The 72089-nt window shown below is 41.4% G+C and overlaps 3 protein-coding genes across 5 annotated transcripts in view; 1 reads left to right on the top strand and 2 right to left on the bottom strand.

The window, feature by feature from the left end:
• The window catches only part of FSIP1 (fibrous sheath interacting protein 1), a 75260-nt gene extending 62246 nt beyond the window's left edge, over positions 1 to 13014 (bottom strand). For 2 of the 3 annotated variants that reach the window (XM_075193207.1, XM_075193208.1), the window contains exons 1-4: positions 12929 to 13014; positions 4898 to 5083; positions 2576 to 2714; positions 636 to 728 (exon numbers count right to left, since the gene is read on the bottom strand). In XM_075193207.1, the coding sequence (XP_075049308.1) occupies positions 636 to 728; positions 2576 to 2714; positions 4898 to 5062 (397 nt within the window). In that variant the 5' untranslated portion in view covers positions 5063 to 5083; positions 12929 to 13014. The remainder of the gene's footprint in view (positions 1 to 635; positions 729 to 2575; positions 2715 to 4897; positions 5084 to 12928) is intronic. The other variant, XM_075193209.1, reaches the window with a different exon arrangement.
• Positions 13015 to 31649: 18635 nt separating this feature from the next.
• On the bottom strand, positions 31650 to 41525 carry EIF2S1 (eukaryotic translation initiation factor 2 subunit alpha). The gene is made up of 8 exons (XM_075192145.1): positions 41389 to 41525; positions 39042 to 39283; positions 38320 to 38399; positions 35210 to 35361; positions 34933 to 35039; positions 34103 to 34200; positions 33013 to 33156; positions 31650 to 31964 (listed from the first exon to the last, which is right to left on the bottom strand). The coding sequence occupies exons 2-8, from the start codon at positions 39280 to 39282 to the stop codon at positions 31839 to 31841; spliced, it is 948 nt and encodes a 315-aa protein (XP_075048246.1). The 5' UTR covers position 39283; positions 41389 to 41525; the 3' UTR covers positions 31650 to 31838.
• Positions 41526 to 41806: 281 nt separating this feature from the next.
• ATP6V1D (ATPase H+ transporting V1 subunit D) lies at positions 41807 to 69212 on the top strand. Its single transcript, XM_075192146.1, has 9 exons — positions 41807 to 41953; positions 47212 to 47329; positions 52309 to 52388; positions 53625 to 53692; positions 55483 to 55527; positions 55780 to 55883; positions 57248 to 57314; positions 63887 to 63965; positions 68287 to 69212. The coding sequence occupies exons 1-9, from the start codon at positions 41913 to 41915 to the stop codon at positions 68423 to 68425; spliced, it is 741 nt and encodes a 246-aa protein (XP_075048247.1). The 5' UTR covers positions 41807 to 41912; the 3' UTR covers positions 68426 to 69212.
• The last annotated feature ends 2877 nt before the right edge of the window (positions 69213 to 72089 follow it).

Below are 72089 nucleotides of genomic sequence, written 5' to 3'. Positions count from 1 at the left end.
AATATGTGTAACAGAATTCTTTCAGTAACGTGCTAGCCACACCCCCACATTAGGTTGGCCACACTCGCTTGGCAAATGCCACTCCCACTTAGATGGGGGCACCGGTGCCCTGTCTCGCCCAGGGCACTAAAATGTCTAATTACGGCACTGTTTTTACGTGGTCTTCCTTTTCGTGGCTGAGTTGCTGCTGTTCCTAAACACTTCCACTTTCTAATAATATCTCTTATAGTTGACCGTGGAATATCCAGCAGGGATGAAATTTCATGAACCGTCTTATTACAAAGGTGGCTTCCTATCACAGTACCACTCTTGAAGTCACTGAGCTCTTCAAAACGACCCATGTTGTATCACAAAAGTTTGCAAATGGAGACTGCATGGCTAGGTGCTTGATTTTATACACCTCTGGCAACAGGTCTGATTGAAACACCTCAATGCAATAATTAAAAGGTGTGGTCAAATACTTATGTCCATATAGTCTGTGTTTGTGTATATTATATATATATATATATATATATATATATATATATATATACACATACACACACACACATACACACACAAAAATTCTTCTTGATACAGAAATTCACAGGCTGGATCTTCTAAAACCACAGAGCAAAGCTTTGCTTTCTACATACCTTCTCTACAGTCTTCTCTGACATTCTGAGCTCTCTCATTATTCTCAGTGGCTGGAATTTCATACAACTCGTGTTGAAACTCCTCATCTGTTTCTGCATTACCAAAAATAATATGAGGACTTTATGTTAAAGGAGACAACAACGAGGCAAGAGACATAGGATGATATTACAATGGTGTCTTCATAATATGAAACATTAATAATTTGCCTATTTGCTTTATGTTCATTCAGAAAGCGCTCTTTTATTTATCTACCTAAGGGCTTGCACACACAGACGTTGAAAAACGACTTATATTAAAATAGTGTTTTTAAAGTCTGCTTGCAGCACAGTGTACTTAATGAGCGCTCCTAGAGACAGGTAACCTTGGGTATAAGTTATCTGTTATTATTTAGTTCTGTCTACCTGTAACTCACCTCTGTATGCCCTTGCTCATTAGTAACCCTGACCTTTGGCTTGCATACAGAATTAGCCAGCGATACTTGTCCTGACCCCTAGCTTGACTCCAATTACAATTTTTGTTTGTTTTCTTGCTATTATGTTCTCCCTTGTCAGCTGCTGCCAAGTGGAGCTTGTCTGAAGGCCACAACTTGCGGGTGTCTTGTAGCAAAACTCATCACCTCCTTGCAGGGAGCACACCAACCACTAGCATCAATGTGAATCCACAACTAGTGACCATGACAGTAACAAAGTTATCAATGGTGAACAGTTTAAGACAGTTAACTTAATAACTACCTACAGCTGTGCCGTAAACACACTATATTTTCCCTCATATTGTAAAAAAAAAAAAGAAATGTTGTAGCTTAAATATTGGAGAATATACGTTCCTAGGAGAGTTTCAGGCATTCATCTCCTCTAGCTGATATTATCATTATTGAACTGCAGACATATATCTGGAAAAAACAGTATTTATCTGTGAATCAATTAGGTGGTCTTATTATATTTATTGGTATTGGGTGTATTTACACCCACTATATATGAATTTATACCATTTGTAATTTGAGATTACGTGTATTTTTATTATGTATTTTTTGGGTATATTAAATATTGCTTTATACATTTTTTGCAATCGTTGTGGATTCAACATCCAATTAAGTTCACCCATTCGATAGCCCTTGTTTTATATGACCTCATAGATGCCTCATCTTCGCGCTGTCACATTTGTATTGTTTAGTTATATTTTTCAAGGGGAGTGACACTATCCCAAGACTAGCAGCGTTTTTGAGTCATCATATAGAGGTTTATTTTATATATTTTTTAACGCCAGGTATATATCTATTTTTATTAGATACAATGGCTGACAAATGTCAACGTTGGTGCTTGCATGCCTTGTGTGACACAGAATAGATCTGTTACGCAGATACAGCACTAATGAAAGCGACAATCATGACGTTTCTTGGTTCCGTAAGAGGAAACGGGCAGCACGGTGGCTTAGTGGTTAGCACTTCTGCCTCACAGCACTGGGGTCATGAGTTCGATTCCAGACCATGGCCTTATCTGTGTGGAGTTTATATGTTCTCCCCGTGTTTGTGAGGGTTTCCTCCGGGTGCTCCAGTTTCCTCCCACAATTCAAAAAACATACTAGTAGGTTAATTGGCTGCTATCAAATCGTGAGTCCCTTCTCTGTACAGCGCTGCAGAATTAGTGGCGCTATGTAAATAAATTATGATGATGATAGCTACATTCTCCAGGTCCCTGGTATTGCCTACTCACATGTATTGGGAGCTGTGGCAGTGGGCGACTGTTGCCCATTGTCTAACAGCTCTTATAGGAATTAGTATTTCTAGCAGACAAAGATCAAAGTTAAGTCACCAGTGTCAAAAACAGGCATATGGCACAGGGCTTACACAGGATTATTGTAGATATATAATGTAGAAGCAAAAAAACAAATGTGTACACTAAATATTTACATTCAAATGTGCTTTAAATTAAATATTTCCTACCTGATTCCTCTAGTGGGTGGGTCAGCTTCAGATTTTCTTTAATTGTTTCTTTATCCCATTCTAAACTGAAGTCTGTAAAGTTCTCTCCATGACTGTCTTCTGAATCCAGTTCATCATCTAAATCCATAATTAGATCCCACTGTTTTACAGAAGACTTATTAGTATTAATAAACAAACAACATACCATTTACAGGCATAATGTTTCCTGACTGATCATTGCTTTTATATGGATCCTTTTCAAACCGGCCGGAAACTCGCAGCTTGATACATTTACCCACAGGTCTAAATCCCATATAACACTTGTGGAAAATCAGAACACAGCAGTTTAGAGAAGACACTCTTCAAATCTGGGAGAACTGGAGCACATTGCACAAGAAGAGTGGATCAAACGGCCACTAGAGAGCGACAGAAAGCTCATCTGCCGCTATAAGAAGGAGTTGATTGCAGTTTTGATTGCAAAAACAAAAGTTCTGTAATATTTACAGAGAAAGAATTGTGGTGACCAAATACTTTTGTTGTTTTAAACTAATGTTCAGAGGATATTGTGAGTTCTTTGAAAAAAAGTGCAAGGGTGCCAATATCTTTGGCCATGACTGTATGTCCCAAGACCTATAAATTGATTTGGCTTTCTCTGCAGTCTCCAACAGCATAAAGGAAAGGAAGGGAGATTCTGAGACGCATGTAAATCTCAGCCTGAGCTTCCACGCAGACGGGAACAGATACAGAAAGGGTCTCATAAAGTCCTCCCCTATTACCAACTAATCAGGTATCAGATCCCGAGGCTATACGTAATGAACATGCTGCCAGAATAATCCAATTTCGGCCATATCACCAGAAATTACAAAATATATGCACGCAATAATGACTCTGCAACCATGCATGAGTAACAGGCACACTTCCAATTCCATGGTGGCCCAATCTGCAGGCTGCAGAAAATCAGTGTCTCCTGATAGTGCTGACAGTGAGGGAACGCGAAAACCAAAGATGTTGTAAAGGGAGGTTAGTTATAGATGATGGAATTACTGTACCTTCTAAACCAAGAGGTCTAGATTCTAGATGCATTGTCTACATTAAGCGTACATAAGCCATCCACCTCTTTCTAGTTGCCTGTGGTAGGATGAACACAATGCTAAGCAATAAGAATAACCCAGTGGATCCCAAACCTTCTCATTTTGAGGCACCCTTAGGGTCTCCTTTAATTTTTCAAGGCACCTCCAAGATAAAAAAAATTACCAAGTAGTCCCCCACCTTGCTTATCCCCGGCCCTGGCTGCGGCACCCCTGTGAGATTGCAGAGGCACCCCAGGGAGCTACGGAGCACAGTTTGGGACCACTGGAATAACCACTTTGGTTTGTATACAAATCTGGGAAAGGGTGTGCACGCCAATCTTCAAGCTTTTAATATGGTAACTGTTGGACGGCTTATGCAAACCTTGAAAATTATGCAACCAAATCTTGGTTTTGTTTTCTTATATGCAGATTTTCAATTAGATCATTAAGCGCATGTGGTACTTATATTGTCTGATCCTATTTTAGTGGCAGTTCATTCTGGATTGAAAAATTTAAATAAGATTGAGCAACTCCCATTTTTTTTAAGCACTATTTTCAATAGCACCTCTGAGAGCTCTATATTTTGCATTTTGGTGGTGGAGGGGCTCCAAGGAGTAGATTACAATTGTGTAGGGTTAGATTTAAGCTGGGTACACACTACACAGTTTTCAGCCAATAATCGGCTAAATCAGCCGACATTCGACCGCTCGTTCAAAAGTCGGGTCAGTGTGTGCAGTGACACGATGGTCGAAAGTCTGCCCAAATGGACAATTGTCGCCTCATTTGGTTGGTCGTACCGTTTAATATTTTCGTTCCAATCTCGTTTCCGTTGTGTAGTGTCTATAAACTTCCGACCGATCCACAACAGTGAGTACGAAATTACAGTCATTGCTCACGACAACATGGCTGTAAAAAGTCGCTAAAGGGACGTCCGCTCTTCCCTTTATTGTCCTAAACAAGGCTAGTGTGTATGCAGTCCACGGACCGAGCGATCGGAACATCGATCGGCATAAAAAGTTGGTGGAAAATTCTGTAGTGTGTACCCAGCTTTACCTACTGGTTACATTCACCTCCCATTTCAACATATGTAAACAAACCAATGCATTTTAATTATTTAGAGGTAAAGTACATTTTCTCACAAGATAACTATACAAAACATATCATAACGCTTTTAAGCTTTTAACAGATATTTATCCAGCTGTACAATATTTAATACCACAATGATACAGCAGACAGTATTCCAAGATACTTCAAATAAAACATCCACTTTTACCTGTGAAATGCTTGACTCTGGAGTCAACACTTCCAAAGATCCTACGGTTGAATTTATTTTTGGTCTATCCGTATGGAACGAACTTGAGATGCGACTTCCAGGATGGGAACGAGACACTGTGGCAAGTCTGGAAATGTCATCCAGGTTTCCTTTCACGATATCCATTTTGAATAAACAGTTTTTGAACTAATAGGAATATCCAAATTTCAAAAAGTACCAATTATACTTTGATATATTTGTATTTGCTAAGAAGTACATTACTTATATGAAAAGCATCATAACACAGGTCTTTTGAAAAAACCATACTAAATATCATATTTATCAAACAACACTGGACAATTGCCAGTCTGTTTGCTCACATCAATCATCTTTCTTCCAAGTAAATTTTACAGCAATTGTCCAGTTTATTGTATTTCCTGTTTTTGTCAATGTCTAAGCAATTTTAATCTAGCACGGCGGTTCCCAAACTGTGCGCAGCAGCTCCCAGGGGTGCCGCGGCGCTGTCACTGGGGTGCCGCGGGCCAGACATAAAAAAAACCCAAAAAAACAGAAACTTACCAATCCGTCGGGCGCCGGGACCCAGCAGCCTCCTCTCTCCTGCAGCTGTCACTGAATATCGACGTCAGTAACAAGCTGCAGGAGAGAGGAGGCTGCTGGGTCCCGGCGCCCGACGGATTGGTAAGTTTTTGTGCTTTGTTTTGTTTTTATGGCTGGCGCCTGGCGCGGGGCAGAGTGAGAGGGATCGCGGCAGAGGAGGGGGACAGAGGATGGTGACAGCGGGACCGAGGAGAGGGACAGAGGATGGTGACAGCGGGACAGAGGAAGGTGACAGCGGGACAGAGGAGGAGAGCAGAGGATGGTGACAGTGGGACAGAGGTTGGGGACAGAGGTTGGTGACAGAGGATGGTGACAGCGGGACAGAGGAGGAGAGCAGAGGATGGTGACAGTGGGACAGAGGATGGTGACAGCGGGACAGAGGAGGAGAGCAGAGGATGGTGACAGTGGGACAGAGGTTGGTGACAGAGGATGGTGACAGCGGGGCAGAGGAGGAGAGCAGAGGATGGTGACAGCGGGACAGAGGTTGGTGACAGAGGATGGTGACAGCGGGACAGAGGAGGAGAGCAGAGGATGGTGACAGTGGGACAGAGGAGGGGGACAGAGGAGGGGGACAGCGGGACAGAGGAGGAGAGCAGAGGATGGTGACAGCGGGGCAGAGGAGGGGGACAGAGAGCAGAGGAGGGGGACAGAGAGCAGAGGATGGTGACATCAGGGCAGAGGAGGGGGACAGAGAGAAAAGGAGGGGGACAGAGGGGCAGAGGAGGGGGACAGAGGGGCAGAGGAGGGGGACAGAGAGCAGAGGATGGGGACAGTGGGGCAGAGGAGGGGCACAGTGGGGCAGAGGAGGGGCACAGTGGGGCAGAGGAGGGGCACAGCGGGGCAGAGTAGGGGCACAGCGGGGCAGAGGAGGGGGACACAGTGTGAGAGGGGCAGAAGAGGGGGACAGAGGATGGTGAGAGGGGGACAGAGGATGGTGACAGCAGGACAGAGGAGGAGAGCAGAGGATGGTGACAGCGTGTGAGAGGGCAGAGGAGGGGGACATTGTGAGAGAGGGCAGAGGAGGGGGGACAGCGTGACAGAGCAGAGATGGGGGGACAGCGTGACAGAGGGCAGAGGGGGCAGTGTGAGAGAGGGCAGTGTGTCTGGATGCAGAGGGGGCAGTGTGTCTGGATGCAGAGGGGGCAGTGTGCCTGAGGGCAGAGTGTCTGGATGCAGAGGGGGCATTTTTGCATACAACTAAATAAGTATTTCTGTTTTTGACCCAACTACTTCTAAAACAGGACTGCTCAATAATTATTTTGGAGGGGTGCCTTGAAAAAATTTGGAGACTCTAAGGGTGCCGCGAACTGCAAAAGTTTGGGAACCACTGATCTAGCAGATTAGAAACAACCTGAAGACAAACAGAAAATTACAATATTCACATGGATATTGCAATCTATAGCCATTGGGAGAATTAGAATGTTCATAACTTATGATATAGAAACAGCAACAAATATATATTACACACAACTGTACATGAAACAAAGCTTATAATCACATTTATATCTACTAAAGCTCAATTCAATACACATTTGAGAAATTATTTCACACCCCAAATTCAAGAATGTCTAATTTAGCGTCCGTCTTGTGCTATTCAGAATATGTGACTGCCCATTACAGAGGATCTGCCAGAAAAGGTCATAAACAAAGTTTAAGCTTTCCAGACAAAGAAAGATCTAGGGATAAATTTATCAAGCTGCGAGTTTCGGGCGGGATTGAAAAGTGGAGATGTTGCCTATAGCAACCAATCAGATTCAAGCTATCGTTTATTTAGTACATTTTACAAAATGATAGTTAGAATCTGATTGGTTGCCATAGGCAACATCTCCACTGTTCAAACCCGCCAGAAAGGCGCAGCTTGATAAATTTACACCCTGGCTATTATGCCTGAGCATCAAACACCAAGGGCTTGATTAATCAAGGAAATTAAAATGAACTTTATTGTGTTTTGTTTTTTTAACGCACATAAAATTGGACATATGCACGTTCATATTCAACTAGAAGAGAATCTGAAGAAACGTCTATTGCTAAATATGGGTCTAGGTACTCTCTGCTTATAGACCACTTGCCGTATTGAGACAGAAACAACACAGTGCTGAATATCTATAATATAAAAACCTAGCGGCGTGTGTTAGTCTGTGTGTGGAAAAAACTACCAGGTGACAGAGCTGCAGCGCCACCTGCTGGGCGGAGTTATATACTACACTGACCTACTAAATTCTTAGCATTATCTAATATATAAAAGTAAAAGCCTAGCGGCGTGTGTTAGTGTGTGTGGAAAAAACTATTTTCTCAGAAAGGGCTCATCCAATTGACCTGAAATTTGGTATACTGACATTATTTGACAAAAAAATTAGAATAGTGAAGCCAGTTAACTTCCATCATCCCCCCTTCCCCCCGCGGGAGTGGTAGTAAAGGCTAAATTTATGAGTTGAGGGCTCAAACTCATTTTCGTGAGGTAATTTTACCTCACGAACACACATTAAAAAGGGCGCTTGCGTCAGGAAGTAACGCTCTTCCCCTGAGGAGGCCTGGGCTAGGCCCAAATGCATGACAAGAATCTTTTTAAGACCTTAAGTAGCTTAATTTGACTAGAATGCATGAGTATCATGCACGGGTTAACTTGTATATATATAATACACATGATCAATATAAAGTCACATCAGAACGCACTAAAAAAAAAAGTACTCAATTATTGTCAACCAATAATAATATATGCATTAATAAAAAATTATTTAAAAAAAAAGAGAAAAAAAACTTTCCCCCCCCCCATAAAATATATTTATTATGATGTTATTAATGTCTACTGTGCATAAAGTGTGCCGATTTTATGGCCATGTCACCAGACTCTCCAGTGATTTGATTAGGGGACTTCAATAATATTATGGATGCGACTCTGAATAAGTGAAGAGAGAGTGATAGGGTGAGGGATCCCAGATGCACCTTGCTGGGTAAATTAACTGTAGAAATGGGACTTGTAGATGTCTGGAGAACCAGGAGCCCTCAGACCAAACAATTTTGCTACTCTGCCACACACCACACTTTTTCACGGATTGACCTAATACTTTTGACATATAGCCTGGCTACAAAGGTCTTAAACCTGGAATATCTTTGTAGGGGCGTTTTGGACGATTCGCCTGTGTCACTAATGCCTGACCCGTCTACTGATAAGGGAACGCACTTCTGGAAGCTAAATCCGCTGTGGTTGACCTTGATGTGCGCGGGAGCGATTTATTTGCCTCATGGGAAGGTTATTTTGGTGATAATGCTGGAAAGGTGGGGCTTGGTGTTCTCTGGGACGTTTTGAAGGCCTATCTCAGGAGTTCCTTTGTTAATACAGAAGGGAGGAGGCTACGTTGGGAAAAAATGTTGTGACCTAGAAGCTGTTTACTTGAGGTTACGCTCAGAGGAGGACAGAATTAAGTGGCGACTGGACTGATCATTTGTTTGGCAAGGCTAAATGTAGACTACTCTTTACCTGGCAGGTCCAATATACCTAATCTGATACTGGGGGTAATTACGTGGCTTGCCTTGCTAGATAGGAGTTGACAAACCGGACTATTCTAGCTATTATAGACACAAAAGGGGGGTATTCAATTGTTGCCGTTAACGCTCTCAAACGAGCGCTCTAAAAATATTAGCGTTAATAAGGTAATTACTCGCTAGATTTCATCTCGCAGCTCCCTGAGCTGCGAGATGAAATTCAGCGAGTAAACTACCGTATTAACGGTATTTACGCGTATATTACCGTATAAACTGTAATATTTTTCGAGCGCTCATTTTTTTTTGTTTTAGCGCGTTAAAAGCAACAATTGAATACCCCCCAAACAACCTTAAACATTTCACGGGTAATGGAATGTGTATTTTTTTATTGTTATAAAAACATCTATACAAATAGCAGGTTAACTATTAAGCATATCTGAGCTATCCTACCTCGTCCATGGGCTCTGTGGAATTTCTTGATGCTCCTATAACCGAGAAGGATATAGATCCGGCAAATCACATTGGGTGGTATCCCTCTGAAAGCTTAGAAAACATTTAGGCAATTTTTTTTATTCCAAAACTGTAGGAAAATTAAAATTATCTTTTGCCAACTGGGTTTTTGTCTCCATGGATGCCTGAGGCAATTACCATTAGGATTCTGAAGCAAGGTAAGGATCTACTTCATCAAGATGCATATCGTCCTGTAACTCTCCTTGTCACCAATGTTAACATACTGGCGACTAGGCTCAAAAGGGTTATTTGCCAGCATGTACACCAAGACTAGAAGGGATTCATGCCCTGGAAAAATACTACATCCAAAATTAGAAGTTTGTTAATTGATTTCAAGATGCCACACATTGCCAACGAGGAGGCAGTGTTGATGTTCTCGGACACTGTCAAGGCCTATGACTCGGTTGAGTGAGCATACTTATGGGAAGTTATGAGTCATTTCAAAATTGGCTCTGGCTTCATCTGTTCATCTACTTTATTCATAGTTATGTTTCATAGCCCTTCAACCTGCCAACATTGTGCACTTTCACCTGCATTGTTCGAGTTGGCCATTCAACCTCTGGCATGCATAATCAGAGCACAGCTCAATATTTTCGACTTACCAGCAGGCAATGTTGTCATACATAAGATCATCCTATATGCTGACGATATTCTTTTGGCTGACATGGTCAACTCACTCAATAATCTCCTCAGTCCCTTGGTTACTACTCGGGTTTCAGGATTAACTGGGGCAAATACAATATATTCCTGCTTCATCTGGTAATTCCAGAGCAGGTGACCTCCTGACATTCCTATTAATGGACTACAAAATTCAAATATTTTGAGATCTGGATCACCACCAGCAGAATATGTTGCCGGTAATAGATCATATTAAAAATAAGACCTGTACCTGGAAAAAAATTACCACTTACTGTTTTGGGGAGGATTAATCTCATTAAGATGCTTATCCAACCACTCCAGCATTCCCTTGTATATATCCCGGATCGGGTTTTCAATAGTATTGATAACTCTGAATTACTATGTGTCTCAGCTGGTTTACATAGAGGAGTTGGTGAGGAACTCCCCTGCTGATACATTGGTGGGATTTACGGTTCTGTGTTTTCACCCTTGCAGCTTTTGCTTGCAGGTTCAAATTGGATTGGGATCAAGCTCTTAGCAAGACTATTAAAGATACAACACTTTGTATCAGATTTCAACAAATTCCTATGTATGTCTTGCATAAGGCGTCTCTCAGTCCACTACGCCTGTTTCATATGGGTAGAAAATCCTCACTAGTATGCACTAGGTGTGGTAATCCTACGGACTGCTTTATCCACATGCTCTGGGAATGTCCTCCCAATACAATATCTAGTCTTTGGACTTCTGCTTGGGAGCTAATTCGTAGATCTGGGGTGGAGATCCCTTGCATTAATAATAAGATATGATTGTTTTGCCCTTAATCTAGAGAGGAGGCTAGCTAGTAACAGATTAAAATCTGTAATTAATTTAACTTCTTTGGTTGAAGTGGTTATAGCCAGATTATGGATGGCGGACTGCCCCCCGAGACTCCAAAACTGGGTGCCTCTAGTTAATACTACTGTCTGACATGAACGCTCTACAAACAAATATAGGGGTGCTGATCCAGGTTTGCTACTCAAATATCCGAGGATGACTGACAGCCTGTTCCTATAAAGCTGGGTACACACTACACTGTTTTCGTCCAATAATCTGCTCAAACAGCCAACATACGACCGCTAGTTCAAAAGTCGGGTCAGTGTGTGCAGTGACACTAATGTCGAAAGTCTGCACAAATGGACGATTATCGCCTCATTGGTTGGTCGTACTGTTTAATATTTTCGGTCCAATCTCCTTTACGCTGTGTAGTGTGTATGAACTTCCGACCAATCCACAACAGGGAGTACGAAATTACAGTCATTGCTCACGACAACATGGCTGTAAAAAGTCGCTAAAGGGACGTCCGCTCTTCCCTTTATCGTCCTAAACAAGGCTAGTGTGTATGCAGTCCATGGACCGAGCGATTGGACCAACGACCGCATGTAAAATCGCTCGGCATAAAAAGTTGGTCGGAATTGCTGTAGTGTGTATCCAGCTTAAGTGTCCGACACTCAATATTTTCTTTTGTTCAATAATGTCATTTTCTTGCGCTGAATGCATTATCCTCTTTTTCATTTTTATTGTCCTTACTTGTGCACAAGATCTTTTCTTTGTTCACCATTTGTGCTATGGTGTGCAACACTAATATTTGGTGCACTCTTGTTGGCTGTATTATGTCTAATAATTTTTCTTATGCTTATGTCTAATAATAATATATTTTTTTCTTATGCTTATCAAAGATGTAAAGCCCTATTTGCTTTAATGTGCTTATTTTTTTTCTTCTTGGGCTTATGTTGTTTGTTTGAAAATGTCAATAAAAATACTCAAATGAAAAAAAAAGAAGAGGACTAATATATTAGTTAAGAAGTTAACTGTAAAAGATAGACAAAGGGTTACATTAAGAAAAATGAATCCATGGATATAATAAACAATAAAACAAAACCAACAAACGGTGCACACATTGTTTGAGACAAATCCAAACAAAAATTGTATTTTATATAAGCTTTGATATATATACCTACTGATGATAACATATGATTTCAGTAGTAAACAAGGTAATTACATCTCAAAAAATAATTGCGGTAACATGTCATACTTGCCCACTCTCGCGGAATGTCCGGGAGACCCCCGGGAGAGCAGGCAAGTCTCTGGCATCCTGCAATTCAGCAGCCGAAATGACGCGATTCATGGTCCATACCGCCACTTTTCCTACTGCTTTCATTGTAACACAATCACATTCCGTTCACTTATATCCCTATTACATTTTCCATACCGCCTCTTCTAAATTTCCACTTCGACCACTGTATATATTATAAATCCATCATAAGGGCACTTCACAAACATCACTCAAAGCCCTGGTGCACAATATCAATGCTGACCATTACAGCATAGAATGACTGGCCAACTTGGCGCTCACGGGCCTTAGAAAAATGCTCAAACTCAGCAGCAACATAGTTATGTTGCAGGATGTGCAGCAATGTCTCAGAGGTTCAAACAAACTCCTGTCTCGAGCCACATCATTGTCCTATCATACCTCACATTTTATACCTAATGAAAGTGCACAAACATCATAGGTGATAGCACATAAAAGCGCAAAAGCAACACACCTGAGCCAATTACTGAAGCATCAACATAGTACTATTAACATCTGCATCAAAATACATAAAATAAAAAAAATAAAAAAAATACATAAATAAATGATCACAAATAGTAACATGTCACTAATACTGTAGTTAGTAGAAATACCAAATACTGGATCGTTGGTACTTAGATAAAATGCAGATCACAGGATAAAGAAGTTTAACCCAGCATACAATCTGTAACTAAACAATACAAATACAAAATTACCAGACAACACGGTCATGGAAACATCTCATCTGTGTCAAACTGCTCTTACACACTACTTCCGGGTACAGCACCTGCCTGTGACTCTGGTTGCCTAGCTACTAGATCTGTCATCCAATAGAGACAAGGAACACGTCAGAGGTATTGTTGCCTAGCAACAAAAGTCCTTTCAGCTTCAACAGCTACAGAAAAAAATGCAGGATCCCATCAAATCAACTCAATTACTAACTTCAACTACTAATTCCAGAATTGTTGTAGCCCAAACACTCTAATTGCATAGAAAATAAATTAGTGAAAAATAAAATCATTAACCAGCGATCATACCAACATTGCCCAACAGTGCAAATACTGCTAAATATATAACTAATATGAACCAAAAAAGGAGAGATTGAGTCTACAAGTAAAGATAAACAATAAATGAAAAGCATACAACCCATATTAAAGAATAATAAAAAATGCTAAAAAAAAAAAAGTATTATGTCATCAAAAAAAATTATACTCCCCAAATATCATGTGTGAAAAATACTACTGCTTTCTATGTGTCAATATGCATTAAAATGTCCAAATGAAAGGGAAGTAGGACAGACAGAGGAATATGGTGCACAGCGGATGTGAATACCTGTAAGGCAAAACGCACACAAAAAATTGCAGAATAAAAATGTATGTGTATTTTAAGCAGCTGTTAACCTTGCTACCATAGTAAAAAACAAAAAAAGATATACAATGGAACTTTATTCATGTTCCATTAGGTTTACACTAGAAAAAAAGGAAATAGAATCAGTTTTGAAAAAAACGGACAATAATGCCCATTAAACACTGTACAACCTGGATGACACTTCACATTCAGATAAAAGGTGTGTATTCGATTGAATCTCTTTTACAAAGTGATAAGATGCTGGTTGTTCGCTCAATCTTTGTGTATAGGTCTTCTTAATGGTTGATTTATGCAACACCATTCGTTCATGAAAAATTCTCTCTGTTTTACAGAATTAAAGGTTTTCACATGGTGAAATGATGATGCAAACTATAGAAGTTGTGGTGCACATTACAAAAAAAATGGGTTTAATATTTCTTCAATGTAGTTGAATGTACAAAACCGTCGCCCTTTAACAGATGTTTACAAGTTATACAATGGGGCCAATTCAATTTGGCCACGTTAGTCTAGGATTAACGCGGCGTTACTACTATTACCTTTAATACGGTAATTTTAACCTGGATTGTTATTTGCGGCCCGAGAGGTGCAAGCAAAAATCAGCGTTAAAATTACCATAATAATGGTAATAGTGCTCAACCCGCGTTATTCCTAGAATACAGCGGCCAAATTGAATTGGCCTGAGTGTTTGGGCTTTTAGATGGAAACGTGCCTTCAGGGGAATCATAGATTATAACGTACCAATTGTATCATTGGCCCTAAGACCCATGCACTAAATTTACTGGATTTGCACTGGGTGAATGAAGCACCAAACCCCAGGATTCAAAAAAATAAAAACATTTTTTGGCTAAAATAAATATTATCAGAGATACATTTAGAACAGAACCATCCCTTTTATTTCTAGGTCTTCATGTGGTCTGAATGGCTTCCTTGATGTCCAATGTTTTTCAGAGGTTATACAGAATGGTAATACAAAGGCATTATAAATAGAGATGAGCGCAATCGGATTTATGAAATCCGAGCCCACCCGAACGTTGCCGATCCAAGTCGGATCCGAGACAGATCCGGGTATTGGCGCCAAATTCAAATCTGAAACTGAGGCTCTGACTCATAATCCCGTTGTCGGATCTCGCGATACTCGGATCCTATAAATTCCCCGCTAGTCGCCGCCATCTTCACTCGGGCATTGATCAGGGTAGAGGGAGGGTGTGTTAGGTGGTCCTCTGTCCTTCTATATCTCGTGCTGTTCAGTTAAGTTCTGTGCTGTTCAGTTAAGTTCTGTACTGTGCTGTGCTGTGTCCTGTTCAGTCCAGTGGTGCTGTGTCCTGTGCTCTGTGCTTCTAAGGGCATAGTTATTTCCCCAATATTCCCAAGTGTTTAAAAAAATAAAAAAAAGTTTTTTCAAAAAAATACAAAAAAAGGAATTAATTTTTTTTTTAATTACAACAAAATTTGCACAACCAATCCTGCAGTATAAGCCCATTGGTACTGCAATATTACCAAGTTCACACATTCAGCAGTAAAAGTCCAGTGGTTCTGCAATATTACAAAGTTCACACATTCTGCAGTATAAGTCCAGTGGTGCTGTGTCCTGTGCTCTGCCTGTTGAGTTTAGTAGTGCTGCTGGGTCCTGTGCTGTGTCCTGTTCAGTCCAGTGGTGCTGTGTCCTGTGCTCTGTGCTTCTAAAGGCATAGGTATTTCCCCATTATTCCCAATTTTTTAAACAATAAAAAAAAAGTTATAAAAAAAATTAAAAAACAAAATTAAAAAAAAAAATAATTATAACCAAATTTGCAAAACCAATCCAGCAGTATATAAGCCCATTAGTACTGCAATATTACCAAGTTCACACATTCAGCAGTAAAAGTCCAGTGGTACTGCTATTACAAAGTTCACTGATTCAGCAGTGTATAAGTCCAGTGGTACTGCTATTACAAAGTTCACTGATTCAGCAGTGTATAAGTCCAGTGGTACTGCTATTACAAAGTTCACTGATTCAGCAGTATAAGTCCAGTGGTACTGCTATTACAAAGTTCACTGATTCAGCAGTATAAGTCCAGTGGTACTGCTATTACAAAGTTCAGTGATTCAGCAGTATAAGTCCAGTGCTACTCTCCTGTGCCGCATATAATTTTTAAAGGCTTTGCCGAGTGTGTGTGGCTTAGGGGTACGCTCTCTTGTGCTACATATAATGGAAAACCAAAATTTGGAGGATAAAGTAGGGAAAGATCAAGACCCACTTCCTCCTAATGCTGAAGCTGCTGCCACTAGTCATGACATAGACGATGAAATGCCATCAACGTCGTCTGGCAAGCCTGATGCCCAATCTCCTAGTACAGGGCATGTAAAATCCAAAAAGCCCAAGTTCTCAAAAAATAGCAAAAAGAGAAACTTAAAATCATCTGAGGAGGAACGTAAAGTTGGCAAAATGCCATTTACGACACGTAGTGGCAAGGAACGGCTTAGGCCCTGGCCCGTGTTCATGACTAGTGGTCCAGCTTCACCCAAGGATCTAAGTCCTCCTCCTCCCCCCCCTACCAAAAATTTAAGAGAGTTATGCTGTCAGCAACAACAACAAAACAGCAAAGAACTCTGCCTTCTAAACAGATGACATCACAAATCCCCAAGGCGAGTCCAAGGGTGTTGTTGGTTGTGAACCCTGACCTTCCCATCACTGTACGGGAAGAGGTGACTCCATCCAGCATTTGCAGCACGCCCTCTGCATATGCTGGAAGGATCACCCACAGTCCAGTTACAGATTTGGCTAATGAAGGTGTGAATGTTGTACACCGGGAGGAGGATATTGATGTAGCTGGCGCTGAGGAGGATGTTGATGATTATGATGCAGACAGATACCAAATTGCCTTTCTCAATTTCTATTTATATTCTAGATTATATTACGTCTGAAAAGTTTTCTGTTTTACTCCTAGTGGAGAGGGGATCTGATGCAGACAGATACCAAACTGCCTTTGTCCATTTCTTTGTATATTTGAATTTCTAGTTCTACAGTCTATGCAGGCTGCTTTATTTATATTCAACTACAAGTGTAGGGCGGGGGGGGGGGGGGGGGGGGGGCATAGATAGCCACCAAAGTAACGTGGTCCAAAAAATGTACCTGGACTGCGTAGATGAGTGGTCACCACAACATAATTTAAAAACCCTGAACTTGTATGATTCGCACCAATAAATGTATCTGGACTGCGTAGAGGAGTGGTCACCACAATATAATAGGAAAACCATCAACTGGTATGAATCGCACCAAAAAATGTACCTGGACTGCGTAGAGGAGTGGTCACCACAATATAATTAATAAAAAAAACCTCCACGGCTCTGAATTCCCCAAAAAAAAAATTCTGGACTGCGTAGTGGGGTGGCCCCGGTACCCAATTTGATATCGGGGCCACAATATAATTAATACACCCTCAACTGGTCAGAATTCCACCAAACAAGTATCTGGACTGCGTAGTGGGGTGGCCCCGGTACTAAATTTGGTACCGGGGCCACAATACCTTCTCCAAGTTCCAAGTATAGTGTTTATAACATATTAACACTACACTAATTCTAGCACGTCAATACCTCTTGTTTTAAATAATGACAGGGCATTTAACTTTTGATTTAATTTTTTGAATTTGTTGACATTTTCTTTTACTTTTTGAACATGGCAAACGACTGTTGAATGGTCACATAATGAAAAAAAAATAGTTGCAAGATGGAATTGTCCTTGGGCCCTCCCACCCACCCTTATGTTGTTGAAATAGGACATGCACACTTTAACAAACCAATCATTTCAGCGACAGGGCCTACCAAACAACTTTGGCTGAAATGATTGGTTTGTTTGGGCCCCCACACCAAAAAAACAATTCATCTCTCCCTGTACAAACTAAACAGGCTCTACTGAGGAAAGATGTCGTCCTCATCCTCAACCTCTGATTCCTCTCCCCCTACAGTGTGTACTTCCTCCTCCTCACACATTATCAATTCGTCCCCGCTGGACTCCACAACCACAGGTCCCTCTGTACTATCTGGAGGGCAGTGCTGTACTTCATTGAGGAATTGATTATTCATTTTTATAAACATCATTTTTTCAAGGTTGTGAGGAAGCAACCTCCTTCGCCGCTCACTGACCAGGTTCCCCGCTGCACTAAAAACTCTTTCCGAGTACACACTGGAGGGGGGACAACTCAGGTAAAATAGAGCCAGTTTGTACAGGGGCTTCCAAACTGCCTTTTTTTCCTGCCAGTAACAATATGGACTGTCTGACATGTCTATTTGGATGGTGTCAGCAAAATAATCCTCCACCATTTTTTTCAATTGTGACAGCATCCAATGCAGCGACAGTAGACATGTCTGCAATGGTTGGCAGGTCCTTCAGTCCGGACCAGATGTTATCAGCATCCCCGCCAGCGGCTCTTTTAGGAAAACTGAGCTTTTTCCTCGCAGCCATAGATGTGGAAGAAAATGAGGGTGGAGCTGTTGGCATGTCACGGTCCTCTTCAGAGGACAATCTCCTGACCAGAAGATCTTTGCACCGCTATAGACTTGTGTCCGCCGGAAACAGAGACACAACATACACTTTAAACCGAGGATCGAGCACGGTTGCCAGAATGTATTCCTCTGACTTTAAAAGACTGACCACCCTCGGATCCTGGCAAAGCGTACGAAGGGCTACATCCACAAGAGCTACATGCTTGGTGTAATCGCAATAGTTTACCAGCTCCTCCCTCACTTTCTCCAGCTGCTTCTGCAACAGCCTGATCAGGGGAATGACCTGACTCAAGCTGGCAGTGTCGGAACTGACTTCTCGTGTAGCAAGTTCAAACGGCTGGAGAACCTTGCACAACACGGAAATCAGTCTCCACTGCGCTTGACTCAGGCGCATCCCCACTCCTTTGCCTATGTCGTAGGTGGCTGTGCAGGTGTCACGGGCACTAGGAGTCTTTGCCCAGGATATCACCAGATGATGGACTTACCAGAGTAATATAGTTGGTAATATGGTTCTCTGGTAGCAGGGTGACAACGGAACAGGAGAAACAGCAGATGGTGAGAGAATGCTCGAGGAAAGTCTATGACTAGCAGCAACTGGTAATGAGTAGATGAATGTACACGAGGAACCAGATGGACAAGGGAACGTGAGGAAAGTCAGTGGTCTGCGTATAGCAAGTTGTACCACTGCTATAGTGAGGTGGAATGTCCAGGAGTAGCGAGGGGTAGTGAGAGTCAGCGGTCTGCGTATAGCAAGTTGTACCACTGCTTATGTGAGAGGATACTTGAAACTGGTGTCACAGGGAACAGGAGTCAGTGGTCTGCGTCAGCAAGTTGTACTACTGCTATATATATGTGAGGAGGGGCACGAGGAGATGAATGTAAAGCGGAGTATACACGGGGCACACAGAACTTGATCCCACGATGATATCCACAATACTACGATAACTGACAAGCACTGCTTAAGTATACAAAGTCACAATAACTATCCAGGCAATAGGAAACAAAGTCAATGGTAACAATAGCTTCAGTGGATAGGAGGCTCCGGAGGAGAACACAACTCAGTCCAGATGGATATGCAATACACAAGCAAAGTCAATGGAAAGTATGCATACCGCGGTTCAGGAGAGCAGGCTGTCAGAGAGACGTGCAGGGATACCTGAACGGCTGAAGGCCGGCAGGAGGAGAGACCACTGGAGGGTGGAAGCGGTAATCAGGTTGGTGTAGCGCACGGCAGGTAATCCAGAATGAACGAAGCAATACTCAGGAAGCAGTAGTAAGTGGAACTGGAAACATGAAGAACACGGGAGAGTTGAGGCTGTCTGGTATCCAGTAGTAGAGGTGGAGGCAGCGGAGCGCTGACACGATAAACCCAGGAGAGTTGAGACGATCAGGAACTCTGTAGTAGTAACGGAGGCAGCGGATAGGAATCAGCTGAGTGCAGGCACGATGAACACAGGAGAGTTGAAGTGAACAGGAACTCTGTAGAAGTAACGGAGGCAGCGGATAGGAATCAGCTGAGTGCAGACACGATGAACACAGGAGAGTTGAAGTGAGCAGGAACTCTGTAGAAGTAACGAAGGCAGCGAATAGGAATCAGCTGAGTGCAGACACGATGAACACAGGAGAGTTGAAGTGGTCTGGAAACCACAATAGTAGTAAACAGGAATCAGCAGGAGCTGAATACACGAGGAACACAGGAACACCTTCAGAGGCTCATGGGTAATGAGACTCCAAGATCAGGCACCCAGGTAATGATCACAGGTGGTTTAAATAGGGAGGGTTGCCTGATCATCCAATCAATTAAAAGCAATAGGTACTGAAGGTTTGATAAGGGCTGCACATGCGCAGACCCTCAGGATGGCGGACGGCCACGGTTCCTGAATACACGGGAAGTGGCACTCACAGTCCGGTGAGTGACAGTAGGCCTGAATGGCCTTTTGCTGCTCCTCCATCCTCTGCAGCATATAGATGGTGGAGTTTTAGCGCGTCACAACCTCTTGTTTGAGGTGATGGCAGGGCAGGTTCATGGTATTTTGATGTGCCTCTAGTCTGCGGTAGGCACTGGCTGAATGCCGAAAGTGTCCAGCAATTTTGCGCGCCACCGCAAGCATCACACTCCTGTCACTCTTGAGGTAATGCTGCACCACCAAATTAATGGTGTGGGCAAAACATGGGACGTGCTGGAAATTGCCCATATTTAATGCCCGCACAATGTTACTGGCATTGTCTGACACCACAAATCCCCATGAGAGTCTAAGTGGGGTAAGCCACTGGGAGATAATTTCCCTCAGTTTCTCTAATATGTTGTCAGCGTTGTGCCTTTTATTAAAGCCTGTAATACACAATGTTGCCTGCCTTTGCACGAGCAGCCATTTTGTAGATGCTGCTACTGATGCAGCTGTTGCTGTTGCTGCGGAAGGGGATGCATCTACCCAGTGGGCTGTCACAGTCATATAGTCCTTCGTTTGCCCAGAACCACTTGTCCACATGTCCGTGGTTAAGTGGACAGTGGGTACAACCGCATTTTTTAGAGCACTGAGGACACTTGATCGTACTTCTCTGTACATTTTTGGTATCACCTGCCTAGTGAAGTGGAATCTCGACAGGATTTGGTACCGGGGACACAATACCTCCATCAACCCTCTAAATCCCACTCCACTGATGGCGGACACCGGGTGCACGTCTAACACCAACATTGCAGTTACAGCCGCAGTTATACGCTTTGCAATAGGGTGACTACTATCGTATTTTGTGGTCATGGCAAACGACTGTTGGATGGTCAATTGTTTTGTGAAACACTTAGCGGTCTTACGACTTCCCCTCTGGGAAGATGACCGACTAACAGCAGCAACAGCAGCAGTGGCAGTAGTAGGCGTACCGCTGCAGGATTCCTCGGATGAATCCCGTATTGGAGAGGACTCAGTCTGGCTGCTGACTTGGGCTGCAGGACTGAATCTTATGGAGATCGTTGAGGAAGTTGACGAGGAGGGTGTTGCTGGTGTGTATCCAACTGGACCACGGGATTTAGGTGTCCCTGTACCGATGACAGTTCTAGCCCCAGTTCCTGAACTAACCACTGAACTATGAAGGTTATTCAGGTGACGTATAAGGGAGGATGTCCCTAGGTGGGCAAGATCCTTACCCCTGCTTATTTGAGCTTTACATAAGCTACATATGGCCATACATTGGTTGTCCGGATTTGGATAAAAATAACTCCAGACGACAGAGATGCATTTTTTGCTCTTCTGACCAGGCATGACGATGGGATTTTTCATCCCATGGACATCAGCTGTTTCCCCCCCTGGTGCCTCATTTTCAATAACCACATCACCATCCTCATCATCAAGTTCCTCCACAGCGCAGCTACATCATCAATAGCCTCCTCCCGAGCCACCTCTTCCCGTACAGCGATGGGAAGGTCAGGCTTGAAAACCACCAACACCCTTGGACTCGCCTTGGGGATTTGTGATAATTTCTCTTTAGAAGGCAGAGTTGTTTGCTGTTTTGTTGCTGACAGCATAACTCTCTTCAATTTTTTGTAGGGGGGGGGGGAGGAGGAGGAGGGCTAAGATCCTTGGGTGAAGCTGGACCACTAGTCATGAACACGGACCAGGGCCTAAGCCGTTCCTTGCCACTACGTGCCGTCAATGGCATATTGCCAACTTTACGTTTCTCCTCAGATGATTTTAAGTTTCTCTTTTTGCTATTTTTTGAGAACTTGGGCTTTTTGGATTTTACATGCTCTGTACTAGGAGATTGGGCATCGGGCTTGGAAGACGACGTTGATGGCATTTCATCGTCTATGTCATGACTAGTGGCAGCAGCTTCAGCATTAGGAGGAAGTGGGTCTTGATCTTTCCCTACTTTATCCTCCAAATTTTGGTTTTCCATCATATGTAGCACAAGAGAGCGTACCCCTAAGCCACACACACTCGGCAAAGCCTTTAAAAATTATATGCGGCACAGGAGAGTAGCACTGGACTTATACTGCTGAATCAGTGAACTTTGTAATAGCAGTACCACTGGACTTATACTGCTGAATCAGTGAACTTTGTAATAGCAGTACCACTGGACTTATACTGCTGAATCAGTGAACTTTGTAATAGCAGTACCACTGGACTTATACACTGCTGAATCAGTGAACTTTGTAATAGCAGTACCACTGGACTTTTACTGCTGAATGTGTGAACTTGGTAATATTGCAGTACCAATGGGCTTATATACTGCTGGATTGGTTTTGCAGTGTGAATATTTTATTTTCTCTGACATTTTGCTGTAGATGGAAATACTTTTAATGCGGCCGTGTGGGTTCAAATGATCATTCAATAGTTATGGTTTTTTTTTAGATATATGTTAGTTTTATTTCATGTGGAATGATTCATGAAAATTCTGCCATTACTATTTAATTGAGGGAAAAGGGTATCTGTTACCTATATGTGTGTATGTATTCTGTTGTTGCTATTTTGTGGGAGATTTGAAAAAAGCAAAACAATGGTTTCCTACAGTGTCGCCTGTATAATTGGTGGTATTGCTGTAGTATGGGGTGGCGTAGTGGCGGCAATGCTGTAGTTTGTTTGGGGCTTGGTATTGTTAATAAGTAGGAGATGGTATTGCTGTAATGTGGGGGTGATGCCGATTGCTGTAATGTGGGGGGTGATGCCGGTTGCTGTAATGTGGGGGTGATGCCGGTTGCTGTAATGTGGGGGGTGATGCCGGTTGCTGTAATGTGGGGGGTGATGCTGGTTGCTGTAATGTGGGGGGTGATGCTGGTTGTTGTAATGTGGGGGTGATACCGGTTGCTGTAATGTGGGGGGGTGATGCCGGTTGCTGTAATGTGGGGGTGATTGATGTAGTATGAGTGTGTGTGGTGGGTTATTTATTGCTGTAATTTGGGCACTAATAATGTATTGTCATGGTATTTATTGATGTAAATGGGATGCTAACAATGTAATGTTGAGGGTCATTAGGAGAAATAATTCTCCCCCCCCCCCTCCACACACACACTCATACTACATCATGTTGTACAACACCAGCAACGCGCACTGCGCCAGCATCAGTGTGCAACAATATAGTGCATGGAGCCCACAACATGTGGGCCTGTGTGCTTTAAATGCCAGGGCTGATTTTTAGTCCCAGTCCGGCCCTGATATAGTCCATACTCAACACATGATTTGTGTACTCGTGTACTAATTACAAACATGTCTTATGATATTTGCATTGCGTGAGCTACAAGGACAGAGAAAACATGCATACAGACCCAGACATTTGTGGGCTATTCACTAAGAACAAGTGCCTCACAATTATTTATTGGGGTGGGGAGCCACGACAAGATGCGCTACTCAATTAAACTACTGAAGTGACTGCTTTGCTGGTCGTTGAAACACCTTCTCTGCAGAGATCTGTCAGTTTCATTTCCATCGGTTTGGGGTAAGCGCACATCGTCACTGGTATTGGATACCATAGAGAAAAGATTCGAATGCTATGGTTTTAATCTTGAAAGTCTAATTTCCAGCAGAAGTCTGGTAATAAAGAACATATATTTTTTTTATTACAACTTGTATTGGATATTTCTTAACATTCTATGAACCAATAAATACAAATAAAGGAGTGAGATCTTTTAGCTTATGGTAATATAAGTAGATATTGAATATATCACAGTTTTTTATGAGACCTAAAAATATAAGAAAGTCCCAAACATTGTTTATATAGGGTAAGGAGTAACATTTGATGTAATGTAAGAAAAAGATTATAATTATCACTCTTTCCGAGAAATCAATAGATCCGCATTCATTGTGTTTGGATTTAATAGTAGGAATGAAGTCACTATTGGGGATCATGTTGTTCTGATACGGATCACACTGTGTTTCTTTATTTTCATTTTTTTACATGTTAAACTGGAGCAACAACAAAGAAACTAAACCTTCACGCTTGCAAGCAAGAGGATATTTTTTGCACTTTTGAGACTTTCTTCAATCACTAAATGTTGAACACTTTATTTAATATTTATTATTGTAAGATTAACACCAGGGCGGAACGGCACTATTGTTTTATTACGTATTGCATTGAATTGACTTTAGCCTCTCTCGGTCTGTGTGTGTGTATGTTAGGGAATTTAGACTGTAAGCTCCAATGGTACACGGACTGATGTGAGTGAGTTCTCTGTACAGCGCTGCGGAATTAGTGGCGCTATATAAATAAATGATGGCGATGAGAAGCATTTAAGAAAATATAGTCCATACTCATATATGATTTGTGTACTAATTACAAACATGTCATATAATGTTTGCATTGTGTGAGCTACAAGGACAACAACATGCATAGACCCAGACATTTCTGGGCTATTCACTAGGAACAAATGCCTCAGTGACAGCAGTGGTTCCTAGTGACTGATTGGTCCAACCACTGAATAGAAGGATTAACCATCAAATCAGCTGCCTCCGTTATATAAAGGGGGCAGGTGCACTTTCATTACATAATTATTTCAACAAAATAAAAACACATCAGTATTCCTGTCTGCTAAATTTGACAGTAAAATAAGGAAATTGGAGGGGAAATGGACTGTTTTCAAACTCAGTAATTAAATTTACACCGTAATCTTCAGCAGTAAACTAAGTTAGGAACAACTTTATTATAGGAAAATTTAAAAAAGATATTATAAACACCACATAATCATACTTTATTAGTTGTAACTGAAAGCACCGTATTTGAACTGTACATATAAAATGGACATATGAATGAAACATGTTCTCCCTCTTGTTCCTGGAAAGGAAATGCTGTGTTACCAAATCAAACCTGCTGACCAACAGTCACCCAGGTACTGAACCTTAATTAAATGCAAAGGCACAAAGTCACAATTGTATTGTCACAATGGTCAAAATAAATGAACGAAGAAATGATTTACTCTCTAAGCACTTTTGCAGAGTGAAGGTATATTCACTAAACTGCGGGTTTGAAAAAGTGGAGATGTTGCCTATGTTAAATATGATTTTTTGTTAAGGCCTCAGCCATTTTATTGTAACTTGCATAGAAATATTATTTGCTAAAAAAGATTATTCATTTTTCTGCTGATTTGCAGTCTTACCCTATGGCCTTGAAGTTAAGCTGACATATAGAACACCAAAATAAATGTATCAAGATATGAAACAATGAGCATTTTCATATCCAGCTCGTAGTATGGGAGCTGTGCCCTTGATGTTGCACATAGCATACCTCCAGCTCCCCTTGAGATAAAAATAATAGGCTCATCTGTCCTTGGAAGGGGGAGAAAAATAAACACCTCAAGAATATGTGAGAAAGTTAATCAGTAGTGCTTCTCATAAACTATTATATGCATATGACGTAGGATTCATTTATTCAGTAGGCTATAAAAACTTGTATCAATAAACTAGAGAATATTCCTTCATCATCATCATTTATTTATATAGTGCCACTAATTCCGCAGCACTGTACAGAGAACCCATTCACATCAGTCCCTGCCCCATTGGAGCTTACTGTCTAAATTCCCTAAGACAGACAGACAAGGGTCAATTTTTGATAGCAGCCAATTAACCTACCAGTATGTTTTTGGAGTGTGGGAGGAAATCGGAGGAAACCCACGCAAACACAGGGAGAACATATAAACTCCACACAGATAATGCCATGGTCGGGAATTGAACTCATGACCCCAGCGCTGTGAGCAGGGCCGGACTGGGACTAAAAATCAGCCCTGGCATTTAAAGCACACGGGCCCACCTCTGTTGATGAGCAGGAAAAAAACACGTGCCACAGCGCATTTGGTGCGCCGCCAATGGCGTGGCTACATTATGTTGAGGGCGTGGTCAAAATGGTGCATTGATACATACATTATAATAAAACATTACATTTATCAGGCCCTCCCCATCCACATTACGTCACACCCCCAGACACATTATGACTCCCCCAGCCCACTGTACTTATCTATGCTTCTAATGCTGCTGACATTCCTGTTGAGTGAGCAGGGAAGCTCTTAGTCTCACGAGATTAATAAAGCTCATGCAACTTAGAGCTCCTCGGCTTGCTCTGCAGGCTGTGTCCTGCCCTGGACTGGGAGCACAGTTTCCTCCTGCTGACCAGAACTGGATGAAGGCTCGGGGGGCCCGGGTACTTAAGTCAGGGGGGCTCCTATGATGTAATTTGGCTATTAGACACATTTTTGACAAATACACAGGCAATACTGTGTGCACTACTGTTAGGTGCACGCAGTTCTGCCTTAACAAGCAGTACAGTGTGAAGCAGGACATATCTCCCAACTGTCCTTGTAGTCAGACCAAATCCTGACTAAGCGGGACAGTCACCCACCAAATTCAGAACAGTTGGCAGACTGTCCTGGTCTCTCCTACCTGTCTTGTCATTGTCACCACTTGTGGCTGCTGGTGTCTTTAGATCAGTTGCTGCTTGTCTGGATCCTGGAATGTTGGATGCCCTATTTAAAAAAAAAATTGAGTACATGAAATTTAGCCCCGGTGTTAAATCAATATAGCATCCACGTTTTAAAATTAGGCCTCACTCCTGCCCCAACATTAAAATACTAGTATTCACATTTGATAAATACATCAATTTCTCTCCAACTAGCCCTGACATTAAATAGTATTCCAATTTAATAAATAAAACTATTTACCTCTCTCCAAACAACTCCAGCAAGAAATTAAATAGCATTTACGTTTAATAAATATATCCATTTCCCACAACCACCCCAGGCATTCACTCATAATCACATTTAATAAATAGACCTCATTTTCCCCAAACAGCCCCACATTCAATTAATAGCTCCCAAACCACCCCAGCATTAAATTAAAAATCCAATCACCCCATCTTAAATTGTTAGGCCCCATTATTAAATAGCCCCACCATCACCTCACAAAAAAAATAGCACCCAATAATTAGCCCCTACCTGCAATTCACCATTAGATTAATAGCCTACCTCCCACATTATATTAAGACCCCCCCCCCCCTCACACATTATAGTCATACACCGGCCCCCACACACATACAGTAGTCATGCCCTGTCACACACATACACACTCTATAGTCATACCCTGTCACACACAAAACATACTATAGTTACACTGTAACACACACATTCTAGTCATACACTGGCCCACACACACACTTTAGTCATACACTGGCCCAAACACACACACATACTATAGATCCCCTGTCGCACACATACTATAGATCCCCTGTCGCACACATACTATAGATCCCCTGTCGCACACAAAACCTACCATAGATCCCCTGTCACACACACAAAACCTGTCATAGATCCCCTGTCACACTCACAAAACCTGTCATAGATCCCCTGTCACACTCACAAAACCTGTCATAGATCCCCTGTCACACTCACAAAACCTGTCATAGATCCCCTGTCACACTCACAAAACCTGTCATAGATCCCGTCACACTCACAAAACCTGTCATAGATCCCCTGTCACACTCACAAAATCTGTCATAGATCCCCTGTCACACTCACAAAACCTGTCATAGATCCCCTGTCACACTCACAAAATCTGTCATAGATCCCCTGTCACACTCACAAAATCTGTCATAGATCCCCTGTACACAAACTACCCCCCCTTACCTTGTGCGCTCCGCGGCGCGCTCTGTAGTGTCTTCTATGACATGGGACGGCACTTCTCACATGGTGCACGTCCCATGTGACAGTCTTCGGCAGATCCATTCATTTCATCGGAGGGGAGGAGGGGACGCGCGGCAATCAGTAAGTGTAGTGCTGGCCCCATTGCTCAGCGCACAGACTGTCATGCCGAATTCCGGCATGACAGTCTGTGCGCTGAGCAATGGGGTCGGCCAGCTAGCAAACGGCCCATCTGGCCATCGGCCCTTCTGGCATTTGCCAGAAGTGCCAGATGGCCAGTCCGGCCCTGGCTGTGAGGCAGAAGTGCTAACAGGTTGTCTACTGGCAAAGAATGCTGGGGCTTGTAGCTTCACGACACCTGGAGGGCCGCTGGTTGGACAGGCTTGCTCTACAGAATGACAGCTTGAATCTGATTGGTTGCTATAGGCAACATCTCCACTTTTTCAAACCTGCATTTTAGTGAATATACCACTAAACCTTCACTCTGCAAAAGAGTGAAGAGTTGAGATCCAAGTGCATTGTGGAGTCTTGCATACATCAGCAATATAATAACTTTTGCAGACTAATCTTATTGGTGAACTTTGCAGGTGCCAGAAACATTACAGCTATATGCAGGTACTGGACTATCAAAAGAAAATAGTCACACAAAGCTATATACAGATGTCAGTTCTAGTTTATTCCATAAGTGAAAGGTATTAAAAAAAAACCTTGTGCTATCTTATGAAGGGGCAAATCTGTTGGTGCAATTGACGTCATTGGATATAGAGGACATAAGCAATTGCGGGTACACATTATTTGTAGCATTATAATGGTGGATGGTAGCCTCAAATTAACCTGTATATTATTTAATTAGTGCAGACATGGGCTTCAGAAGTGACATTTATATTCCTAAGAAAAAACTGCAGCTATGTGAAGAATAAAATGACCAAGATACAGGCATTTGGTTTCCACAACAAATGGCCTCGACATGGGATGACATGTGGCCACAATTTACAAACACCGCTATAAGCTCTTGCAACATCCCCAATATGCATAAAATGTTGTAAAAATGCGGATGCACCCGACAATTTCTTATATTAAACAACTTTATCACCAGAGAATAGTTAGGAAAAAGTGTGCCTTTCTATTCATTAGAATAATGTCAAATCCTCAATATTTTAGATTTACATTGTGAATATTAGCTCTAAAGGTCACGTGCTGCTGACAGTGTGCACACTATAAAAGGACAGAGGAGCACTTCCACTTGTCCAGAATTCAGCACAACTGTTCTAGAGAGTGATAATGATATTTAAGTAGTCAGTGATCTGATAAGATATAACATAAGGGCCGGAGAGACATTAATACACGCAGAGGTGGGGTGTAGTATATGCTCTGAGTTTATCAAGACAAATCCCATCTATTTATAATGTTTCAGTCACGTCGACATTTTAGCACTGTGCAACCGTGATACACAAAATCCAGCATCAGCAAATATTACAAAGAACAAAGAAAGATATATATGTCCTGTGAAACTGGACATAACTGTTACAAATCATAGTTGCAGTTCTTGCATGTCCTTGAAATTTGTTAATAAAACTAAAGCCTACTGTGACTTGCAAAGCTGTAAGCCTGAACAATATATTTCTGAACAAACCAAGTTAACTCTTTCAAGAGCTAAAGAAATTATGAAGGCAATGCACATTTTTGAGGTTTTTACTCCATTTAGAGAATCATATCGATAATAGCTCTGCCACCGTCAACTTTCTAATGCAACAGTAACACGCTAGAGGATTTTCAGCCACTTATCGGCCCAAACACCCAATCGGCCAGATATCACATTAGTGTACTTACACGATGAACAGCAGTTGTTCCAAAGAGCCGATCAGCGTTTCATTTGATTGCTTGTTGTTTAAATATCTGTCGATCCTACAGTGTATATGCACTCAACCAACTGTCTGCCCGGAGATTAGAAACCTGTCACTGTGTCTGTGTTGTTAAATGTAGAGTGGGTTGTAGATGGATTAATTCGTCCAGAGACTGAATATTTTGTTACAGACGTTTACAAACCTTATAATGACATTGTGGAAAAGTCAACATTTATTTTGTGTGTCATAATCAGGGTTACAGGAATGACCGACTACACTGGTCTTGGACCAGATGAAGAACACAGATCTGAAGGTAAATCATGCATAGTGTGTACACATGAAATCGGCAGACTGATTGGAACTTCAGTTGTTTGTAAAATCGTTTGTGATAACAAATTGGTCGAAAGTTTTGCAGTGTGTACCTAGCCTAAGTCAGAAATAGCCATAGAATAGCCAATAGAAATTGTTTAAGGATCATATTTTTTGGTAGCCTCTCTGTACTATCATTTGCTTTATATGCAAATGAGGTGACAAGTACCATAAGCTTTCTGGTAGTTTAAAAAGCATGAAGGCCATTTCAGTTCTGAGAGTAGTAAAAATGGATTTACAAGTTTCATATTTTAATGTAGTCAACTATAGATTCTATTGTATTATTTTAAAAAGACTAGTAAATTCAATTCTACTTTAAGTGAGTGTAGGGAAGAAGTACAATAGGAGTAATAGCTCCGACTCTGGATACTGCAGCCCATCTCTTACAAAACGGAAAGACTGCAAGATTGAATATGAGACAAGCGAGGATAAAAATTGTTCTGACATAGCCTACATTGAGTGGATCAGAGCAACACAATAAACCCACCATTCCTATATATAACATCATATAAGGTATGCTGACAAAATCCCCAAACTTCTATAATTGGGCGGCACAGTGCTTAGCCCATGGCCCTCACAGTGCTGGGGCCGTGGGCTCGATGTTGACCAGGGCACTATTTGTGTGAAGTTTGTATGTTTTCCATGTGTTTGTGTGGGGTTTCCTACTGGTGTCCCACTTTCCTCCCATGCTCCAAAAACATACTGGTAGGTTAACTGGCTTCTGACAAATAAATGTGTTTTTGGAGATTTAGACTGTAAGCTCCAAAGGGCCTGTAAATGATAAAATAGTTTCTGGAAACCGCTGCATAATATGATGCGCTCTACAACTATACGAAAATATAATTTAATAGCCTTGCACTAAAGAGGAGCAAGCTTGCATTTTACATTTTCTTAATGCTGTTGCTTTGATGACGCATTCAATTACACAATAAAGCCCCTGGCATTAGACAAGAGAAAACCATTCTTGGTACAAACAAGCAGTAGTGTTTTCTCCCCAGAGATTAAAATAAAAAAATGTAAATTCATGGATGAATTTTAGAAGTAAAGGAAAAGCTCTGCAAAATGACTTATTTCATTGTATCTTATTGTGAGTTTGACTACAAAGCTGTTATCTTCTCTAAGAGCATGTTATAGTGGCCCGGAAAGGAGAGAGAAACTTTGTATTGAATCCACTTATTAATCAAAACCTCACTGACACAATAAGCATTGGTAAACTGTGTGTAAAGATGAACCGTTGCACGCACAGGTCCATTTTCTACACTTTTGTAGGGCATTACTCAAAAAAAAAAACAAAAAAAAAACATACTGGTAGGTTAATTGACTGCTATCAAATTGACGTGTGTGTGTATTAGGGAATGTAGACGAAGGGCTAGATTTACTAAACTGTGGGTTTGAAAAAGTGGAGATGTTGCCTATAGCAACCAGAGTCTAGTCATCATTTATTTAGTACATTCTACAAAATGACAGCTAGAATCCGATTGGTTGCTATAGGCAGCAACTCCACTTTTTCAAACCCAGTTTAGTAAATATACCCCGAGGTCTCAGCACAATGCTGCGGAATTAGTGGTACTATATAAATAGCTGACGGTGCTACAATGGTCACTCCTTACACTCAAAACCAAAAAAACTCTAGAGAACCTTCTTAAAAGGAGTATTGATCACGTGTGTTCAGAGCTGACAAAACATTCATGTCCTGAGAGTTTTGAAAAGATCTGTAGGGCCATTAAAATCCTACTGGTTTATTAAAATGTAAAACGGTGGATATTGAATGTACACGAGTCATGTTTAATAGATATGTCTTTTGCATACAAATGAAACCAAGAGTTACAACTGAAACGTTTGAATAAAACTTAAATTTAGGGGCAAAAATAAAAAGTCATAATATATGTGGAAGTGGCCTGTTTTTGTATTTTCTGTAACGAATATTGATTTGGAGATATTTTTTTTTGAATGTTAATCTTCTGCTTTTGCTTCCATTTCATCTGCATCGTCATCTCCGTCCACTTCTGCATTTTCCTTCTCCAGTCGCTCTAGTTGCCTGGCGAGTTCTGTTTCATCTGTGTCTGTTACAACCTTGGGCTAAAGTGGAAAGTTCATTTTAGTGTTATACAAGGCTACACATTTTTAAGAGTTTTATTTACTGCTATTATAAATGTGTCCGAAATGGATACTGGAAATTTGGAGGATTTAGAAAGGCTTGCTGTACTGAAAATATATGTTGTAGGTCAATTAATTAAACAGCCATCCGTTTCACTATAGTCCATGGGTGAAACATCAATTTTACATTAATACAGCAATCAATAGGACATCTTAATTTAATAAAGTGCACCCATCAAATACACATAAATTACCCCTCCCTTTTTTTTATTCCCACTAAGAATAAGGGACATCATAGAGCAGGGGTAGGCAACCTGCGGCTCTCCAGGTGCTTGTGAAACTACAAATCCCAGCATGCCTTGCCACCTATCTGCTGGTTATCAACTGGCAAAGCATGCTGGGACTTGTAGTTTCACTGCACCTGGAGAGCCGCAGGTTGCCTACCCGTCATAGAGGCACAAAAACATCTGACTCTATTGGCTGAAAGAAATGAGCGTAGTTTAATGCCAATATGCAGAATAAAATACACAATATCCATGTTTTGTTGAAGTCTCAAATACAAAAAGGTTGAAACTGCATCATACTATTGCGCCCTGACCACTAAAATCTCAATTTTATTTTTAAAATAAGAAAAAAAAATAACAAATATTACAAGGCAACATTGATAGTAATCTCTGTGCAGACAACTACTCTGTGCAAGGCTACTTCTAGAAGCAACTCCTGGCTCCACAGATAAATAGAAGATCCTCACAACGGTCAATATTAAAAATTCTGCTGTACACTTGGGTAGGCTCTGTCATCTGCCTCTATAAACCCATTACGGGCCGAGTACTGTAAAATGCCTCATTTTCTGTCAAAAGCCAAGTGCAAGATTTTCTTCTAAATAAATACAACATACAGGCAGGACAACAGTGACCTCACACATAACACATTGTCTTACCGGTACATTAACTAATTCATCTTACCAACAAATCTAACTGTAGTTTAATGGTACAGTTACACACAATGTGAAATTACTATAAATCCGCACCTCCATTTGGACATTGAACACTCCTCTCTTCTCCTCAATCCTCTCTTTGATAATAGACATTGCTTGTTTGAGCACAGAAAGTCCTTCCGTCCTTTCCAAGGTTGTAGTTGTCATCACATACCGAGGGGGAGCAATCAGATTTATCTAAACAAATGTTAAAATAAATGTCATAGAGCCGAGAAGTGGTGGTATGTTACAGAATCACTGTTATCATGTGTAAAATAAGTTCCTGGACAAGTTGCAGGAAGGAAACGGTGAAAGTGAATTGTATAAAGAAATCGAACACTGGTAAAAATGTGAATCAGCTTGTATGCTTTAGTGCAATGTATTATGCAGATCCTCATGATGTCACATTATCAGACTTTTGTTTGTGTGCGTTTTGGACAGAATTGTTTAAAGTAATGCAAGGCGAGAGATTGCTGTAAAGACAACAAATTTTCATCAAAGGTTGTCTCTCTGGTAAAAGCATACAGAATGGACTCTCTATCGTCGCCCCCTCTCTCTCTCTACCGTCGCGCCCTCGCCCCCCTCTCTCTCTCTACCGTCGCTCCCCTCTCTCTCTCTACCGTCGCTCCCCTCTCTCTCTACCGTCGCCCCCCCCTCTCTCTCTACCGTCGCGCCCTCGCCCCCCCTCTCTCTCTACCGTCGCGCCCTCGCCCCCCCCTCTCTCTACCGTCGCGCCCTCGCCCCCCCCTCTCTCTCTACCGTCGCGCCCTCGCCCCCCCTCTCTCTACTGTCGCGCCCTCGCCCCTCCCTCTCTACCGCCGCGCCCTCGCCCCCCCCTCTCTCTCTACCGCCGCGCCCTCGCCCCCCCCTCTCTACCGTCGCGCCCTCGCCCCCCTCTCTCTACCATCGCGCCCTCGCCCCCCTCTCTCTACCATCGCGCCCTCGCCCCCCTCTCTCTACCGTCGCGCCCTCGCCCCCCTCTCTCTACCGTCGCGCCCTCGCCCCCCTCTCTCTACCGTCGCCCTCCTCTCTATAATGTATTAATGTGAAATCAAATCCCCTTACATCTGACTTGTAAATTAACATGAACGGAATATTCACAAGACAAGGCATTTACAGGAATAACAATGTAATGCGCTCTTACCTTTATTGGCATATTTTCTGTTGAACAACTAAGACCTGCTCTCAAGGCATCTTTCACTGCATCAATGCCTTCATACCCATAACAAGCAACTTCAATATCTTAGAAGAAGAAAAAAAAGAAAAAAAAGAAAAGAAAGAAAGAAATTAACTATTTGTTTACCATATCTATACCTGTAATGCCATAAAGACCAGTATCCCACAGCAAACAAACAGTAGCGATGACCAGTTTAGGGCACGTCTGTCTGATAAGAGCAAATGTCAAGCTGCAAAGTTTGGACTGCTTTCATCAGGTCATAAAATGATTAAGTCTTTAGGTGCCAAAACAATAATGTAGATACAGAAAGATACATCCATAACAAGAGGTTGTGAACAACATAAACTTGATCTGTTTTCAAGCAAACAAAAAAAATAAAATAAAAGTAAACCATGAAGTAAACAGCATAGTAAGACAGCCACATATAAACGGATCTTGTGATTTATGGCTTTGATACAGATTTGTAGGTGTATTTGACTAGGGTCAGTGCTCCTGTTGTATTGCTTGTCTGTCATTTTTAAGTAGGCGGAGCCAAAAAAAATCAGAATTCAAAGCAACACAGAGCATCTCAGAAGGGGAGCTTGCTGATCTTTAGGGAGGCAGTGACCTGCTCATGTGATTGTGTAAGCAGGGGCTACATGTGAAAGGGACAATGTCTTCATGCAGAGTAGTGATGCAAGGTGCCGGATATGGGAAGATTTTGGCGACAAATATCCCAACATGAACTTAAATGTATACATTCACCTTGATACCCAATGTAAAAGAATATGTTAGTTATAAGCAGATGCAGCAATTACCTGCTCTGATTTTTACAGCTTGTGGAGTTAGACGCCTGTTAATATTATCAATGAGAACTCTTCTTTCCTCTTCTATTAAATCCAGTCCATCCAGAACAGATGGGTCCCTGAAAATTAATAAAAAACCCAAAATAAAACAAAACAATAAAAAAACAGTTATTTTAAGGTGTTTGCTTGTTATTGGGTAAATAAATGCAAGTAATTACAAACATCCAAGAACCTAATGTGTACTATACACAAGTTTAGGTAAATATCATTTCCTGAAAAATATGCTTACGAGACAGCTTGCTTGAATGCATCATAGGCTCCGTATCCCGGTCTTTTGTACTTTTCATCAAACACCCACGCTGTCCTTTGAAATAAACTCTCTAGCTGCTCATCCTTTGTGTATTCTAACACCTCCGCCACGTGACGCAAAATGCTGTAAACCTAGGATCAGAGACCAAACAAAAGTGAGTAAACGTGCCATTTGCCTGATGTAATATAATGTCCTACACTGCAATAGCACATTATACTACACTGTAGTATCAGATTATAGGAGCCCCACGACCTATGGCTAGCCAATGACAACAACTATTGGGAAACCAGAATTTATAGTTTGATCAAAATTCTCATTTGATTGGAGAGGAAAGTCATTGATAATGTCTTGGGGGCAACAAACTATGATGTTAGGACAATGTGGTAAAAAACTGCCAAACTAGATTGTAGCCTGTGGACATGTAAAACAAAATAACACAACGGCAAGAATGCCTGAACTGAGTACTATAACCATATTAACATTCCTTAGTAGGGAGTTAGTTTAATGGGCGATATAACAGGCGACACAGGCCAATATAACCAGGATGTCATCAACATAAGGAATAGGTAATGGAAGGAGGCCCTATCCCAGATTGCTAATGATTGAGAGATCACAGAATGGTGAGAGAACAATTTTGAATGAAGCAGCCGTGGGAGGCAGAGGTGGCTGGAAACTGGGTCTATCCCAAGACTCTCGAACACACTTTTAGCACTTTTTGGCCCATTTCATAAAATGCATTGAGCAAGCTGCACCGGTAGGTAAAGTCTTTGGTATACACAGACCCCCAACTGCCAGAAGCTACTGGGGCAAATCTTTTGCCCAAATAACTTGGATGAGTAGTGCTGTAAAATTTGGAAAACAAAAAAGGGGGGACTTGAATCTGCAAAGTTTGGAAAAAATATAAAAATCTGGGGAGCAGGTTCATTGACGGTAATGTCTGGTTATTTGTATACCAAGAAACTAGCTTTTGCTTTGATGACATTTGAAAGGGAAATATTTTCCAGTTTAACTTTTGCAACATCCGAGATGTATCAGTTTTTTTGGATTGATTTCATATTATGATTGAAGGCCATAATCTTCAATCTCTTTAGAGAGGTTGGGAAGAGATGGATCTGGATCTGCACCTACGTTGTCCAAGTAGAAGGCAATTTGTGCACTGCTTTTCCCCACTCAAATACATTTAATTATTTGATTATAGCAGATTTTTATACTTTGGCGCTCAATCAATAGTGCAAATATCAGTGGGGTGATGGGGCAACCTTGCTTCATATCATTGGAAACGATGAATGGAGGTGATGTTACTCCATTGCTTTGAGGTTTGGTATCGGGCGGATATCCCGTCAAGGAATTTACTGCTGAAACCCATAGATCGGAGCACTCTAAACATGAACAGCCAAGATATTTAATTAAATACTTTTTAAGCATCTAGTACCAGCCCGGTTTAAATCAGACCTGGTCGGGATGAAACAGTGGTTCAATCTGCTAAGAATTTAGCATAAATTTTGAGATCAACAGTTAATGGGGATATTGTTTATAATGTGAGGGTCCCTTCATGGTTTTGGTAGCACAACGACATTTACCAAAATTGCGAAAATGGGACTAGTGCAGCCATGAACTTTTTGTAGTATCAGGGCTTTAAACCAGCCCGTGGACAAACAAGTCTTCAATAGCCGCCAGGGTATCACAGCCAAACATCAGTGTGCAAAAGCTTACGGTGCTCATTAAAGAGTTTCGAAAGACAAGTAGGAGTTAGGCAAGAGTCTGCCCCATTCTCTGACGTATTGAGCAGGGCTGAGACCTGGGAAAGTTGTATAGAGATTTGTAATAATGAAATAATTTTATATTTAACCACATTTTATGTGGAAGAAAATAGAGACTTTATATTTGTGTGAACTTCATGGAATTACTTTAAAATTAGTAAATTGAGCCAGTACAGCACTTAACATATTTAATTGGTGTTTTGTGTTATATGGTTCTCGGATTTTAATTATACCCCGTACACACTGACCTAAAAACCTGGGATATTGCTGGGGCGACTTCAGTGTGAACGGGGGTCCCTGCATCTACCCGAGTCCGATGACCCGGGAATTAGACTAAGGACTTTTGCGGGGTTATTCCCAGGTCCATCCCAGGTAGCCGTCTGTGTGAACGGTGCGACCTGGGATTTTCAACCCGAGTCTCACAGAAAGGAGCTGGTTGGGGGGGATTTTGTCATCTTTCTCAGCCAATCAAAGCTCCTCTTGTGATGACCGACACTTATTGTGAGGGCAGACCCGAGTTCGGTATGAACGGGGTCGACCTGGGAATTTCCCAGGTCCAAGGTGCTGTGTGAATGGGGTCTGATGAGCTGGAATGCTCTGTGACACGACAATATCCCAGGTTCAAAAACCCCGGACATTGCCGGGGCGACAGTGTGAACACATACAGGTGCAATGTTACAAAAGATATTTTTACAGGGGTGGAATACAGTATATAGATGTCAGGAATTAGACTGCAGCTAATGGTTAAATGCCACAGCTCCTACGATATATTCGAACTTGTTTCAGAGGAACATAAATTTAAATATACATTAAAAGGGCCATGAATATATTTTTTGGTATGTTTATTGTAATTTTATTTCTTTATGTACAATTAAAAAAAACAGAAAACATAATAATGGCCATGAAAATGTTTAACTGGTTAAATGATTAGGAGCTCACTAAGTGACAGTTCCACGTGTTTTTCTCCTGATATATTGCTCCATTCACCCTGAAGAGCATTCTACACAACATCAACATTAAATTATATTAATAGAGAATCTACATTATACTAAGGCAACACTGAAAGGATAAAGGCAAATGTCCTTTGAAGTGTTTAAAGATAAAATAAAAACAAAAACTAAACAGCCCAATTTTCCTACCTATTGCAGAAATCGCATATTAGCTCTACAAACTGAACTTAATTCAGCATTGAGTAGCGGGACCTGGAAAATCAAGAGGCCCACATGAAACTTGTACAGTATCATATAATGATCCAGTGCAATATAAACTACAGTATCAGCAGCTTAATAGTTATGGTCATACGATGTCAATGTTGCGGATTATGCTTACAGTTTTAGATTTGGTGAACTTATCCTCGCATTTTAGTGCCTCCTCCGGTGAAACTCTTCTTTTGGACAAATCTATGTATCCTGCAAATTGAAACATACAGATTTTACTGACTGAATATAAGGTAAGTGCCAACCATTGTTCTCTATTATCAGACATTTTAGACAGAATCCCACTGCTTATGTCCTTGAAAAGGAAAGAGAGGAAAGGCCAGAAAGTCTGATGTACATATATAGAATAAAAATATACATCTCCACAAAAATATGCAACAGTCCTTACCATTACTTATTTATTAAACAACAGTTTTTTTTTATATAGCATCTATATATTACGCAGCATTTTACAAAGAAAATGTTACCATTTACAGCAGTCCCTTCCCAAGTGGAGCTTACAAGTTATATTCCCAACCATACGAACAAACACACACTACAGTTCATTTAGTTAGAAGCCAAATAACCTACCAGGATGTCTTTGGAGTATGGGACTTAACAGAAGCTCCCAGAGAAAACCCACACAAACACAGGGAGTACATACAAAGACCACATATAGGGCCCTAATGAGAATCGAACCTGTGACTCCACTGTTTTTTCAGCAATGCGAACCATTGACCCATGTCCATATTGCTGTTGACATTAATATTACACAGCTTACCAACAATGACAGACTCGGCCCTTCACCAGTATTTGCTTTGACCTTGGCTAACTGGTTCATTTATTATTACGTACCTTTGTCTTTATCAACTCTTATTACTACAACACATTCATTCCTGCCAATGCGAATAAGTTTGTTGATAGACCGGATACGCCTTCTTGAGAGCTCACTGAGGAGGATCATGCCCTCAATGTTGTTATATTCTAAGAGGCTGACATAGGCTCCCATCTCTGCAATAGACCGAACGTTAACCATGACCACATCGTCCACCTCTGGAAACTTGTGCTGGTAAAATCGACAACTTAATGCCGGCATCCTGGAAAACAATACAGTTTATTTGTTCTGGGTTTTTTTTTGCATAAGTACCAAATATTGATTGTTAAATAGCATTACACATTTAATAAATTGCAGGTGAAAAAACTCACTGATTATAGAAGCACAGAATGGTCAGACGATGACCACACATTTAGTCAGATACCCCAACAATAACAGGCCTGGCCAACCTGTGACTCTCCTGGTGCTGTGCTGTAAAGCATGCTGGGGCTTGTAGTTTCATATGCTGGCAAGGTATACTGGGACCTGTAGTTTCACAACACCTGAAGAGCCATAGGCTGGCTAGGCCTGGTCTACAAATTGTGGCAAATTAACCACCTAGTTGGCCAGCAAAATATCAGCATGTTGGGTCCCACTGAGAGCAGCAAACAAGAAAAACACAAAAAAGAGCTTGTATTTGTCCCCATAACTTCTCTACTACTTCAATGTTTCTCAAGAATAACCAAAATATTTTGTCGTGGGCAAAATTTGGTGGCAGAATTTCAGTAGTGCCTTGCCATTTGTGGTTTATTTTTTCTAGTCAACTCTGACAGCCAATTGTAAGTCACATAGGTTTAATGTGAAGTTAAATGGAGAACCCAATTGCTACACATCATTGCACCCAAAAGGACAGGTTTTTGGCAGCAGTATGACCAAAGATGGGAAAAGTTCAACATTAATCAAGCAGGGTATTGAATACTGGTTAACATACTACTGACCTAATGGAGCCTGTAAAAACATTCATAAACTTGTACGTAAGTCCCCACAACAAAACCTGAGAATTTAAAACTGAATTTTTGTTTGCTTTGCAAAAGAAAGTTATTCTAATACTGGTTGTACTTCTATAGACTTGGAGAAGTCTAGTGTGTGCACGTGATAAAAACAACCAAAACTGCCCTTATAACCACAAGTTTATTGCATAACTAATTTATGTTAACCTTCTCAAACCATTCACTTAGATTCAGGAATATTATTAGTAGGTATTATTTTATAAGGCAACTTTATTTTAGGTTTTGTGATCTTTTAAAACTTGATGTTGCCTACATATGTGAAACAATCACCATCTCATCTATGGCCAATAAGGCCATTTTCCCAGGTTTAAAAGTCCTCGTTCTTTTGCATAGATTTTACACACTAGACGGGTTAAGCGTATTCCTATATTCTGGACACGGTTTGCTTTTTGACGGTTTTAAAAAAAAAGAAAAAGAAAAGGAAAAAAAAAAAAAAAAGGTACAGATAGCCCATGAAGTTGAATTGCAGCAGTTTCATTCATTCAATGCCAATTGTGTAAACCCATAAGTCTATAGACAGCATTTGCACCTACAAGAGCTAACTGCGTTCACCGAGATGGTTGATGCTTGAAAACGCAAATCTCTTGGGCTTCCAGGTTTCCCCGTAAATCATTAGGCAACGATGATCAACCTACTCTTTTAGCCATAATACATCTACACGTTAAGGATGCCCAGCCAGAACGAAGAGATGCAAAATTAATCCTATTTTTTTTTTTATTAAATTAAAATAAAAGCAGATGAAGCACTAACTCCTCCCCAACCAAAAACCAAGGATGTGTGGCACTACAGAGGGGGGCAACTTAAAATATATAAAACTTTAAGTGGTAAAGGAGTTTTACACTTTAAATAAGATTTGTATTTAACCTCTCTTTTTATTGACAATAGCACTTTTGCACCCCTGAAAACCCCACCAATTCCCGTATTTAACCTTGCATACTGCTCAGATATGGAGATCAGACACAGGAACTCTAAAGCTTTCAATTATGTCCATTAATAAGAAAACAAGTTAAGGATTTCCAGAGATCTGTCCCCCACCGCCTCCTATATCCACGTAACCCATTGTGTACTACAACCAATCTATGAAACTCAATAAAGCGAACATACAAATGGATTAGTCTATGATAATAATGATCACATTAGATCGGATCTAGAATAAAGCAATGAAACCGTAGCCATGCAATAGATGAGCTAAAGCGTTAGGCCTTATCACACTCATGGCATCTGCTTTAGGGTGGCACAGTTCAAGACCCTCAGCCTAATTCAACAGGCACAAAAAAAATATCATTCAGGTACCAACAACAGAAAAAGAGAAGCATACTTGTCTTAACTCCCGCGTCCGGTACTCCAACTGGGCCCCAGCTTTTCCTGTATCACACGCCACTGTATTTCGTCAGCATGTGTTCCGGCAAAAGGGTACGGCGCATGCGCCAGTAAGAAGCGGAACCATAGAGATGAGGGAGGGCAAGAACATCTGTGTTTCAGTGGTTACAACCCTCTGCAACACAGGCGGCCATGTTTATTGTGGTTATCGTTGCCCGAGCTTTTGCTATTTGGGAAAGACCAGTTACTTAAAAACATTTACTATTACTGAACTGCGAAACACATCACAGAGACAAAATGAACACTAACTATGGATCAACAGTTGAATTTTAATCGTTGTCATCAACGGATCACGTGACCTACAGAAGGCGCAGCGTTGTATTGCCATACACTAGATCAGGTGACTGATCACAGTGCCCGCCCCCTGCCACACCACGTCACATGACTTAGTGGTAGCGCCGGGGGTTGAAGCAGTAAAAGAAGAGCAGCCCTGGTACTAAGAGCAGCTGAGCTGAAGACAAGATGTCGGGCAAAGACAGGATCGAAGTGTTCCCTTCTCGGATGTATGTACAGTGAGAAATACTTCTATATTTATGTCTGTCTCTCTAATTGTGTCACAATGTTGTCATTCATTAGCGTTAAGCTATACACCAGGCAATTTGAGGGCAAACCTCTCTTTTATCAGATATAATTGTGCATATATCTAAATATATCTATCTGATTTTAGTCCATAACAGCAAGCTTCAGCTGGATGTTATTTGTTGTTATATTACTATATAACACACAAGTGCTGTAGAGATATATATATATTCTTCTAAATAATATGTATATAAACCATGAGCTTTGATGGTATCACTTAGAATTGGTGAGTTCTGATGTTCTCAGTATTCATTAGGGAAACTTGTGTTTTATATGAAATAATGCACTGCTGCTGTAAGTTTTTATGGATATTAGAAGTCACCTTGGATTCTCTGGTCTGTTCAAATGCACTTGTCCTATAAGTGATGCATCTATGTAATTTACGGTAGGGAGTGATTTCTGCTATATATGCAATACATTGTCTAGTGCCAACTAAATGATTTATGGATTACAGTTTGCCATCCATTGAGATGGCTTATGTACTTCTTAAATTGTATCATATCTTTCAATGAAAGTATTACCTGCAAAAAAAAATAAAAAAAATCATATGTTCTAAGATTTTTATGAAGTGGCTACATTTCTTCATTTTTGTGTACCGCAAAGGGAAGTGGCAGTAAATAGTGTATTTCTTTTTCAACATGTCTAATCCTTTAACTTCCTGGAATACATTATTCATTCCTTAACTGACAATTACAAAAAAAAATACTGTGAATAACATTTTCAATGTCATTTACCTACATTTGCTCTACAAGTATTTTTGGGTTAAAATGCTTCTTATATGAAGTTATTTGACATCTGTACAATGTAAATAATAACATTCCAGAATATTTAGATTTTTGCTTAATTTTGATTTGCAGTTTGTCACTTCCACCATGTCCAATGTTATTTGACTAAATATATTATTAAGATCACTTCAAGTTTACACACAGACTTTTCATGCATTGGTTAAATGATATAATTATAGTTCACCCCCTGGAAATTTATGGCTCTTATTCGTAAAGGCCTTAATATCCCAAGTTGTCTTACTATAATATTGGAACCCGTAATGCATGTTTTTTTTTAATGCTTGCTTTTCTATTGGACAGCAGGAGGTATGCAGTATCATTGTAAACAAATGATGTGTTTAGTCAAAATAAACTAGTAGAGTTTCCAGATTTATCAGGACACAGGGCAGTATTTGGGTGAGCAAAGTATGGCAGAAACCAGTAGAAGGTGGATTCTGACATTCTGCGTTTCTAAATAGTACAGATAAAGTGACCCTGTTTAACTCTTTCCACCTTCCCTACACAAGGCAATATTAGATGCAGATTTTTTTAAAACATGACAGCTTGCAAAGCTTCGTCATATGGGCTCAGAGTTTGTAGCATGTTTGACAAAACAATTACTAAGCTATGCAAAAGTGTCCATCACTGTGTGGGGGGGGGGGGGGGTTAAACATTGGTCCCCACCAAGAAATAGGATGGGTTTCTGTGACCTAGTACACAATTTATCTTTCAAAAACAATTGTTTTATAATATTTTGTACACATACCTAATTGCCTGTTACTTTACTCTTGGCTTCAAGATAATATAATTAAACAATAACAAGAAAATACATTTGTAATATCACCCAATATGTAAATTTTACTTTTGGATGAGATATGATAAAACGTAGAGTTCAATTTAATTCTGTCAGCTGTCATTCAATCAAAAACACTACTATAAAACAGGTGCTACAATACACTAGTAAATGCTAAATTGATTGACTACCCCCACTGTTCATTAGGGACAGCTGCTGTCAGAATAAAAGGTGACACCTAACCTCTAAATTTAAGCACAAATGAAAAATGTGGCAGCGCTTAACGGAGTTAAAGACCATAAAGGTAATCTAAAAATGTATAACCACATTAGTAACTGTATAATCAAACAGGAACTACTTAAAAAAATATGAAAAACGAATACATATGTGTCGAAATATAAATTAGACATGCGTCTGTTAACAGCAGAACAACATCAGTAGCAACCAGAAGTCTTATTAAAAATCTCACAGCACTGGGTTCATGAGTTTGATTCCCGAGCATGGCCTTATCTGTGTGGAGTTTGTATGTTCTCCCCATGTTGGCGTGGGTTTCCTCCGGGTGCTCTGGTTTCTTCTCACACTCCAAAAACATGCTAATGGGTTAATTGTCTGCTGTTAAATTGACCTTAGTCTCTTTCGGTCAGTGTGTGTATGTTTAGAGACTTTAGACTGTAAGCTCCAATGGGCCAGGGACTGATGTGAGTTCTCTGTACAGCGCTGCAGAATTAGTGTCTCTATATGAATAAATGATGATGATACAATGTCAGTGGTAATACACATTAGGAACTGAAAGTCCCCAAAATGTTTTCTGAATTACTTCAGTTTATACATACAGTGGGCTAATTACTGATGTTCCACAAAGAGGAGTGTTGCACTTAGCAGAAATAAAATGTGTAATTTTCTGATTGATAGTTTCCTCATTATTGTTAACAGGTTCCCATCAAATGTATCTGTGTGTTAGACCCACTGTGTACAATTAATTGTAAGTGACCAGCTTACTTATGGTGAGACAAAAAAAGGATGTCACTTGAATATCTATTTTGGAGTCTGGAGTAAGAGGTAGCAATATTTAGCTGCATTTCATATGAATAATACGATTTTTGTCATAGATAATTTCCCCCCAAAGGCTCCGGCAATACTGGAGCCTTCAGGGAGACCTGGGGCTAGATTTACTATAAACTGCGGGTTTGAAAAAGTGGAGATGTTGCTTATAGCAACCAATCAGATTCTAGCTGTCATTAATTTAGTACATTCTGCAAAATGACAACTAGAATCTGATTGGTTGCTATAGGCAACACCTTCACTTTTTCAAACCCGCAGTTTAGTAAATATACACCCTGGTAAGTAGAACTTTTTTACCATGTCCATGTGAACTCCTCAACACTAAATTGAAAGTTTTGAGTGGAATTTTTCTTTGGGTCCACAAAAGCCATATTCTCAGTTCTGGGCCAAAAATGGGGAATGCATTCTGGTGTACATACATTTCTAACTATGTTGGCCTATTAAAAAACAAGTACTATAATTATATATATATATATATATATATATATATATATATATATATTAGAAGTTGTGTTCTGTTTGCATTATTCCTAACTATCTATGTACAACTTGAGCTATATAGATTAATCCATAGGCATTAATGCTGTAGTTTCCATTAAGGCCTAATAACCATAGAATTGTAGAAGAGTCTAACAAGATTAACTTCCCACAAGAAACCTCCTGCTCCTTTCTTCTAAGTAGATATGGGGCAGCACAAAGGCTTAGTGGTTAGCACTTCTGCCTCACAGCGCTGGGGTCATTAATTTGATTCCCGAACAGGGTCTTATCTACGTGGAGTTTGTATGTTCTTCCCGTATTTGTGTGGGTGCTCCAATTTACTCCCACATTTTAAAAACATACTAGTAGGTTAATTGGCTGCAGATAAAATTAACCGTAGTCTGTGTGTGCGTTACGGAATTTCGACTGTAAGCTCCAATGGGGCAGGGACTGAATGACAAATATTCTCTGTACAGTGCTGCGGAATTGATGGCGCTATATAAATAAGTTGGGGATGATGAGGATATGCAGTTCTCTTAGCGCTGCCTGGTGAAGGTGTATGTTATATTGTGCAGATCAAACTGTGAGGTAACCCTTCCTGGCAGGTGTAAATGTAAGGTAGTAGGGGATGGTCCAAGTAACATTACAGTTGGGTGGATGGAAATTGTATCTGAATATACAACAAAAATGATGGTGCTTCAAGAAGTAGTTTAACTTCTTTTTGTAGTAGGCACTGTGACCTCTTGCAAAGAAAAAAGAAAGTTGGCACAAACAAAAACAACGTTTGCTTCTACTTGCATTATTGAGTAGTGTTTATGAATTACTTATATAAATATTAAAATAAAATGGAAAGACAGAAAATATAAACATGTTATTTAATTCTATAAAGTCACACAGCCATCCCATCTTGCAGACAAGCCCAGGTATTTTCACTAGTATAAATACCAGGCTAATTATCTCAACAAGCATATGACCGTCTGTAAGCAGGCAATGTTTCATACAAACAATAAAGCTTGTATGGCTATCTCCTTTAAACATGAAGCATGTTTCCTCCATTAAAGGGAAACTTTAGTCCACATTTTAGTCAATGTTAAAAGAAAAAAAACATCTTTGGTTGTTGCATTTCATCCAAGAACGATTTGTATTCACAAATATTTAATAACTACTGTCTTGAAAGTGACAACGTTAGATAGGTTATGTCTTTCCATTGTGCAAGAAACATTTTCCCCTAATGCAGTGGATTCCAAACTCCCTCAGCTCGAGGCACCCTTCAGGGTCTTTTTTTAAGAATTTTTTTAAGGCACCCTTACGCCAAAACAGTTATCAAGTAGTCCAGTTTAGGAACCACTTCCCTGATACACACCATTCTTTCTGTCTTTATAGTCTCATTAAGATCATCTTATTGACCATGTTCACCTACAGTGCATTCCTGATGGATCACACACTGATTGTAAACGTAAATTGAGATAAACTCATCCTCCTCACTGGAGGAAACCACCCCATGAACTAAAAAAGCCACAAATAAATACACTTTTTGTCTTTAAAATAACACAAAAAGTGAATTTTAATTTTGCGTAACACAACTTTTCAGGAAAATTCACATGTATATATGTAAAACATTATAGTGTATTATACTTTAAACTATTTAAATTAAGACTGTAGGAGGAACTTTCTTAAAAATACCAGGCTTCCACTGCGTAATGCTAAAAAACTGCAGAGTCCCTAATGGACTATAATGGAGAATTACAGGAGACTGTTGATTGGAAAGTTAACAAGATTACATTACCTTGCAAAATGTAGGGGTATATTTACTAAACTGCGAGTTTGAAAAAGTGGAGATGCTGCCTAATAGCAATCAATCAGATTCCAGGTATCCTTTATTTAGTACATTCTACAAGATGACAGCTAGAATTTGATTGGTTGCTATAGGCAACATCTCCACTTTTTTAAACTGGCAGTTTAGTAAATATATCCATGAGTTTCTTCTAATGATATTATGTTTTATGTTGATCAGTTATGTAGCCTACCTAATTAAGAAAAAAAAGTTTATCAGTAATAACCCTTTTTGCATTTTTTTTTCATTAAGGGCCCAGACCATCATGAAAGCTCGTTTAAAAGGTGCACAAACAGGACGAAACCTTCTGAAGAAAAAATCTGATGCCTTAACGATGCGCTTCCGACAGATCCTTAAAAAAATTATTGAGGTGGAGGAACCCTTGCAGTGATCGTGCATTCTTTAAAGGAGAACTACCCTCTCTCAGCATTTTCTTCTCCTAACACTTTGTTTTTGACCTTTCTGTGGTTTTATGTATTTGTTTCATATTTATTAACCTTATTCTCTTTTTGATACCGAATTCAGAGGAGGAAATAGAATATATTTAAAAATATATAAAACAACCAAAACCCCAACAAAATAAATTTATTAAAAAACGCACACATAGAAAAAGGGCAGAATAGATGTAGTTGCAGGTTCTCTAGTGCTGTCAAATTCTATGTTTCTGTTTCAGAGAAGTAAAAATACATTTCATGTGGGTTTTTTTTATATGGTAATTCATTTAACAATGTTTTATTTGGGTTGGATACCTTTCACAGACTACCACAGCCCCAGCAACAAATAGCACAACTTGATAACAGCGAAACTGTGCTTACCGACACACTTTTAATGGCGACTGCTTGAAAATCAGACTTCAAAGGATTGCGAAAAATTAACATCCCGTCCGGCCAAAATGACGTCCATTTGAAGGGCGACCCTATGATTGCTGCTATTAAGGTGCTAAGTTAAGGAGTCACAATCGTAGTGTGGCCCTGCAAACTGACATCATTGTGGCCGGGCAGGATGTTCATACATGTCTGTCCGTAAGGCCAGTTTCGCTGCTATCATTTCGTGCTATTTGTCGTTGTGGTAGTTGGTGTAGTGACTACCACCAGTTTTATATAAGTTCCAAAATTTGCAATACGTCTACTTATTACATTCACACAATTGTTATATTACTAATAGGTTGTGTGTAAAATAAAGTATTTGCTACTTGCACAAGATAAAATAGAGAGGAGGCTAGTAACAGTGTTCAGTATAATAAAGGAGATAATAGTGGGGATAGAATATTTTACAACACTTGGGTCACTTATTAAGCACATTGCTTGAATATCTGCACAGAAACTTGCTTATCACTTTTAATTATGCTCTGTTAAAGGGATATTATCAACGTTGTCAATACTGTATATGTTGAAATGATGATTTGATCGAGTACTGACAGCGCTCCAAAAGATCTGCTGCCCAATATGTACACACTAGGAAAGGTTCCCTTCTTCCTATACACAACAACAGTATTATAATATCAACAGTGTACATACATAAGGCATCAATCTACGGTCTCAACAGAGATGGAACATTCTTTCTTCAAACATATATGTAAACAATAGTGAACATCGACGATATACGTACATTTGGCATCAAATTTTGTCCCAAAAGAAAGTGGAACGCCCCTTCTTCGATATATCGATATTAAGTCAGCTCATTCTCATGGCTAAAACTTAAAGAGGTATAACATAGTGTAACATGTTTTAACGCCCACTTTCTAATCACAACTAGTCTACTTCAAACACCAAGTGAATACTCAATTTGAGACACCCAAATAAAATGCAGGTCTGTGGATTTTCTGTGACACCTTGACCCCAATGGACATATGCTTACAGTGTTTCCACTTTAAACGAGCCTTCAGACAAAATGCGCACTTTGTTTCTTTTCCCTCTCCTTCATTTAGATGTTATTACATTTTCCATGATGCATGTAAATAAAGTGAAGACAGGAAGAATCTAGTGCAACACTGTTTTACTTCTTATATGAACATTAAAAACAAGTATACTTTTAAAACAAAATAAAAACAATCCCAAAATGGATAAGTCAGGGACTCATACCAGATGAAGACAGAACACAGGCATAGATCACAGTAATGCTCCAGATCTGTTCCCCGTCCAGGTCAGGTCCCGCTGTCGCCAACGCGTTTCAACTCTATCTGAGTCTTTCTCGAGGCTGATGTTACTCCATATGATATTAGGCAGTATTTATATTCTGCCTCTAAACGAAAGAGAGGCTTGGAGATTCACTCCCTTCCGTGATGTAAGTCCATCCCCCGTCACATCGTTATACCGGATATAGGTAAATGCCCCACTTCCGGTTGGCGTATATAATTAAAATCTTCAGAAACTAATACATCGCACACAATACTTTGCACACAAATAGTGGGCATTTCATAACATAAATTCACTAAAGTAATACATCCTATTATTTCTCTTAGCATGTCTGCGTGACGGGAGCGATACATTGCCCCACTTCCGGTCGGGCATGCGCAGTTACTCAAGTCAGGAAGAACACTTTGCATCATGAAATAATTCTAACATTCTGAGTCTGATGACATTATAAACAAAAGAAATACTGCTATTCCAGTTAATTCTAATACATTTTGAGGTAATCAAAAAATATCTTTATGTGTAATAACAATTCTTTCATCCTATCAGGTGTTCTTTGATAGAATACGGCCATTCCGATAGAATTAACTGGAATAGCAGTATTTCTTTTGTTTATAATGTTGAAACGCGTTGGCGACAGCGGGACCTGACCTGGACGGGGAACAGATCTGGAGCATTACTGTGATCTATGCCTGTGTTCTGTCTTCATCTGGTATGAGTCCCTGACTTATCCATTTTGGGATTGTTTTTATTTTATTTGTTTTAAAAGTATACTTGTTTTTAATGTTCATATAAGAAGTAAAACAGTGTTGCACTAGATTCTTCCTGTCTCCACTTTATTTACATGCATCATGGAGAATGTAATAACATCTAAATGAAGGAGAGGGAAAAGAAACAAAGTGCGCATTTTGTCTGAAGGCTCGTTTAAAGTGGAAACACTGTAAGCATATGTCCATTGAGGTCAAGGTGTCACAAAATGCAGGTCTGTGGATTTTCTATTTGGGTGTCTCAAATTGAGTATTCACTTGGTGTTTGAAGTAGACTAGTTGTGATTAGAAAGTGGGCGTTAAAACATGTTACACTATGTTATACCTCTTTAAGTTTTAGCCATGAGAATGAGCTGACTTAATATCGATATATATCGAAGAAGGGGCGTTCCACTTTCTTTTGGGACAAAATTTGATGCCAAATGTACGTATATCGTTGATGTTCACTATTGTTTACATATATGTTTGAAGAAAGAATGTTCCATCTCTGTTGAGACCGTAGATTGATGCCTTATGTATGTACACTGTTGATATTATAATACTGTATATGTTCAAACTTAAATTTAAGCTTGGTGTAGTTATTAGTTTTGCACTAAATAATCTCCAGAGTTGTGGCGCTATTACTTTAGCTTTTCTCCCTTCTTTTAAAGAGCCTGGTACTTTTGAAATGTACTGCAGTGTTTAATATTTAGCTGTAGCCTAGGTAGTTTGAGTCTGGTTAAACGGCACATATGGCATGTGCATACCTTTAAGTCAGTCCTCCTTACCTGTTATTGCACCCCCTCCTATGAGGGGGTGCAATAACAGGCATTTAGTTATTAGTCTCATGCATTTCTAAACAGTCTTCTTGGAGTGCTGTGTAAGCTCCCTGAGGGGACGTTAGGCAGAATATCCCAGAATGCCGTGCTCAGGGAGGAAGTGTGTTCATATTTTCTTGCTTCCTATCTGAGCAGAGCATGCGGAGGAGTGGTATCAGAACAGCATGTCAAAGATAAGTAGGGTGGCAGATTTATATGTTAAGAGGGAGTTCCTTTTCTAAATGAGAAGTGAGATAGTGATTGACAGCTTTACGGGCTTGCACTCCTAACAGAGGAACAGAGCCAGTGATGTTGCAGCAGCTGAAAAGACTGCAGTCTTAAGTTTTTTTTTACCCATATATCCAATTAGGACACAGGTCCTAAAGACGAGGAAGGGCTTAAACTGTCTGTAATGTAGTGGGGAAGATGGTACTTTACATTTTAACAGAGCAGAGCTGCAGTGTATTATCAGGGTAAACAATTTAGTTTAGTGGTCCTTTAATGTGGTTGTCCAAATTTAAAAGACATTTTAATACTATGAGTACTGCACATCCCCTTTAAACATGACCCAGACTGACGTCAACGCTTTCGCATTTACAGTCTTTAGAAACGCTCTTCCACAAAAATGGCAGCACTAAGGGTACTCAAGTAGGTGTGATTGCATCATCCTTAGTGCAATCATGGTGGTTGTATTCACATTGGGATCCGTTTAAATTTGTCCGCATTTATGTAAAAAAATAGTGCAGCCTTAAAATGTATGCCATAAAAACCCCACAAAACGTATTTAGTTGTTTATTTGGAGTTGCAGGTCTTACGTGCAAGCAATCTAAAATGAACCAGTAACTGTGTCCGTATGAATATACATTTAAAGCACATAAAGATACGCTTATGCACTAGAGCTCTTCCCATCACCTGTGCCCAGCAACCCACTTGCAGCTCTAAATTGCTTGGATATGCTGGCACTTGTAGAACTATAAGTGCCAGCATATCCATGGCTACCAGAGCATGCTGGTACCTACAGTGCACCTGGAAAACAATACTGTTAAATAAAAACACTGACACTGTGAAAAAAATATTTTAAAATAAACACCCTCCCACTTCCCCACCCCTTCCCCCCTCCCCAGGGGTGTCCTGCTTTTAATCCTTTTGGTAGGTCAAAAAAACCTATAGGTGATGAACACTTGCTCCTTGAGCCACGACACGAATGACAAGCTGGGTGATCTGTTACTTACTGATCACAGAAACAGCTTTGCCCTGATTGGTCAGAGCATGGGAAAGCCTCTCCATACTGGCTAGTAATTCTTATACCCCACATGGTGCATAACCTCAATGAAGTACAATGTAATTCATTGATACATTTGCAGTTTAAAAAAAAAAAAGGTTTAAAATAAATAATAAAGATCATCATCATCAGCACAGACTTATGATCCTGGGATAGAGCACCCGAAACAGCTAAACCTGTCAGGAGGGGTATCTACGGCTGTCTCTACCTCTAAGCAGAGGTCAGGTATGTAAACAAACCTTTACTGTACATGGCCATGTATCTAATTTAGAGAGTGGTTTTTGTTTTTTTGTTTTTTTTTGGAAAGGTCTGGTATAGCGGATGTAATTGCACAATTTCTATTTTATCAAATTACTGTTGTTGTGTTGTAGACCAAGATGCTCATGGGAGAAGTTATGAGGGAAGCTGCTTTCTCACTAGCTGAAGCCAAATTCGCAGCTGGAGATTTCAGGTGAGCGGTCTAAGATATATGGAAAAAACACATTAATTGTAGCCAATATGGGCCTGATTCATTAAGGAAAGTAAAGCAAAAAAAAAAAAGAGTAACTTTTCACCTGGACAAAACCATGTTGCATTGGAGGGGAAGGTAAATTTAAAATGTGAGGACAGATTTATAATTGGGGTAGGACATTGTCTAGATCTACTTTTAATGTCGGTGTACAAAGAAGCTATCAAGTATTTGGTTCCTAGATGAAAAAACAGCCAGTATTTTCCTTACATGCAAAATAATAAACTAATTTGCACCCCTTGAATTGTAACATGGTTTTGTCCAGGAGAAAAGCTACAGATTTTTTTTTAATTTTTTTTTTGGGCCTTACTTTTCTTAATGAATCAGGCCCTATAACACTAACTTGTCAAAGCTATCACTGGTGCAGCTGTTAAAGTTGTTTATTTCTGACGTTGCCAATAATTCTTTAATGCAGAGATTAGATCAAGGCATTTCCACCAAAACTCCGCAATGATACATGATAGTTACGTATAAAGACTAAAGCTGCCTGTGCTCTGACTAGTTTTGTTGGAAATGTGGTAGTTTGTTCACAAATTACCTCAAACCATGGGGTATATTTACTAAACTGCGGGTTTGAAAAAGTGAGATGTTGCCTATAGCAACCAATCAGATTCTAGCTGTCATTTATTTAGGGCATTCTACAAAATGACAGCTAGAATCTGATTGGTTGCTATAGGCAACATGTCCGCTTTTTCAAACCCGCAGTTTAGTAAAAAATACCCCCATGTGTGGGCCAAAGATGACCAGCAATTCCAGTTAAACTTTTGAATGCAATTTTTATGTGCCATGGGCTGATCACATTTGGCTGCTGGTGGTCCTGCAAATTATTCTGACCACTGAGGAATGTACCAATATAACTGGATCTGTCTATATGTGGGCCACTTAATTGGTCACTCTTTTGTTCTTGTTTTGCTAAAAAAATAAAAACTAAACTCAATCGGAAATGAGTAAGGAATTATTACTCCAGTGTCTACACATATGATCTGGGTGATACTGGCCACACATCTTAAGTTTTCCACCACACCAGATCATATGTGTAGACACTGGAGTAATATTTCCTTACTTTTTCTCATTATTTCCCATACTCATTCTCGCTTTAAAAGAGTATTTCCACACGTGTGTGTGTGTGTATATAACCCTGTTAAGTATTTTACTTAATGAAACCTTTTTCTTCAACAGTACAACTGTAATCCAGAATGTCAACAAAGCTCAAGTTAAGGTTAGAGCAAAGAAAGATAACGTAGCAGGTATTCAACTCATTTGCAAAGTTTTAATGTTGTAAGCTAGGGTTAGTCAATAAAAATGTATTTTGTTTTAACTACTTTTTCATAGCGCTTAACTTTAAAACATTTTAACGGATCACAATCACTGACAAGTTAACCAAATAAGTCAACCATATTCGGACCAAAAGGCACCACACAAATTATTTGCATAATCAAATATGGATCACTGAAATTAAAGGGGAGCCAGTCAAAGGCCACTCCACCCAGAGAGACCAGGGGGTAAATGTATCAAGCTGAGAGTTTTCAGATTCTAGCTATCATTTATTTAGTATATTCTACAAAATGACAGCTACAATCTGATTGTTTGCTATAGGCAACATCTCCACTCTTCAAACCCGCCAGAATACTCTCAGCTTGATACATTTACCTCCTGATATTAAGGAAGTTCTCTGGGAATTCCTACTAATAAATTAAAGGAACATTTCACCTTTGTGGAGTTATTCTTTTTAGAGGCTATAAAGGCAACATACACAAAACCCCTATCATATCTGCAATCATTAGCTACTTGTATTCTCTAGTATATAGTATTTATCTGTCATGCATTACCCCCCCCCCCCCCCCACACACACACACAAATATTCGACACTGGCTGAGGTCACCAGGTTTGAATTGAGCGGCCCAGATCTTTTCCTAAAAAATAATAAAGTCCATAATCATACTTTCCTTTATGGAATGGTATAATATTAATGTGTGAGATCCATATTCCAAGCCAGCACAATTTATTTGTATAGCAGTAGACGAATCAAAGTAATTGTTTTAGCCCTTGAGTGAACAATATTGTCAACTGATTTGAAATGAAAGCTAAGTGGTCTGGTAATATGGGTACTTGGAGTAGCCTGTAAGCAAAATCAACACCAGGTTAACTGCAAATTTTAATGTTGCATTTGGGCAGTAGGATTCACTTTGTAGATTTCCTGACGGGAGCACACCTGCACCTAGAGGAAGATCCACAAAACATGAAATATATAAAGTATTCGGTTACCAATACTAAGCCAGCCCTGATTAGTTAGAAATCTGCTGTGACCAGAGCCGGATTTAGACCTCATAGGGCCCTAGGCAGGATACTGTTTTTGGGCCCCCTCCCTGAAACAATCCATAGCACTATATTTTTGCAGCCTACCATATACTCCTATAGTTCCGTAGAAGTGAAAGCATGTGCCGCCGCATGCCTACCATATACCCCTATAGTTAAGTAGATATGAAAGCATGTGCCGCTGTTTGCAAAAATAATACGCATAAATCCAAGTATGTGCTGTTGTCACTTTTGTCCCTCTATCATCACACTGTGCCCCTTCATTGTCACTTTTGCCCCTTCACAATATCACATGTGCCCTTTCACCATTACCTCTGTGCCAATCACCACCTCTGTGCCAATCACCATCACCACCTCTGTGCCCATCACCATCACCACCTCTGTGCCCATCACCACCTCTGTGCCCCTTCACCACCTCTGTGCCCCTTCACCACCTCTGTGCCCCTTCACCATCACCACCTCTGTGCCCCTTCACCATCACCACCTCTGTGCCCCTTCACCATCACCACCTCTGTCCCTCCGTTGTTTTACTTGCCTTTCTATTGCCTTTCTTTTCCGGCGCGCTGCTCCTCCTCGGTCAGTCCAGATTTAAAAAAAAAAAAAAAAAAAAAGTCACGTGACCGCTCGTCGGGTCCCGGCAGTCTCTCCTCCTGTGACATGTGTTTTATAAACATAACATTGATAATGGGGGATATAAACCAACTGTTGTCGCTTCTTTCAGGTGTAACCTTACCAGTGTTTGAACATTACCAAGAAGGAGGAGACAGTGAGTATGGAATTAACATTTTGATCATCAGATAAAGACATTTCTACCTGATAATGAGCAGACGTTTTTAATTGTCTCCTGTTTTTTTGTTTTTTTTGTTTTGTTTTTTTAAATGCTTGTAGGTATTTTTAATTTCATTATGCTTCTGCTGAGCTTTTTCCTGTGCTGATGTATTACTCCTAAAACCAGCATTCATAGACCTCTTCTAGCATGTGATGCAGACTTTTTCTCACTCCTTCATTTGTCTTCCAGGTTACGAATTAACAGGTCTTGCAAGAGGTGGTGAGCAGCTGGCTAAGCTAAAGAGAAACTATGCAAAGGCTGTGGAGCTACTGGTAGAATTGGCCTCTTTGCAGGTATAAGCTGAGATGTATGTGTGCTTATAGCACTATAAGGACAGCTGTTGGGCTCTGGCCATTATAATATTCCATTATCTTTGCAAGCTTTTATGGCAGCAGTGTTTGAGTGACAGGATATTTGCATTAAAGTAATTAGTCATGTAGGCTCATTCGCATACAAATATAACACTGCATCAGACTGGGCTAGAGTGGGAAACAGCGTGGCTAATGCAAGGTCATACAATAACTCTGCGTAGCTGCATTTCAAACGATAGCTCACCCATTTCCTCTAGAAGCTCTCTGTTTACACAGAACAGCCTTATCTCACGCTCTATCTGTTTCTTACACATTAAATGACCTACATAAACATAATGGGAGGAATGGGAGACTATTAGATACTGTTCAAAAGCTCACTAAGTGTTAGAATCAAGTTATGCCATTAAAAGCTATTTTATAGGTGGTACATTGTATCTATTTGTCTTTGTTTAATATACCCCGGTGCACTGGGAGAGTGTAACCAGAAGAGCACCCTATCCCATGTGTGATGGGACTGTCCCAAGATGAGAGGTTCTTTGCGAAAAGTCCGCAATCTCATTGTCTGTCGCAAGAATTCAGATGCCAACCTGCAGTTCTTTTTCATTGCTTCCTTGGTCTATCCCAAATGTCCCCTGCCCCCCCCACCCCCACCACCACATGGCCAAGCTCCTAGGACATATACCTAATGCAGCCAGGAGTCTTATTGCAGCAAATTGGAAATAAAGCTGACCCTCAGTTAAAGATATCCTTGTTAAGGGAGTCTGGCAGGTCTACCGACTAGAATATGTTACCAGTTTGTTACATGACTGTCCCAGCAATTTCTAGTCTAGTCATCCTGGATTGCTCACTATGAAACCTATTCCTAAAAGGCTTTGGTCGTAACAAAGGATCATCAACTATCTCCCCCTGGTCTTTCCTGTACCAACCATACCTTCCTACCTGACCACCTCATTTTTAAAACCACAAAGAAATACTCTTGGTTGATTATTGCTATGCAAAGTGTTATTGTTATGGTCATGTAAATGATGCTTCACGCATAATAATCTCCCCCTTTTTCTCTTCTGTGTACCTCTCCATATTCATCTGTGAGTGAATAAGATTTACATTAAAATAAAATGACCACTGTGGATGCCAACACAGTCTGGAGTGCCAAAGGGGTCTGAGGCTATGTGGTATTTGCCTAATTTCAAGCTTGTCCCTAAACCTGATGACTAACCTTGTTATTATGTGTTACAGTACTCATATTGTTGTTAACAAAATTACATGCAACAAAATCAACTTTGCCTTGATTGGCCGTAGTTTATAGGGAACAGCCAATTGACATTTTGTTTTGTATTCTAATGCAGACTTCATTCGTCACTCTGGACGAAGCCATTAAAATCACAAACAGACGTGTCAATGCCATAGAACATGGTAAGTAAATCTAAATTGATTGCCACTCTCTATTTCTGGTTTTCATTCATTAATGTCCAACCCACTAGGGAATGTAACCATTGAAAATAGAGTCTGACGAGAGGGAATCTCCTCCCTACATGTTGGTGTTTTGTCCTATTATCTGAGCACAACGCAGGAGGTGCTTAGCTCAGCCATAATATGACTTTATTACTGACTTATATGCGTGTGAAGGGAACACATACACTTTATCCATTAGTTGCAGGTAAGCGTTGAAAAAATGGGATTTTTATACTTGCGTAAAATCCGTTTCTCTTAATCCATTGGGGGACACCGGGACCTTGAGGTATAGAGTAGGGACAGGCGAACACTGGCACTTTAACTTTAGTTAAAACAAAGCTCTGGCTCCTCCCCCTCTATACCTCACCTCTTGCTAGAGCCCAGTCTATGTTTAACCAAGCCCACAGAAAGGGAGATAGAGAGAAACCAAAGAAAAGAGAATAAACTTAACAACACATCATTTTCTTAACAACCAGACAACATGTCAAACAGAAGGAGAAACCAGAGCGTTAAGGGTGGGCGCCCGGTGTCCTCCAATAGATTAAGAGAAACGGATTTTACGTAAGTATAAAAATCCCATTTTCTCTGACAGTTTTGGGATGTCCCCAAGGTCTCGGTTTCCCCCAAGGATGTCTCACGGGAGGGAACGCTCAGAAGAAACGGCCCGAAGCACCTTTCCCCCAAAACTTGCATCCCTAGATGCAAACACATTAAATCTGTAAAACTTTGTGAAAGTGTGTACAGACGACCACGTGGCCGCTTTACACAATTTGTTCACTGGAGGCACCATTGCGGGCTGCCCAGGAAGCACTTACAGATCTTGTAGAATGCGCCTGAAGATTATCTGGGACAGGCTCCCCAGCCCCGTTGTAAGCCTGACGGATAACAGCCGTAATCCACCTAGCAATGGTCACTTTAGAAGCTGGCCAGCCTCTTTTGTGAGCATCATAAAGAATCAAAAGATCCTCAGTTTTGCGTAATTTCTGTGATCTTTTAACATAAATTCGCAAGGCACGAACAACATCAAGATAACGAATAGACTCATCATTATCGGAAGATGAGGAATCGGATGGAGCCGGAATAATAATTTCTTGATTCAAATGAAACTTGGATACAACTTTAGGGAGGAAGGAGGGCTTGGTTTGAAGAACTGCCCTATCCTTATGAAAAACCAGCAGAGGAGGCTTGCAAGACAAAGCAGCAAGCTCTGAAACTCTGCGTGCCGTAGAAATGGCCAAAAGAAAAACCGTTTTTCAAAGTTAGAAATTTGAAATCCACCGTATTCAAGGGTTCAAACAGTGGATGCTGTAAAGCCCTCAACACCAAATTCAAATCCCATGGCGGAACCTGAGGAATATAAGGAGGTGGAACATGGAGAACACCTTGAATGAAAGTTTGCACATCAGGTATGACAGCAATTTTTTTTCTGAAAGAAGACCGAAGTGGGCAACACATGGCCTAGTGGTTAGCACTTCTGCCTCACAGCGCTGGGGTCATGAGTTCAATTCCCGACCATGGCCTTATCTGTGTGGAGTTTGTATGTTCTCCCTGTGTTTGCGTGGGTTTCCTCCAGGTGCTCCGGTTTCCTCCCACACTCCAAAAACATACTGGTAGGTTAATTGGCTGCTATCTAAATTGACCCTAGTCTCTCCCTCTCTGTTTGTTGGGTCTGTGTCTGTGTGTGAGTGTGTGTCTATATTAGGGAATTTAGACTGTAAGCTCCATTGGGGCAGGGACTGATGTGAGTGAGTTCTCTGTACAGCGCTGCGGAATTAGTGGCGCTATATAAATAAATCCAAGCCATCCTGCAAGAACCTCAGTAACCTGCCAGACGAAAAGAAGACGTAGGATATCCCTTCTTTTCGCACCAACCAATATATGTCCACCAGACTCGATATATTTTGGCCGAAGCCGGTTTTCGAGCACGGAGCATGGTCTGCACCACCCGATTAGAAAAGCCCTTAGCTCTTAGGATCCTGGCCTCAATAGCCACGCCGTTAAAGCCAGGCGTTGCAAACCTAGATGACGAAAGGGACCCTGGGTCAGCAGGTCTGGTTGTATTGGCAACCGCCACGACCGACCTCCTGCCATGAAGAGTACTTCGGTGTACCAGGCCCTGCGCGGCCAATCCAGCGCTACTAGAAGCACTGGAACACCCTCTCTCTTCACCTTTTTCAGTACTCGTGGAAGCATGGCTATCGGAGGAAAAAGGTACACTAAGCGGTACCTCCAAGGGACGGACATAGCATCCACTGCGACTGCCCCGGGATCACTTGCATGGGAACAGTAGAAGGGAACCTTGTGATTCAACCGAGATGCCATCATGTCGACATCCGGCTGACCCCATTTCACCACTAACTGTTGAAACACCTCCGGATGGAGGGACCATTCTCCCGGATGCAGAGTCTGCCTGCTTAGGAAGTCTGCTTCCCAATTTTCTATTCCGTGAATGAAGATGGCCATGAGTGCTGAAAGGTGAGCTTCGGCCCACTGAAAAATCCTGTGAGTCTCCCTCATGGCCAAGGAACTCTTGGTGCCGCCCTGATGATTGAGATATGCCACTGCTGTGACATTGTCCGATTTGAATCTTCACTGTCTTTCCCTGAAGCAAGTGTTGCGCACTCCTCGGAGAATGAAACACTGCGCGCAGCTCTAAGACATTTATTGGAAGCTTAGATTCCTTCCGAGTCCAAAGCCCCTGAAACCAAGCGTGAAGACAGACAGCCCCCCAACCTCGAAGGGGTTGTTATCACAATCCAATTCCAAATTGAGAACAAGCGTTCCCTTGTGAGATTCTGCTTGTGTAACCACCAGATCAGCGACTGACGCGTCTGTGGAGACAGGCGAAAAACCTGACTCGCCAGAATCTGATGGGATTTGTTCCATTGCGACAGAAGTTCCAATTGGAACTGTCGTGCATGGAACTGATCAAACTGAATCGCTTCGAATGATGATACCATCTTGCCCAGAAGTCTCATTAAAAAATGAATGGAAGGTCTCTTTGCCACCAACAGGGATTTCACCATCCTCTGCAAGGCTAGGATCTTGTCCTGAGGAAAGAACACCCGTCTCAGACAGGTATCGAATAAGAGACCCAGAAACACCATCCGCTGGGATGGAATCAACTTGGATTATTTTGAAGTTGATAATCCAACCGTGCGACTCCAGGGTCTGGATTACTACCCGAATATGCAACAGAAGCTTCTCTGAAGAATCTGCCTTTAAAAGTAGATCGTCCAGGTAAGGGATGATTGTAATTTCCTTGGCCCTTGATGAAGATACGTGGCGCTGTGGCGAGACCTAATGTGAGAGCCTGAAATTGGAAGTGCTCTGACCGAACTGCAAACCTCAACAGGGACTGATGACTAGAGCCACCATAAATTCTCCCTGTTCCATGCTGAGAATGACCGAGCGTAAAGACTCCATCTTGAAGCTTGGGCACTCTGACCTGTGTTTTCAAATCCTTTAGATTGAGAATCAGTCTGAAGGAGCCATCTGGTTTTGTCACAAGAAAAAGATTCGATAAAACCCCAAACCTTTTTGAGAATGAGGAACCGGAATAATCACTCTGGACGAAAGAAGGGATTGAATCGCTTCTGTTAAAGCCAATCGTTTTCTTGGACAAGATAGAAGCCCTGTGGAAAAGAACCGTCTGGGAGGAAGACCGAGCAGATCGATCTTGTAACCCTGGTTCACCACTCCCCGAATCCCTGAACCGCAGAAGACTGGCTCCTACCACCGACGACAGCGGAGGAGCAAAAAACCCGTAATGCAGACTGTTTGTCTGCAGGCTTCGCAGCTGGATGTCGAGCAGACCAGGCCTGACATCCCCGCTGCAAACCACCTCTAGGGGCGGATGACTGACCTCTAGAAGATTGGCCTGAGGAATATTGTCCCCGAAATCTTCCTGCGGAACGAAAGGGCCGAAATCTGGAAATCCTCTGCTTGGGAGCACTGACAGGGAGGAAAGTGCTCTTACCCCCTGTTGCTTGACTAATCAAGCTGCGGTCCAAACAAAACACCTCCAGAAAAAGCAATGGACTCGAGCCTTTTTAGACTCTACATCAGCTTCCCAGGACTTAAGCCAGAGAGTACGACGCGCTGAAACTGCCGAGGTAGAAATGCGCGCTCCAATCAGTCCTGCTTCCATAGCAGCCTCTCCTAAATAATCTGTTGCTCTCTGAATCTGTTCCACTAATGGAAGCAGTTCACAGGACGGCCTGCCTGCCAACAAACCTTCAGACAGTTGTTCTGACCAGCGTTCAACAGTCTTGTTAACCCACACGGATGCCAACGCAGGCCTCAAAGAAGCACCTGCTACCACAAAAATGTACCATCCTTAAGAGTGGCCTGGTTAGGAAGAGGAATAGTCGTTACCTTTGCTAACCTTGCCACAGCCGCATCTAGTAGAGGAAGCGTCTCCCATTTAGCGAGAACTTCAGGAGGAAAGGGATAACACGACTGCAGTCGCCGAGACACCTGGAACTTTCTCTCTGGAAAAGTCCAAGGTTCTGACCACAAACCTTCCAATTGGGAAGATGCCAGGAAAGAAAACGCCCTTTTCTTGCGCTTTACGCAAAAAGAGAAGACCCAGCATCCTCAGGGACTTGTTTTTCAGGAATATCAAGTACCTGAGGCACAGCCTGAATTAACTCCTCCAAACTCTTGCGATCAGTATGAACCTCCTCCACCATAGAAGGAGCATCTATGTCAGAATCCAGCGGGAACTCACCCTCTTCCTGGGAACCACAATCAGAATCTGACTCATTTCCCTGAAGAGGTGCCGCCACCCTCTTCCGCTTACCTGAGGAAGACGGTGCGGCTGATTTCATCATCCTCTCTAAGGAGGAAGAAACCGCCACCACACCTTGTACCGAGGATGCAAGACCCTTCACCTAGGCTGGTTCTACAGACTCCACTGGAGCAGAAACAGCCAAAACCTGAGCTGAGGAAGCTGAATCTGAGGATGGAGCAGCTTGAGACTGTACCCTCTGAGCAAGTAGTTCCACTGTATTAAAGAGAGACCGAGCCCAGGCAGGTTCCTCCGTGTTTGAACAAGTGGCATCTGTTTCAACAGGAGTGGTCTCCGTGGGCCGACAGGTTATGCACAGAGCCTGCGCGCCTGACTGCCCAGGCGGTAACTTAACGTGACAGACAGCACAGGTGAAACTTAGCATAGTAACACCAGCCCTACCACGCATAGATTTTTCCCTCTCTGACATGTTAACAGATGGGACAAAAACAGTACAGTGAAATACACACAATACAGATAACAAGCAGCACACAAACTACAAAAGAAAGTGAGCCTGTGATACAGCCAAAAGCTCCCTAATTTATAAAAATACAAACGTTTTCCAAACCACCCCCAACCCTTTACCTTACAGTATACAGGATAGAAAAGGGGAGAAGCTGGAGCTTTTAAAATGGCTGTTTGTTTATTCTGGTGTCTGCACACGAGGAGTGAGAGACCACCATGGGGGAAGTGCACAAGAGAAAACCACTCCCCCCAGGGCCCAGCTCTGGATTGGCTATCGTCTAAGTATGAAAACCACCTCAACCAATCCAGAGCCTAGCAGGGCTCACTGAGTTAGTGAACCTAGCCTGAGTTTCGTTAACCAAAACAAAATGACTGCTTTTAAAGCGGCCAGCTCAGGGAACCACTGCAATTTCTACCCCCCCCCCCCTCTCTCAGCACTATGCTGAGAGAGGGTTTCACTTACCTGCTGCCAACCCTCCAGACGCAGTGTGTGCAGGAAACCTTGCTATCTGTACAGGAGGACGGACACAGCCTGCGGCGACTGTGCCCGGCTCCTTGGAGGGCTAAAAAAAATCAGAAGAGGGAGCAGGCAGAAGGAGGCACCTCCGCCCCACCCCCCTTGCAGACAGCGCACAGCCGTCCATGCTGTGCGCTACACAGAGACATTCCCCATCGCTGCATCTCACTCTCCCCCGCCGGCCGCAGCCGTGGGAGAGCAGTAGTAAAAACCGCAGGGAGGAAAGTGAGGTCAGACCACCCCAAAGCCTCGCCCCAGCAGCCGGGAGCTCTGACTGACAGCCGACTACGCGGCTCAGAGAGCCACCGGCTGTCAGACCCCGGAGACATAGTCTCCGATATAACAATAAAGAAAATAAATTGAAATAAAAGCAAAAACGGCTGCTAAGCAGCCCCGTGCACAGCCCGTTCGCCGGGCACTTAAACTAGACTGGGCTCTAGCAGGAGGTGGGGTATAGAGGGGGAGGAGCCAGAGCTTTGTTTTAACTAAAGTTAAAGTGCCATTGTTCACCTGCCCCTACTCTATACCCCAAGGTCCCGGTGTCCCCCAAGGATGTCGGAGAAAGTTCTTCTATTCTGCTATAGACCTTGTATGTTTTTCCGTACTGATGTGTTTCTTGATAAGTGAATCAAAACGCGTAACCACCAATTACACAAATCCCTGGTCTGGTTTATAAAGGATATTCTACACAAAGGTGCTTTGTTAGTAACACTATATTTCCTAAATAAAAAAACCCTCCTTTGTTTTATCTCTCCCCAGTGATTATACCTAAAATTGAACGTACGTTGTCCTACATTATTACTGAACTTGATGAGCGTGAGAGAGAAGAGTTCTACAGGTAAATGCTCCAGTCAGTATTTGTGTCTGATGCTCACACTGGTTTGTACAGTTTGTCTGTGTTGTGACAAGGATTAATTTGGCATCATTTATCGCCAGGACAGATAAACTTATCAAAATTGTGCAGAATTAGACTGGCTACTATAGTAACTAAGGAAATATTTGATTCTGTATGAAAGCCCCCAATTGATCAGGCTAAATATTCAGAGCTAGTCTATTCTTTTGGGGAATAGATTTTGTTGCCATAAAATAGGATGCCCTAATGGATAGCTATGAACGACACTCGTAGCTAAACTTTATCAATGAAGGCTTCAATCCGAGCCCCATCTCCTCCCTCATTTGTCTCTCTGCTGCGTTCTTTTGTGTGTATTTTGTTTTGTATTGTATTGCACTAGTGGGGGGAAAAATAACTTTAATACAAATTATTAATATAGATTATAAGCTTGAGAGGGCCGTCTTTACCTCTGTCTGTAATACCCAATCTCCTTTTTACTGTGTTTCTTCCCATTAAAGTTATATGGAATATGCTGGCACTATAGAAATAAATGTTACGCAATAGTAAATTGATAAGTTTCGGGTGGATAGGTTCGGAATGAATGAAAGACGAATAGAAAACAAATAATGAATGAGGAGAGGTAGGTAAGTAGTAGCATGACCAAAAATAAAATATACATAACCTATTGCGTGACTTGGCTTCAGGATGTAAAACGTCCAGACTGGAGGATCCTGAGATGGCTCAAAACCGATATATGGCGGGAGCCACGGAACAGTGAGCGGGGCAGAGGTGGACAGGGAGCCATGGCTTTCCTGGAGAGGTACCAAAGGGCCCAAATGAGGTTCAAACTTATGTTGTTTGTCATGGAGGTAGTAGCTAATAAAAGCAAAGTATGGCATATCCCATGCATAGAATCTAAGGTCCGACATAGTAGGTGAGTCAGTGTTTTTCCAGTAGTTGGCTTTCAAGGATTTGGCTCTTAACGTACCACTAGATGGGGTGACTCTTTTTGAATCCCAGCTGGACCAAATCATTAAGGTGGCCACTGGTGGTTAAAGCTCTTTTCTGCCTGTCAGCCACATTAAACCTAAACAACCCAGGTTTCGGCCCTTTTGTCCCTTCAGTAGGTCGAGGGGGGGGGTTCTCACCAGGGGGCAGTCCACTTCCTCTAGGGTTGTCATTGGGGCCAGGGTCTGCCAGGTGTCAGAATCCCAAGCTTGCGAAAACCGTTTCTGCATGACTTAACACCCAGCCACGGTATTGTGGTAGGGGCCCGTCTCCTAAGGTTTAGTTTTTCCCTTTGATGTCTGGATTCGAGGGGTTGTCACTTGGGGTTATGTTATCGACCTTGTGCATTTCCATTATCGCTGGTTTTTCACCGTGGGTCTGTAGCCTCAGGTGCTGGGCACTCTGAGAAACTATCCAGCAACTTCTGGTTTCGGGAGTTATTACTGCGGTGCCACATCTGTAAGGGAGTTTGGGGTTTTATTGCAACCTCTTTCTGGTTCTCGAAGCCATAAGTTCGTTCCATTCAATCTTAAACCTCAAAAGCCTCAACAAACGAGTTCAGGTTGTGGACTTCAAGTTGGAATTGTTGCTGTACATAATTGCGGGCCTGGAATGTGGGAAGTTCCTTTTCCGCCCTACAGGTTTCCCTGAAGTTTATGGCCGTCAAGGCAGGTCTCCTGCGTTCTCAGGGTGTCGCCATTGTTCCTTAGTTAGACCACCAGTTGTTGAAGGCTCCGTCATATTCTGTCCTACATTCATCTGACCATGACCTTTCTGGAAGCACACGGCTGGATCCTCAACCTGCCCAAGTATTTGATTTCCGCACAAAGGATGTGTTTTTTTTGGCCTCAACTTCGACATAGTGTGTCAGCGGGAGTTCCTTCCAGAGGACAAGGTTCTCTCCTTTTCTGTCCAAGAACAGGTCCCTCCTGGGCAGGCGGAAAGGTGTCCCTTGTCTGCTGTATAAAGCTGCTAGGAACAATTATATCTGTGTTCAAAGCCGTACCCTTTGCCCAGTTTCATTCTTGGCCGTTTCAGAGGAAGCTCCTCAGAAAGTGGTCCAAGTTGTCCCTTCATCTGGACAAGCAGTTAATCTGGTTGTCCGTGACTGTTTTCCAGTCCATCATGTGGTACCTTTCCAGGTCAAATCTCCTCATCAAGGGGTAGTCCCTGCAATCGTCGTGAGACTTGTTCATCGGTGCTCTCTATCTCCAAGGCCTTTGGGCTCCCCAGGAGACATTGCTGCCCATCAACTTGCTGGAACTCAGGGCAATATACCCGGCGCTTGTACAGGCTGAAGGGATTCTGACTGGCGAGCCTCTAAAAGTTTTATCAGAGAATGCGACAGTGTGATCATCCCCCTCCCCTTCCACAAAATATGCAATCTGCACCAGACAAGGCAGATTAGGCCTCATTATAACAGGGACATTTACAGTATGCCGTAGTGGAATTCAGCCCCAGCCTAAATTCCCTAGATTAACCAGGCCCACATGTTTGGTAATGATTAAAAGTGTATTTAAAAAAAAAAAAAAGTAGTAATTGAGTGTGTGGCAATACAAGCACAGCAAACCATAACATCATTTAACTGCTTGGGTATGCTGGTGCATCTAGAACTATTTTTAAAACACCTTTTAATAACTAATCATTATTAGGTTGATCATGAGTAGTGCAATTTTACAACTGTATATTAGATAAACTCTAAATGAGGTCATAGAGATTTTTTACCTAAATGGCGACACATAAGAAGACTGCACACAGCCATATATATCCATGGCCAATAATACAACAAGTTACAAGGGAAAGCAGAACATGTCCTTTACTACTCCCATATTTACTCCATCCTCCTCCTTTTTTATAAATTGTCTGTGTGCAGTGAACTCTGAGCATCCATCTCTTAAATTTATCTGTGAAGATAGAATGGATACCAAATGTGTGTTCCGTTTAGAAGGTTAAAGGCAGTTATAGGGACCAAAGACAAACTTAAGTATTTTTTAGTTTTAGAAGCTTTTCTTCTTTTAAAGATATATTGAAAACATGGGTGCAAAGCAATATATATGCATAAATCAGTAAGTGGGGATAGGGCTGACAAAAAATCGTTATGACACTTAGAGGCTGCAAGAGCTGCAGTTTCTGTGAAATAGTGACTCATCCTATTAATCAAACAAGGTCCACTGGGCGAGCTTGCACTCGTGACCTTTTCCTTCCTTCTCCTCTTCATTTCTATAACCCTCCCAATCTCCCTTCTCCTGCATAAATCATTGGTTAAGAATACTGTCATGTAGATCGGAGTTGAGTACGACGGTGAACCTGTCGACATTCAAACTGTCAATGCCAAAATATCACTAGATTGACTGTCGACAGGTTCAGTGGGTCGACATGGTTAAAATGGTGACATTGTGGCTTGGTGCACTGCAGGTCCTAGCGGACCATGGATGCCAGGGCATGCTGGCAGTTGTGGTTCCCCACGTGCCAGCATGCCCTGGCAGCCGTATGTATGCTGTTGCTTGTAGTACTACAAGCATCAGCATGCCTAAACTGTTAATGGCAGCCTGGGCTTGCTGGGACCTGTAGTGCATAAGCCAAAATGGTGTATTTACTATCATATACTTTTTAATTACCCCACACCATTGCCCAGGGGTATGAGAAGAGCCCTAGTGCTTTCAGCATGGGACTGGGGACCCCAAAGGAGATGGGGAGCCTATTTTGTTAGGGGTTTTTTTGCTTACCGAGTCGATTGTCAAATTCAACTGATGTGCAAGATGCATCCTGACTTGAATCGGCTCTTTTATGTGGGGGGAGAAAAAAGTTAAATACATTTGGATGGCCCCTTTTTATGTAAGTTTGCGACCACATACATTTTTTTTTTTCTTCAATTTATGTTTTCTTAACATGTAGACTGGCTACATGTCCATTTGCAGCACTACATCACTTGTAAGTGATCTAGTTGTAGCAGACATATAAACTAACATTAGAATATTATTAGTGATCTATTAATTCAGAGAGCTGGACTGACATTCCCCCTTTCTTCCCAAGCTGGAGGAGCCCTTGTTGATATCAAAATAACAGCTCCAGGTTTCTTTGTCAACTCTACTGTGGAAGTTTGCACATTGGGAGAAATAGCCATGAAACTCTATTTATGCAGCAATTGGTTGCACAGGAGTAAGCCTGGTTCTAGAGCCCAGCAGAGTGCCTGCTGCCACCATTTTCCTATGCATTTATAAATGACTGCTCGGGCTTCATTAAAGTATACAGTGGTGAATCAGATTTAAGTTTTATACAAAATAAACCTGTTATATTACATTTTAATCTCCATTTGTAGATTAAAAAAGATCCAGGAGAAGAAGAAAATTATCAAACAGAAGGCAGAGTTGGAGCGTGCGAAGTTCCAGCAGTCGGGAGGTTCTGAACCAACTAGTCTCCTTGCTGAAGATCGTGATGAAGACCTGCTGTTTGACTAATCAACGTGTCACTTATACATAATAGCTTATAGTACAAAATAGTTGTACTATAGTGTATCACTTTGCTCTGCAGCCAGGTTTGCACTGCAGTGGCAACAAAGTCGTGAATGCCATATCCATTGTGCTTCATTATGTCATCTGTATTGCTGTGAACCTTGTATCATGTGTATGTTGTAAATACAACATACAATTATAGTGCTAATCTAATGAAGATAATGTCACTAAAACATGGAAAAACATATTTGAATTGCTTAATTTATCGTGTGATTGTCCCTTGTTTGTTTTAAAAAATTAAATAGTGTCATTAGTGTAATTCTTTAAGTGCAATATTCCTGTCCACATGCCAGCCTTCAGCTTCTCCAAATGAAATAGCAGAATTCCAATGATTGAAACCCTGCAAGGTCAAGCAATGCAAATGCAGGATGTTCATTAATTGACAGGCAAGCATTGCAAACTGGGTTGGGGAGAGACCAAAATAAATAGTTTGGGTGTATAGGTGCATGGCATCACGGACAAAATAAAAAGTCTTACACATAGGTTTTTTTGTGGTAACATCCAAGACAAACATAACAACTGATGTATGTTGAAAAGATTGTTCTTCATGGGAGATCCATAACTCTCCATATAAGGTATTTGAAATATCTATGATTAGTCTAGATTAGTCAACAATTCATTTTGAATTTGAAAAGTATTTTAACAATGGGTGTCTTTTTCAATGTTTGCTAACTTTTGTAGAAGGAAATGTATTAATGAAATAAAACAAAAAAATTGGTCATGTACATAGAGACCTTTGGATTGACTGACCCCTTTATCTCAGTAATTTAGTTACTAAAATGTTGTAAGTTTGCTAGATAGAGATCTGGTGTAAATTATGCTTTCTCCTTCAACAGTAAGCTATGTTTCAGACCCAAGTACTAACTGCTCATTGCTAACGCCTCTTTTCCTGCTTATTAAATTTTCTCCCACTGCCTTGCCAATTCCATAGCACTTTATAATTGGGGAAAAGCACAGTAATAAAACAATACTGGGTAATACCGTCAGAGAGATAAGAAGGTCCTGCTCGCAAGTGAAGGCTCCGAGGACCACCTGTTGCCCATCACTGGACTAAGTAGTAAAGCGGCAAAACAGTTGCAGTCACAAGCAGAGCAGAGTAGAGTAAGAACCTGGTTAACCAGGATCTGTGTTCCTGCTATACATTTTGGGGACCTACCCCCTACGACAGTCTGGAATACAACCTGGTTCATACTTTGATCTGATTGTGACTGCAACTGTTTTGCACATTTACTCCTTGCCTGGTTTAAGTGCAGTTTCTCTTATTTTGTTTAATAAGAAAAACTGCACTTACTCTATGTGCCTTAATCTCTTGCCTTGTGCTTTTTAATCAAAATAATTTTGCTTATGAATTAATAAATTAATTACAAATTCATCTGTGTGATGTGGTACTAGGATTCTACTTCATTTCTAAGGAGGTGCTGCTGGACGTTTCACGTGTAAACTTGGCTTAAGCCAGGCTTATAGTCTCGTAACTATCTCCTTAACCGAGTTCTGAAGGGTGTGCCTTTTATTATCCCCTTTGTTTTCTAACACCCCTTGGGACGGGTTCCATAAGAGGTGTTTAGAAATAGTGTATACAACAAGGTCTTCTCTCTTGGACACAGTGCCTCCACCCAAGTCTTCACAAGAGTTTGAAGTCTCCACTAAGGATTAACACAGGAGACCCCTATGTGATCCCAAGCTGCACTAGATCACACTATACATAGACACTGGGTGTACTTTTAAAACCACTACGGTTTGTTTATTGTTAAGGGTAGGAAAGATGGTGAATGGGTTGGAAAAAAGGGATAAATTCTAAAGGATTGCTATAAATTATAACAAATAATGCCTGAAGGGACAATTGTGAGGCAATAATGGCAACAGCGTATGGCTAACTTCTGATGAATCGCACTCCTAGCTAGTCACACAATGAAAAAACATCCAACCATTAACTAAACACAGTGAAATTATATTATAATAAATTGTACCTTTCATGTCATCTCCCCTGAGCCCACCCTTGCATTTTCTTTCCTCCTTTTGAAGTCCACTCTCTGTCTATCTCTTTTCTACCCCATCCATCTCTGTGTCTGTCATCTACCAACCCCGTGGCCTCGCTTCCCAATTTCTTAATAATTTTGCTGCCTGGCTTCCCCACTACCTGTCCTCAGATCTCCCCTCCATTATCCTCTGTGACTTTAACATCCCCATCGACAACCCCACAGACTCGGCGTCCATCAAACTTCTTGCCCTTTCTTCCTCCTTTGACCTCTCACAATGGACCTCTTCTCCACCCATTGTCTTGGTCAGGCCCTTGACCTTGTCTTTTCCCATCAATGTAATCTTTCTGACTGCTTCAGCTCCCCCTTCCCACTCTCTGACACCATTTCCTCACCTTCACTCTTCCTTGCACCCCTCCTCACACCCAAATCTACACTTTACACTCTCTAGATGCAATATTGATGGTCTTGATACTGCTATTTTTGCCTCTTCACTTGAAACTCTCCTCTCCCCTCTATCCAACCTGGCCTGCCCCAACCAAGTGGCCTCCCTCTACAACCACACCCTCACCAGCGCTATTGACTCTTCTGCCTGCGTCTCTTCTGTCTACCTTTGCAACTCTAAGCAGGACATCTCGTTCCTTGCAGACTTCCTCCATTTCAAGTTCATTGTCTCACCCTACAGTCTCTCTCTATCTCTCTCTCTCTATCTATATCTCCCTATCTCATCTCTTCCCAGATCTCCAATCCCGCTGCTTTTTTTTTTTTTTTTTTTAAATAACCACTTTCAACACACTCCTTAGCCCACCACCTCTTTCCCTCCTATCCCTCCTTACTGCCATTGACTTAGCCTCCTTTTTCATTTTCAAAATTGAGGCTATCAGACACAAAATCTCCACCCATCACTCTTCTGCGACCCCCACCACTCCACCCTCCTTTCCCTCTAGCCACCACCTCTTGTGCTTCTACCACCCCACTATCGGTGAAAAAGTCCATTTTCTTATATTATCTTCTTCACCTGTCCCCTGGATCCCATCCCCTCTCACCTCCTTTGCTCCTTCACCACTGCCTGCTCCCACTTTGCTCACCACTTAAGTCTGTCCCTCTCCACTAGAATTTTCCCTTCACCCTTTAAACATGCTCTTGTTTCACCCATTCTTAAAAATCTCAATCTTGACCCCCACCTCACTCTCTAACTACCGCCTCATTTCTCTTCTCCCTTTTGCCTCAAAAATACTTGGGCGGCTTTGTCTACAAACGTCTCAGCAGCTATCTCTCTGACAACTCCTTCCTTGATCCTCTCCAAACTGGCTTCCGCACCCTCCACTCCATAGAAAATGCCTTGACCAAAGTCAGCAATGATATTTGCTCAGCCAGTTCCAGGGGCCATTTTTCCCTGCTTATCCTCCTGATCCTCTCTGCGGCCTTTGACTCTCCTGCTTCACACCATTGGCCTTTCTGACACCGTCCTTTCATTGGTAACCTCCTATCTAGCCAACCGCTCCTTCTCTGTTTCTACCTCTGGTTAGTCCTCCCCCCATCCATCTGACAGGTTCCCAGGTGTCCCACAGGATTCTGTCCTTGGCCCTCTGCTTTTTCCTCTGTACACCTCCTCCCTGGTTGAACTCATAAGT

This window comes from Mixophyes fleayi, chromosome 12 (assembly GCF_038048845.1).
Source record: "Mixophyes fleayi isolate aMixFle1 chromosome 12, aMixFle1.hap1, whole genome shotgun sequence".
Taxonomy (NCBI): domain Eukaryota; kingdom Metazoa; phylum Chordata; class Amphibia; order Anura; family Limnodynastidae; genus Mixophyes; species Mixophyes fleayi.
The sequence above is the reverse complement of the archived record's forward strand: the minus strand, read 5'-3'. Positions and strand labels throughout refer to the sequence as shown.

Coding starts and splice junctions, on each gene's coding strand:
- EIF2S1 (XM_075192145.1), bottom strand. CDS start 39,282: ATGCCGGCATTAAGTTGTCGATTTTACCAGCACAAGTTTCCAGAGGTG. Junction 35,040..35,209: donor GCATTCAAGCAAGCTGTCTC/GTAAGCATATTT, acceptor ATTAATTTTCAG/GGACCCATCTGTTCTGGATG. Junction 31,965..33,012: donor TGTTCAATGTCCAAATGGAG/GTGCGGATTTAT, acceptor TTTCCACTTTAG/CCCAAGGTTGTAACAGACAC.
- ATP6V1D (XM_075192146.1), top strand. CDS start 41,913: ATGTCGGGCAAAGACAGGATCGAAGTGTTCCCTTCTCGGAT. Junction 55,528..55,779: donor TTACCAAGAAGGAGGAGACA/GTGAGTATGGAA, acceptor TTTGTCTTCCAG/GTTACGAATTAACAGGTCTT. Junction 63,966..68,286: donor GAGAGAGAAGAGTTCTACAG/GTAAATGCTCCA, acceptor CTCCATTTGTAG/ATTAAAAAAGATCCAGGAGA.